Source organism: Saimiri boliviensis, chromosome 16, assembly GCF_048565385.1.
Source record: "Saimiri boliviensis isolate mSaiBol1 chromosome 16, mSaiBol1.pri, whole genome shotgun sequence".
NCBI lineage: Eukaryota > Metazoa > Chordata > Mammalia > Primates > Cebidae > Saimiri > Saimiri boliviensis.
Window position 1 is genome coordinate 41,395,014 of NC_133464.1, and position 72,089 is coordinate 41,467,102.

Genomic DNA, 72,089 nt, shown 5'->3' on the forward strand with positions numbered 1-72,089 from the left:
TTCCCCTCTAGACACTGCTTTAAATGTGTCCCAGAGATTCTGGTATGTTGTGTCTTTGTTCTCATTGGTTTTGAAGAACATCTTTATTTCTGCCTCCATTTTATTATTGATCTAGTAGTCATTCAGGAGCAGGTTGTTCAGTTTCCAGGCAGTTGTGTGGTTTTGCATGAGTTCCTTAATCCTGAGATCTAATTTGATTGCACTGTGGTCTGAAACACTGGTTGTTATGATTTCCATTCTTTTGCACTTACTGAGGAGTGATTTACTTCCAATTATGTGGTCAATTGTAGAATAAGTGCAATGTGGTGCTGAGGAGAATGCATATCCTGTGGATTTGGGGTGGAGAATTCTGAAGATGTCTATTAGGTCTGCTTAGTCCAGATCTGAGTTCAAGTCCTGGTTATCCTTGTTGATTTTCTGTCTTATTGATTTGTATAATAGTGACAGTGGAGTGTTAAAGTCTCCCACTATTATTGTATGAGAGTCTAAGTCTCTTTGTAGGTCATTAAGAACTTGTTTTATGTATCTGGTTTCTCCTGTATTGGATGCATACATATTTCAGATAGTAAGCTCTTCTTGGTGCATTGATTCCTTTACCATTAAGTAATGCTGTTCTTTGTCTCCTTTGACCTTTGTTGGTTTAAAGTCCATTTTATCAGAGACTAGGATTGCAACCCCTACTAGCAGAAGACAAGAATTAACTAAGATCAGAGAACTGAAGGAGACAGAGACACAAAAAACCCTTCACAAAATAAATTAATCAAGGAGTTGGTTTTTTGAAAAGATCAACAAAATAAATAGACAACTAGCCAGATTAACAAAAAAGAAAAGAGAGAAGAATCAAATCGATGCAATAAAAAATGATAAAAGGGGATATCACCACCGATTCCACAGAAATACAAACTACCATCAGAGATTACTACAAACAACTCTATTCATATAAACCAGTAAATCTAGAAGAAATTGATACATTCCTGGATGCTTACACCATCCCAAGACAAACCAGGAAGAAGTTGAATCCATGAATAGACTAATAACAAGGTCTGAAGTTGAGGCAGCAATTAATAGCACATCAACTAAAAAAAAAAGCCTCGGACAGATTAGCAGCTGAATTCTACCATATGTACAAAGAGGAGCTGGTACCATTCTGTCTGAAACTATTCCAAACAATACAAAAAGAGGGAATCCTTCCTAACTCATTTTATGAGACCAACATCATCCTGCTACCAAAACCTGGCAGAGACATAACCAAAAAAGAAAACTTCAGGCCAATATCCATGTTGAACATAGATGCAAAAATCTTCAATAAAATACTGGCAAACTGAATCCAACAGCACATCAAAAAGCTTATCTATCATGATCAAGTAGGCTTCATCCCAAGGATACAAGCCTGGTTCAACATACACAAATCTATAAACAATCCATCACATAAACAGAACCAAAGACGAATACCATATGATTATCTCAATAGACGCAGAGAAGGTCTTCTACAAAATTCAACAGCCCTTTATGGTAAAAACTTTCAATAAACTAGGTATCAATGGAACATATTTTAAAATAATAAAAGTTATTTATGACAAACCCACAGCCAATATCATAATGAATGGGAAAAAACTGGAAGCATTCACTTTGAAAACTGGCACAAGACAAGGGTGCCCTCTCTGACTATTCCTATTCAACATAGTATTGGAAGTTCTAGCCAGAGCAATCAGGCAAGAAAAAGAAATAAAAGGTATTCAATTAGGAAAAGAGGAAGTCAAATTGTCTCTATTTGCAAATGACATGATTGTGTATTTAAAAGACCCCATCATCTCAGCTCCAAATCTCCTTAAGATGATAAGCAACTTCAGCAAAGTCTGAGGATATAAAATAAATGTGCAAAAATCACAAACATTCCTATACATCAATAACAGACAAACCAGAGAGCCAAATCATGAGTGAACTCCCATTCACGACTGCTACAAAGAGAATTAAAAACCTAGGAATACAAATAACAAAGGACGTGAAGAACCTCTTCAAGGAGAACTACAAACCACTGCTCAAGGAAATAAGAGAGAACACAAACATATGGAAAAACATTCCATGTTCATGGTTAGGAAGAATCAATATCATGAAGATGGCCCTACTGCCCAAAGTAATTTATATATTCAATGTTATCCCCATCAAACTGCCATTTACCTTCTTCACAGAACTGCAAAAACCACCTTAAGCAACATATGGAATCAAAAAAGAGCTCGTATAGCCAAGACAATCCTAAGCAAAAAGAACAAAGCTGGAAGCATCTTGCTACCTGACTTCAAACTATTCTATAAGGCTACAGTAATCAAAACATCATGGCATTGGTACCAAAACAGAGATATAGACCAATGAAACAGAACAGAGGCCTCAAAAGTAACACCACATGCCTACAATCATCTGATCTTTGACAAACGTGACCAAAACAAGCAATGGGGAAAGAATTACCTTTTTAATAAATGATGTTAGAGAAAACTGGCTAGCCATCTGCAGAAAGCTGAAACTGACCCATTTTTTACACTTTATAAAAAAATTAACTCCAAATGGATTAAAGATTTAAACATAAGACCTAACACCATAAAAACCCTAGAGGAAAACCTAGGCAATACCATTCAGGACATTGGCATAGGCAAGGACTTAATAATTAAACACCAACAGCAATGGCAGTAAAAGCCAAAATAGACAAATGGAATGTAATTAAACTTAAGAGCTTCTGCACAGCAAAAGAAACAATCATTAGAGTAAACTGGCAACTAACAGAATGGGAAAAAATTTTTGCAAGGTACCCATCTGACAAAGGCTTAATATCCACAATCTACAAAGAACTAAAACAAATTAATACAAAAAAAGTCCATCAAAAAGTGGACAAAGGATGTGAACAGGCACTTTTCAAAAGAAGACATTTATGCAGCCAACAAATATATAAAAATATGCTCAACATAACTGCTCATTAGAGAAATGCAAATCAAAACTACATTGAGATACCATCTCATGCCAGTTAGATGGCAATCATTAAAAAATCTGGAGACAACAGATGTAGAGAGGATGTGGAGAAGTAAGAATGCTTTTACACTGTTGGTGTAAGTGTGAATTAGTGCAACCATTATGGAAGACAGTGTGATTCCTCAAGGATCTAGAAATAGAAATACCACTTCACTCAGCAATCCCATTACTGGACATATACCCAAAGAATTATAAATTATATAATTGTTCTATTATAAAAACACATGCACACATATGTTCATTGTTGCAATCTTTATGATAGCAAAGATTTGGAACCAACCCAAATGCCTATCAATCATAGACTGGATAAAGAAAATGTGGCACACATACACCATGAAATCCAATGCAGCCATAAAAGAGGATAAGTTCATGTGCTTTGCAGGGACATGGATGAATCTGGAAACCATCATTCTCAGCAAACTGACACAAGAACAGAAAACCAAACACTGCATGTTTTCACTCATAATTGGATGTTGAACAATCAGAACACATGAGCTAATGTCTACTATGCATCATGAAAAACAAAGGTAGTCATACTGTGGGGGTGTGGGGACAAGAGAGCATTTACAACTTCTCCCAAAATGCGTAATCTATATAGAGGCTATGAAAATACCACCATGTTCTAATTTGGTCACAGAGAAAAAAAGGAAGAAATTTCAAAATGTGGGTAGCATGAATATAAATTTATCATGGTTGTTTTGAAAACATTCACAGAAAAATGCATATTATGATAAAAACTATGCATGAGTTTAAAATTTTCTTTTTTTTTTTGAGTTTAAAATTTTCTTTTGCACCAAAATAAACACGCATTAACTTGTTATAGCATGTCTGACCAGAGTCTAGTATGAGGCACTAAGAAAGATAAAACATCAGTTTGAAAAGAACCCCTATCAGAACAACATGAATTATGCTAAAATTTAAGCAAGAACAACATCAAATTTATGGTAAAGCTTGAGTGGAATAATGGTGAATTCATTTATGCTTTACAAAAAGTTGTGGGAACAATAACCTGAAGAAATGAGCAGTCTACAAATGGATAACTTGATTTAAGTAGGAATGAGACCATGTTGAAGATAAAGCTGATAGCAGCAGACCATACATATCTATTTTGGGAAGAAAAAGGTAATCTTGTCCATGCTCTAATTAAAGAAGACTGATGATTAATCAGCAACACAAACAATATCCAGTACCATAGACATCTCATTTTGGTCATCTTACATACATTTTAGTGAAATATTAAAGGAAAGCAGATATTCCATTGGATACGAGCCAAAACCACACCTTTCAGATAGCTGCAGAAAAGATTTGTTTTAAATTTTAAACAAGTGTGATCAAGATCCTGAAGCATATCTTCAGAGAATTTTGACAAGAGATGGAACATGGTCTTACCATCCTGAACACAAAGCACAACAAAGCAATGGGTACCAAGTGGTGAAAGTTATTTAGCCAAGCAAAAGCAGTCTGGTCAAGAGCAGGGATAATGGCAACAGCTTTTTGAGATGCTCAAAGCACCTTGCTTGGTGAATTTTTAGAAGGCCAAAGAATGATAACATCTGCTTATTATAATGTTTTGAGAAAGTTAGCCAAAACTTTAGAAGAAAAACTCCAGGAAATCTTCACTGTAGAGTTCTTTTCCACCATGACAATGCTCTTGTTCATTCCTCTCATCAACCAGGGGCAAATTTGTCAAATTCTAAGAGAAATCATTAAGCATCCACATTGCTGACTTAATTTGGCTATTTCTAACTTCTTTTTATTTCTTAAACTTAAAACTTCTTTAAAGGGCACATATTTTTCTTTAGTTGATAATATGAAACAGACAGCATTGACTTGGTTAAATTCTTGGAAATCTCAGTTTTTTAGAGACGGACTAAATGGCTACTATTATCCCTTACAAAGTGTCTTGAATTTGGTTGAGAAACAAAGTTAATATTTCTTATTTTTATCTTGTACTTCCATTTTCCATGTACTTTTTGAAGTACCCTATATGATAGTATAGTATTAAATAGAGTAGCATATATAGTTTGTGTATAGTATTAAAATACAGAGTATTTATAATATAAATAGAAGTTTATAGTATAGACATTAGTACATATATGTATTATATTATAGTAGTGTAACATTATATTTGGGTCATTTATATAAAATATGTTGTATAGGCTGTTATTTAATAAAACTGTATTTTTTATTTTTTGATTTTTCTGCTATTTGAAGTTTCAAGAAGCAAAAGTAATCTAGTAATAATTTTTAAATATTTTAAATAAACATATAATTACAAAGTAAAGTTATTAAATACAGAGATTTTGAATTATACTTTTTGCATATATTTTAAAAGGTAGACACAGTAAGTTTCTACAAAAAACAGTCAAAATAAGTTAGCATCATCATACTTTCTCCAACATTTTTTTCCTGCATCATAATTTTAAATATGTAAGATAAGTATATATTATATGCATTTTGTATGTATTGTATTATGTGTGTAATCTATATATACAGTTTATATTGTATAATTATCTTTAATGTTTATGTTATTTATATTTTATAATTTCACAAGGTGAATAGCCTTAGTTTTACAATTAAGTACATTATTCACAAACAGTTTTCTCTTCCCAAACCTTTCCCATTTCTAAGTCTTTTTAGTTATTTTTTGGTTTGCTCAATATTCTTATTCAGTAGTAAAGTTTATATTTAATTTCAGCAAAAATTAATGAGTACTCTTATTTTTTAATACCTTGGAAGTGTTAATTTCTTTGCTTTCTATGTTTATACCTAAAGGACAACTTTATTGATATGAAATTACTTACCATACATTAATTTTCCAAATTTTTAGACATTTTGCCAATATGAACGGTTACAAAGGATTGCAATGAAAAGTCTGAGACTAGTCTCTATTCCCCCACTACCATTCATGATTTTCTTCTTTTCAAATGTTTTTAAAACTATGAATCAATTTTTTAGATCACAGTATTCTCTTTCAATCTCCAATACAAATATTATTGTATACCAAAATCTGTATCTTTGATATTTTAAAATATATTCTATGTGTTGTTCACTTTTAAAGAAATATTCATTATTAATATATCAGTCTCATGCTACCTTACACACCTGTCGTCTTTCTGTATTTAATGCTTGTTTTTGTTTTTTTCCACACTATTAATTCATGTTTGTTGGATTTTTCTGTTAATTCTAATATGGCTTTTATGTTTTCATTGTTTTTGTGAAATTTGCTCATGTAGTCATTTTACTTGGATATCTAATGATTTCATCTTTGACATCTTGTATTTCTTCCTTGATCTCTTCAAAAACATCTGACAAATTCCTTAGACTGTATAGAAACTATTTTCTCAGAAAAGTTTATTAACCCACCTTCTGAAGCCTGCTTCTGTCAATTCCTCCAATTCATTCTCCGTCCTGCTTTGTTCCCTTGCTGGTGAGGAGTTGTGATCTCGTGGTGGGGGAGAAGCGTTCTGGCTTTTGATGGTTTCATTCTTTTTGCACCGTTTTATTCCCATCTCATTGGATTTATATACTTTTGATCTCAGGTAGCTGCTTGGGGAGGCGGCCTTTCCTTTGCCTGCAGAGGCACTGCTGGGCTCCCCACAGGTTCAGTGGAGTTGCTGCCTCTTTTATCTACTTAGGAAAGGCTAGGCCTGCTTCTGCAATGGTGGCTGCCCCTCCTCGCCCGAGCTGGATCCTTCCCGGTTGCTCGCTAGGTGCCAAACTGGCGTGAGAGTTTATTTCAGCCTGCTGGGCTTTGTCTAGGGGAGTTGGGGGGCTGGTCTGCTGTGTGCGCTGTTTCCCTGTTTTCAGTTTCCCTTGCCTCTGGGGAAAGGGTTATCCCTCCAGTCGGCTTTCTGGCTTTCACCTGCTGACAGCCCCAGGTGGCCGAAGTTGCTGTTCTGCCCTGCTCCGGCAGCTCGTTGAGGCTGAAGATCTGTTCTGTGGGCTCTAGAGGGCTTGGGTGGAGCACTGCATCCGAGCTGAAGTCTCAGGGGGGATCTCCCCCGTCCTCTGGTAGGTTGCATGCACCTCCTGGGTGGGACAGTGCTCTGCCTTGCCTCAACCTGCCCTATTTGGTTTATACCCACTGTCCAACCAGACCCACAGAATAAACCTGGTACCTCGTTTGAAATTGTGGAGACCACTCAAGTTTCTGCGTCTCTCTCGCTGGGAGCTGCTTTCCGGAGCTGCCTCTCATTAGGCCATCTGGGGATCCCTTTTATTTCCTTTAAGAATTCGATGTCAGTTTTTTTTCATTTCCTTGATTTATTTTCTTGATCTTTTTCTCTCTGTGTCTTCAAACAGACATTGTATGCATTCTTTTTAAAAAAATTCTTTCTTAATTTTGCATGTAAATATCATCTGTATACTATTAAGTGAGGCAGGCTGTTGTTTACACTTGGTGTTGCTTTTATAGAGATCCCCTTCACTGAATCCTTTGCATTATAGCATTTCTCCCCTTGATTGTTGACATTTATAGGTCTGTGGCTCAGAGAAAAATCATAATTATAGTCTATCTGTGATGAAATCTTGGAATTACCTTATTTCATTGCTTCACCTTATATAACTTCTGGGAATGTCTATAAGCTGCAGTTTAGAAAAAAAAATATATCAACTTATCCAAAATAGCAAAATTCTGTTGGCACTGAGAATGGAAATTAAGCAAAATTTTCTGACGCTGTGTTAAAAAAAAAAAAAGACCAAGAAACAAGTAACTTAGCTTCTTGCTACTGAAAATGCTTTCTGAGAAAGACAATACTGTATTCGTTTGTTTTTTTAATGAAAATTAACAGCTCACCCATAATAGTTCCAATAACCACCCTGCTTATCAAGATGGCTTAAAGATCTTTGATTTCCTATGCCTTTAGAACCAAAGCAATTATGTCATAAGTTCTTCGCCATCTCAATGAATTATCCACCTTATGAAAATCACTCTACCCAAGAAGCTCTCTGCCAATGCTACTTAAACGTGTTGTCCCCTTCGGTTTGACCTCTTTTTGAAATTTAATGGAGTAGAACCAAGTCTACCTCAGTAATATTTCCCTCCTTCAAAACCTAATCACATTCTTATACCTCTATTTAGGAGCCAAATTGGGGGTAGGGGGGACACTTTATAAACAAAGCCTGAAGAGATGTATATATGTATTTAGGGTTTTTTAAATTTATTTTTCCTTGTCATTTTAGTCTACATTTTATTGTACTGTTAAACAAAAACATACACCACAGCTTTGTTGCCTGGGAATTGGGCTATTTCCTGTTTACTTTTCTTTTTCAGACTTTATTTTACTCTGCCATCCTGGCTGGAGGGCAGTTAGCCAGATAGAGGCTCAATGCAGCCTGGAACTGCAGGGATCAGGTTATCATCCCATCGCAGCCTCCCTGGTAGCTGGGAATACAGGTGAGTGCTACCATGTATGGAGTTATATATGTATGTGTGTATGTATGTATATTTGGTATATATATATATGGAGTTATATATATATATATATATATATATATATATATATATGGAGTTTTATATATATATATGTGTGTGTGTGTGTGTGTGTGTGTGTGTGTGTATGTATGTATATTTGGTAAAGATCATGTTGCCCAGGCTGGTCTCAAACTCCTAGGCTCCAGTAATCTGCCCACCTTGGCCTCTCAAAATGCTGGAATTACAGGCATGAATGACCAGACCACCTTATTTACTTGTTTTAATAAAGATGGGCCTGTTTTTATTTTTTCTTTTCTGTTCCTTTCTGTTGCTTAGAGAACAGAAAAGGTCAATGTTATTGCATTGCTTCTTTGAAGATGTGGTTGTTTCTCTGAATCCTTTTTTGTCGGACAGAAACGAAGAACATGTATACTCACTATTTTTAATTGGAATTCTATCGTTCGTGCATCATTTAAATAAGCATCAATTTGTTGAACAAGAAAACAAGATCAAGATTTCAAGATTTGTACTATTTAGGTTAAAATCCATTGTGTGTGTGAATATATGAGAATCCACACAATGAATTTTCATACTCTATCATCTCACAGATGAGGAAATTGAGTTTAAAATTGCATCTCTTCTTACAATTTACATTTCTGGTAGCTCTGGAAGCACTAGGTTTTAATCTCTATTCTATTTGCTTATTTTGGTGTCACAGTTTCTGAATTCCAACCAGAAGAAGTTTCTATGGCAGAAATTGATCTGTGTGCTAATGGTAACTGTCTCCTAACCGACCAAACTATGATTGGTCATAAAGTTTCATTTTCTTACTATCAGCTTTTATATGCTACAAGTTTGCCTTTTTGTTGTAGTCTTGAATTTTCTTTTAAAGGAAATACGGTTTTGCTATATATATATAAGCATTGTAAATTTTCTCTTATAATCAGAAAACAGGCTACCTTGCTGAGTATTCACACATTGCTTATTGGATCCAGTTATTTATTATAATTAAAATACACAAATAAAGGTTTTATGGTGAGGGATTGCGCAGTTAATCATTGATCATGGCATTCTTGAAAAGGAAATCTTGAAGCATCTTTACAAATTACTTCTTTGGGATAAAAATACAACCAGTTTGTGGACAGGTAGCTGAGGCAAATTTCCCAGTAGTGACAGAAAACATGCTAGAGTTAATTACAAATCTGGATTTCTTATCCTAGAATAAAATAGTCTTTTCTTAAGTCTAAAATTGGTTCAAAGTAAATGTGAGCTAGTTCCCTCCTTTTTTTCTGTCTTATCGTCTTTACTGTTCAATTTTAAAACTCAGAGTAAAAAATTGGGATGACATTTTACAATGCTAAATAGTCACTTCGATTTTCATGTGTTTCGCTTTTTATGTTGAAAACAAAGCTTTACATTGTTTACATGAATATAGTAAAATGATGATGTCTTTGTATATTAATTAGAGAATAGCTTCTGATGTGAAATACTTCAGGTAGAATTATATTATATTTACCAGGACTAGGATTGAGAAGAGAAATAACCAGGATGAATGAAGGAAAACTAAACTTTTTTCTTTTTTAATTGACTTAGTTTTACTAGACCTGGCATTGATATATAAATAAATATGGACAAAGAAGCAACACCTATCCTTTGTCAGGAGTAAGACATGTGAGATACATGTTCCTGTCTCTCATTTCCCTGCATTAAACTTTGCATCCACTGACGCAAACACATTTTGCTTATGGGATGAATAGTAGCTCTAAGTGCCTTTGAGTTAAGGAATAGAAAATAAGACTTTAAGTGGCCAGCTGATTTCTTGAGTACACTTAGAGATATATTTAATAGAAAATGACAAAATAGTTCACTAAATTGTGGTGTTAGAAGATTTTTAGCTGTCAGTGTCTGAAAATTCAAAGTAATAGTGCCTCATCCAAAAGAATTTTATTTCACTTTAATGTAAGTAAAACATGACAAGTGATATGCTGCCCAGGCCTAATGTTTTTGGACCATTGTATCAGAGAATGTTTCTTTGTATCTTGTTCTCCACCATTCACATATTACAGCTTTATATGAAATGATACAGCTCTCACCATCATAATCTTACCCCAGATTCCAGAAAGGAGGAGAGAAAAGGGAATGGAATAAGGGAAACTCTCCTGAAAGTGCACACTGTACTTGCTGTCAAATCCCATTAGATAGTACTTACTCATATTTCTACACCTAGATGTTAGGAAGGTCAAGGCATGTAAATGTTATTTTGGGTGTTCATAGCCCAGCTAAAAAATAGAGTTTCATTACTGAAGAGGGAGAAGAAATTGATTTTGAAGGACAACCAATGATCAGTTACACTGTTACATTATACTAAATTTTTAGACTCAGTTATAAAATATATTGTAACATGTAAATTAGAATGTAAGCTTCTTCAGAGCAAGGAATTCTACTTCTCAGTTTTGTAGATGCTGTATCCCCAACATGTAGCAGTCTATCACATCATCGGTATGTAACAAAAATTTGGGTTCTAATGAATTTATTGAGGTAGGATTGACATGACTAAGCTGTACGTATTTAATGTATATAATTTGATGAATTTGGAGATGGGGTACAACTGTGAAATCGTCATCACAATGTATGTCATAAACATACTGTAATCTGCAAACGTTTCCACTCATCTTCTTTACTTATAATAAAAATTACTTGTATTATTATTTTGTGATATGAACACAACATCTACACAAAAATTTTGTTGAAGGAATACATGTCCAATGAAGTGGAATAAGCTCAAAAACAATGAGATTTAGTTTTGAATTTTGGTTCTTAGATATTTTTTTCTCTGCTTTAATATGTGTCCATCATTAATGTCTTAGTCCCTTATTTTCCCCCTTTTTTTCAGTGGGGTTGAGTCCATTTATCCTAGGATACTTTTATAGTATCATTCATGACCTGAACTATATACAAAAAAAGGCCCAACCTGGATTTCTATAATTTTTTAAATTGTAAAGAAAATATTTTGAAAGAATATTTTTTATTAAAATACCTCTTGTTGAAAAAATGTCAAACTTCTGTAAAAAAAATACCTTTTGTTCATAGAAAAATACACATAAATAAATAGGAAAAATTTTCACAAATTAAACAAATCTCTTTAACCAGCAGACAGATGGTTATTAAAATATATATATGTATATATATATATTAGGATATTTTATATCCTAATATAAAATATTTTTGACATTCTCAAAGTCGTATTATTCCATGTAGTCACTACATCCCAGAGCTAACTACTAAAATGACATTATCACCATAGACATATTTTTAAGACTTTTATACATATGGCTTTTTTCCATTAGGATGATATTTTTGACATTCATGTATTTTTTGCATGTAGCAATATTTTCTTCTCATTGCTGTATTCATTGACCATATATCCATATCTATATTTATCACTATATCTGTATAGCACCATATACCATCTAGATATTATTATATACATATAATAGCTATATACATGATATATATATGTCTTTATATAAAATATTTATCAGTTATTTCATATATTCATATATATCAGTTATATATGATGTGGTGTGTATTCCCACACACATATTCATTCTAGTGTTGATAGAATCATGGATTATTTCCAGTTTGAGCTATAGATATATAAGTATGCATTCTAGTGTTGGCAGAATTGTGGATTATTTCCAGTTTGGGCTGTTATAAGAAGTGCTGCTGAGAACATTTTCATATATAATATTCTGGCGATAACTAGAATTTCTACTAGGAATTATTTCTGTATCATAGAACATGAAATGTTTTAATAGATATTACCAAATATTTTCTCCCAACAGTTATGTCAATGTATACTCCCATCCGGATTATGTGATAGTTGCTGTTGCTTTATGTGATTATCAAAAATTAATTTTAACTTACAAACTTTTAGTCATTCTTGTAGGTACGTGGTAATATTTCATTTTGCTTTTAATTTGTATATCCCTGCTGAACAGTGCTGATGAGATTTTTATAAGGTTTTTAGATATTTGATTTTTTCTTCTGTAAAATGTTCAGTCTTTAATCATTTTATTTTCTTAATTACTGAGACTTTAATATTCCAAGCAGATACTAGTCATTTGCTAGATATGTGAATTATAAATATCTGGTCCAGTTGTATAGTTCTACATTTTTCTTCTCTTAATGTGGCACTTGAGTGAGTAAAATTTAATAAGTTGAACGTATGTTAATTTACATTTTTTCTTAATAATAGTACTTTTTGAAAAAATAAAAACAAAAAAACAAAAAAAACAGTGTCATAAAGATGTCCTTATATTTCCACTCCAGAAGCCTTATTATTTAGTCATTTTCATTTAAAATTGTGCTCTATTTGGAATACATATTTTTTAATATGGTAGAATACAGGGGTTAGTATTCAGTTCATGTAGCATCTTAATCCATTTTGTGTTGCTGTAAGGAAACATGTGATTTGGGTATAAAGATGTTTATTTGGTGCATGGTTCTACAGGCTTTTCAAGAAGCATGGCACCAGCTATTTCTCAGCAGGGCTTCAGACTGCTTTTACTATGGCAGATGGCAAAAAGAAGGTGGCATGTGCCAAGTTCTCATGGCAAGAGAGAAGGGGAGGTACCAGGGTCGTTTGTGTGTTTGTTTGTTTGTCTTCATAACTAGCTTTCTCAGAAACTAATAGAGCAAGAACTCACTTCTCAGGCCTCACTCCAGGACATTAATCTATTCATCAGGGATCTGTTCCATGACCTAAACCCCTCCCATTAGGTCCCACCTCCAACATTGGGGATCAAACTTCAGCACAACATTTGTTTTTTCATTTTACATATCATAAACATTATTTAATACATATATACACATATTTGCTGTTACTATCACTTTTTAAGATTGGATAACATTTTTCTCTAGTGAACAATGCAGAAAAGATACAATAATCCCCCATTAATAGATATAAACATTTTTTAATTTTTTTATCAAAAGAAACAGAACATTCTTCCCATAAAGCATTCATATTTCAGATAAATTTCTTAAAGCATATTTTCTGAAATGCAATTATCTGGTCAAAAACTATGAGCCCTTTGATATGGTGTGTTTGATATGTCTTGCTATCTGCTACGAAATGGCTTTTACCAACTCACAGTATCAACAGCAGGAAGCTAGATAATAGTCATTTCTGTATGTTCACCATCTGTATGCAGCATCATTTTTAGAAAGCATTAACAAAAGACCTAATTCATCTTTGATTATCCTTTATTTTGCCTGTGTTTATGTTGAACATTTTAAGCCATGTTTGTTCACTGGTTATGTATCTTCTCTTGTGTGTTATCTGTTAACTAAGAGTCAGAGAGAAACCTTGACCAAATGTGTGCCTGTTGGTAACCTTACTGCCATTGCCTTAGGAAAAGTAACCTATGACTGAACAATAGTGTTTTTATGTACAGCATTGCATGTGGATGTCTACTCCAATGAAATAAAAAAAAAAAAAATCTACTCTCAATCTTTTAAGTTTGGAAACTAGGCGACCTGAAAGCTGCCACTACAGATAAAGAACTCATGAAATAAGTTCAACTGGAGCTTCCCTGGACTCAAATTTATCTCTAGGGCTTGGATACCATTATTTTCTATAGAAGTGAGGATACTAACATTCAGAAGGTAAAGAGAAGTTCTGGGGGCCTGAGTTGGGCAGTATTGACTATTGTGTATCTTCCTTGATGCTAAGTCCAGTGTCTTAATCTCCACAGTATGGTGGGTACAATCAAATACCAGACATCTCACAGAGATTTCCTCAATTTCATTGAACTGCATCATAACCCAGGAATGTTTTTGGGTATATATAAAGAATTGTGGCTTTAAATGCCATATCAAGAGAGAGGGACAAGTGCTAATGGCCCAAATGTGCTCTATGTCATGACCTCTTCACATTATATTGTGTATTCTCCTTAATGTGCACTGTGTCTATTATCTCTTCATGTAAATAATCTATTAATAGTCTTATGTATGCTCTTCTAACATTGCATGTTACCTTTTTACATGACAGATGCATGTATGTTTCTTCCATGTACTTATGATCCCAAGAGTGTAGAAGTAATTAGGCAGACTTACGAATGCCCTCTGGTCTTGGAATACAAATCCAACAAAGATAGATCTAAAATGCCAGCTGCTTATTTCTTTGCTTGCAAAATAGAAGTCATCCTTTCATCTAAAAGAAATAGGTTTTTAAAATCAATCAATCTATCTGTCTATCTGTCTGTCTGTCTATCTATCATCTCATAAATTCATCTGGGTGCCATATCTAGTGCCTGTAGCTGAACCATAAATGGAATTCAGCATACTCGTATCTGACTGGGCTCTGGGGAAATGTACCAGCATAAGTCACCAAGACAGCTATAAATCACCAATCTGTATTCTTGTTAGGACAGTGTAGGAGCAACAGCAGCCTTTCACAGTCCTGGAGGTACTCATTCCTCTTATAAGTCAGTGTTCTTGCAAACTTGTTTACTTCTTATTGGAAGGCTCACATGTCACTTGTCCTGGAGGAATGTTAAAGGAGAAGTGAGAGAGTTTTGGTTTGTCATCATAGACTTTTCCTGAGAGGATAGAAGGAGGCTTAACAGGAAAAAAAAAAAAAAAAAGAAAGAAATCCCCCTTTTCACATCTTTTTTTACCAGCCTCTGCAGAAAGACAGACAACAGTTCCTGGGCATCAAAGGCGAGTAATTCAGCATGTGACATAGATGATAAAGAAAGAAAAATCCTACATGGTAACTCACCTCCATCATTACTGCCCGATCACATGAGGTCTGAATCTGGAATGACTTAAAAGCTACCTAACATTAAGAAACCTACTGTTTTGTTTCAGAATGAAATTATATTGACTTTTCCCTAATTACTTACTTTGGTATTTCTTGTAAAAAGGAGTATAGTACAAAAAATTAAGAAGAAAGTAATAATTAATATTTTGTCTAAAGATAATGGCTATTAACATTCTGAAATACATCATTCCAAGTGTTTGTCCTCTACACATACTATATATATATTCCTTACTTATTAATATGTTGCAAGTACTTTTCTAGGCCAATGAAACTTACTTTGTTGCCTTCATTAAGTTGTAGAAAATTCACTGTATGGATAGATCATACTTTATGTAACCATTCCTCAACTAGTAAAAATTTAAAAGGGCAAATTCTCATCCTAATTCACCAACATAAATGGGCAATGATAGCAGCTCTAGGTGTCTTCCATGTCATTGGTGATTGCCTGGCCTACTTCACTTGCAGGTTGTCCTCACAGGAGTAAAGGACACACATTTCAAGAGTGAAAAATACATACATAACATTTAGCACAAGTTTCCAGGCTCACCAACCCTCTTTCCCTCACTTATATGAGTTACTGTTTTCTACCAAAACTAAAGATTAGACGTTGATCTCATTGGTGTGGGGCAGTGTTTGTTTACAGTCTTGGAAAACAAAAACTGCTAATGTCATCTGGAGACAAGAAACATAGATTTAGGATTCAAAGAGAGGAACTTTGTTTTGGGGCAAGTGGGCAGAAAAAACATATTGGACCTACAGGAAATTATCCAGCACTGAGTAACACACACACACACACACACACACACCACACACACACACACACACACACACACACACACAGAGACACACACACACAACACCACAAATTAACTAGTCAATGGATTGTCCTGCCAAATGAAGCCAACATAGAAATGTACTTGGGGACAGAAACGTTGACAGCTTTTAAGATAAGAGTGTTCTGAATAGGTAGGAGATTATGCTAAGAAAGAAAACGGTGACCCAGTTTATCGAAACCTCAGCAAACCGGGGATTCACAGGTCTTAGCTGGTCTATAGCAGCAGAAGAGCAAGGTGATTTTCAATAGTGAAGCAGATCAAAACACCTTGCTAAAAATCTTTCAAGGAGTAGGGCAAGATCATTCAAACATTTCTCTGTTTAAGACATCAGGAGTTTCTGTCATCCAAAGCCAGGTGGTTATTTAAAAAAATTTTTCCCCTTGAAGAAGACCCTAGGGAAGGCATTCTGCAATGGGCTTTATAGAGCCACTTCTTATTGAAACATCACCTAAGAAAGTTCCTAAATTTGCGTCAGCATGTACACCAGTGTAAAGGAACAGAGGTATAGCAATAGATTAATAATATGTTTATTTTAAATAATTTTTACTAATTTGAGAGGAGCAATAATTCACTCTACTAATTTTATCAACACTGATACACAGAAATAATAAATCTAAATGTAATTGACTAATTATAAACAAATATGAGAAAAAAAATTGTGTAATAAGTCTTTACTGATAGAATATTCAGAAAGTAACATTGAAGGACACTATCTTATAGACTGAAAATATAAAAATGTACAAAACATACAAAACCTCTGCATTTAGGAAATATACATTCTATTGAGGAGAGGGGCTGGGCAATGATTTCATGAGCTACAATAACATATCAGCAATCAAAGAGAAACAGGAATGTTGAAAAGGAAACAAGCAATCATGCTCAGTTTAGGATTTGTCCTAGTAAAAAGATATTGTCAGATAGTAAGTGTTACCCTTAGCAAGTATGATGGTTAACACTGAGTGTCAACTTGATTGGATTGAAAGATGCAAAGTATTGATCCTGGGTGAGCCTGTGATGATGTTGCCAAAGGAGGTTACCATTTGAGTCAGTGGGCTGGGAAAGGCAGACCCACCCTTAATCTGTGTGGGCACCATCTACTCAGCACCAACTAGGCTAGTATATAAAGCAGGCACTAGGATTCAATAAATTGTGGCATAGCTGGGGTATCCTATGTTGTCACACTGTGGTAGTTATCAAATGCCTTGGTAGAGTCACTTCAGTAATGTCATGTGGCAACTCATGTGGCAACTCATGTGGCAACTCATGTGGCAAGTCACATTTAGTGTCATATCCTGGTCACCAGTCTCAGATAATATTGAAATATCAAGAGTCAAGTTGGAAATTTTTCTCTCCTTCATTGAATAAGTAAATAAGTAATACTGAAATGAAGAATTTAATTAAATACATATTTAAGTTGTGTTAGTTGTAAAGATAATATTTTAATTATTATTGTGCTGATTTGCGTGTTTGTTGTATTCGGGTTTTTGGAACATTTAGGGAAATGACATTTTAGACTTGTGTTTTTAATTTTAAATACTGAAGAGAATTTGAGCAGTTAAAATGTTACATGTTACACTAGTGTTTGAAGCAATTTTGTGCATGAAACAATTTTGTGTGTAGTATTTTATGTGTGTGATTTTACACTTGAAAGTGTTACATTAGTGTTTAAAAACATCTGATTTGTTTGATTATGCATTTAATCAATTATATACTAAAGCTCAAGCTAAATAATTTTATTCTTGAATATTAAAATGTGCTAAAATACATAATTGTCAATGAAATCAGCATAGAAACAATAGTATGTAGAGGTTGGATGATTTTATAAAACTTACGATTATAAAAATTAATTTAAAAAAATTATACACGAGAGTAAGATTTCTTTGTAAATAAGAATTAAGCAGAAAAAGGCTGTTGTTAAAGATTACTTGAACCACCTATACAATTTTGCTTCTAAGAATAAATGTTTGATCAGTAGCTATTGCATACAAAATTTAAATAATTACTGGCTAATATATTATTGTGAAATTTATGATTTAATATTGGTTGAGAAGGTCATTTTGACAATGTTTGACATGGAACTTGGTAGAAGAAAAAAACTCTAACTCAATTTTTCCTAGTATTTTTGGTCTTTATCTAAATCTAGCAATGGTTAAAGGTAGATTTCTTCAACATGTACTGTGTCAACTGTCATATTTTTTAAAGTAGATAAAAGTTATTGGTTATTATTATTATTATTATTTTATACTGTTAGTATTTTAGGTCTTGGACTGTGACTTAGAGTTTAAATGCACTATCCCTCTGAAACATATAGCCATATTTGCATAATTAGCTTTTGTTTAACTGAAGGCAGATAGCCAATCCTAAACACATGAGGCATAAAGAGTCTGAGGACTGAAAAACTTTTAATTGGACCAAATGCATAGGAGATGTTCAATAAGTACTGAATTAAAAGCTTTTGCTTTGTACCAGCGGTTATCTTTTGCTGATTTGTAAATAACTCTTTCTCCCCCAGTCCCCATTGGTGATTTCCTTTTCTACCTTCTTTCCAAGACATTGTGCTCTTTCTCCTCTCTTCTCCATCAGGCTGGCTATGTTATTTTTCTAATTGCAGATAAAATTTGTCTGTAAATGATATAAAATTGTGCGTGTGTGTACCTGCCTTTGGATTTGATTGTGAAGGTTAATTTGACTGCCAGTGGATGCTTATTCTTGGATCATATGCAAGCAGACAAATCTGTTAAAATGTTAGCGGTACTGTTCAGACACAGCTTTAGTCAAGGAAAGATGTTACTTTTACTCTGTGGGTCACAGAGCTTCTACCTAAGTATTCTCCTTCCATCTTGGCTCTTATTCTTTTACTTTCCTTGCTTCAGCATATGAGATTCTATCTTCTGTCTCAATTCTCAGCTCATTGTGAACCAAAAATCTTGGTCCTTTGTGTCACATGCAATGTCACTGCCCTAAACTAGTTCTCTGTCTTATAAAAGATGTGAGTGTTCATGAATGCACATTAATACCTATGTGAGTAACTAGTAGATATGTAATAATGCAACATATTAGAAATACTGTAAAGTCTGACATTATTTATAAAAAATTAAATGTAGGGGCAAAAAAGGAGGAAAGAGCAATATCATTTGTGATGAAGAAATTTTTTTTTAATTTCAATTTCAATAGAATGCTAAACCCATTTCAAGGTTTTCATTTTAATTCTTCACTAATCTGGGCCCTTGATACTTGTAAAGCAATTTTAAGGGTAGGGAGGGACATAGGTGGGGGTCAGATGGCAAATGTGGACACATTCAGAAGGTTCTCATTGTCACTGAGTAATTTCTAATGATTCATTAAAAATTTATATTTATTTTACATGCAAGTCTATTTTATGAATAGCAATGCTTGGTATTATGACAAGCTTCTTTCTTTAAAACTGGCCACCATTCCAGGAAGATTCTGTGAATTAACTCATGTACATTTATTTACTCAATGACATACACTTCCTATCCTAGGAGTGGATTTATGTATCAGTTTAAAAATCATGGGTATATTCCTATGGCAAGTTTAGTCATGTTTCTACTGGTAGTACTTTAAGTTATAATCTAAGACATGGGTGCTCAAATGCTGAAATTATAACCATCTTGGCAAAGAAATCCTTCTAAAATACCCATTTATAAGAAAGACTTAATTATTCCATTCATTTTGTTTTTTAAATACTGAATATCTTGAATTTATTATCAGGAAGTCAAATAGCAACATTCAACTAAGTGTGGTTCTTAAAGGGTAGTTAAAAAGTACATTGCCAGAGAAAATAAATAAGGAATAAGAGATTTCAGAAACCAGATCTAAGACCTCAAATAAGTAAACAAATTATTCAGTAATTATGCTCACATTCTGTAAGGAAAAATTCATCTATCAAATAAAATTATAGTTCTTCTATACAATTTCTTTTTTTTCTTATTTATTTATTTATTTTTAAAATTTATTTATTTTACTTTAGGTGCATGCTATATCTGGCATTTCTCCCAATGTTATCCCTTCCCACGTTCCCCTTTCTCCCCACCCACTGCTGTCTCTCCCCTATATCCCCCCACCACCAACTTCTTCTGTGTGTGATGCTCCTCTCCCTGAGTCCACATGTTCTTGTTGTTCAATACCCACCTATGAGTGAGAACATATGGTGTTTGGCTTTCTGTTCTTGGGTCAGTTTGCTGAGAATGATGGTTTCCAGATTCATCCAAGTCCCTACAAAGGACACGAACTCATTGTTTTTTATGGCAGCTTAGTATTCGATGGTGTATATATACCATATTTTCTTTGTCCAGTCTGTCATTGATGGGCATTTGGGTTGGTTCCAGGTCTTTGCTATTGTACATAGGGCTGCAATAAACCTATGTGTGCATGTGTCTTTATAGTAGAACAATTTATAGTTCTTTGGGTATATACCCAATAGCGGGATTGCTGGATCAAATGGAATTTCTATTTGTAGATCCTTGAGGAATCGCCACACTGTCTTCCACAATGGTTGAACAAATCTACACTCCCACCAACTGTGTAAGAGTGTTCCTATTTCTCCACATATGTTGTTTCCTGATTTTTTAATGATCACCATTCTAACTGGTGTTAGATGGTATCTCAGTGTGGTTTTGATTTGCATTTCTCTAATTATCAATGATGATGACCATTTTTTCATATGTTTGTTGGCCTCATATATGTCCTCTTTTGAAAAGTGTCTGTTCATATGCTTTGCCCACTTTTGAATGGGGTTGTTTGTTTTTTTTTCTTGTGTATCTGTATTAGTTCTTTCTAGATTCTGAATATTAGCCCTTTGTCAGATGGGTAGATTGCAAAAATTTTTACCCATTCTGTTGGTTGCCGATTCACTCTAACAATGGTTACTTTTGCTGTACAGAAGCTCTGGAGTTTAATTAGATCCCATTTGTCTATCCTGGCTTTTATTGCCATAGCTTTTGGTGTTTTAGTCATGAAGTCCTTGCCTGTACCTATGTCCTGGATGGTTTTGCCTACGTTTTCTTCTAGTGTTTTTATGATGTTAGGTTTTATGTTTAAATCTTTGATTCATCTGGAGTTGATTTTAGTGTAAGTTGACACAAGGGTCCATTTTCTGCTTTCTGCACATTGCTAGCCAGTTTCCCAACACCATTTAATAAACATAGAGTCCTTTCCCCATTGCTTGTTTTTGCTGGGTTTGTTAAAGATCAGATGGTTGTAGATGTGTGGTGTTTCTTCTGGGGTCTCCGTTCTGTTCCATTGGTCTATGTCTCTGTTTTGGTACTAGTACCATGCTGTTTTGATTAATGTAGACTTGATACAATTTCAAATGAATGTTAAATGGCATTGAGGGAATGTGCTCTCTTTCTGGGTCCAAGAGGGGGTGTAGTTTTAAAGGCAAGAACTTCCCAGCACCATGCCCCCTCCCATCTCTCTCCATCCAGGAGATTTAGTGGTTTATGTTTAAATTTTGTGGACATGGGAAGAAACTAAGAGTCAATCACCCCAGCAGAAGTTTAAAGGAACTCCTTTCATTGGCCAGGGGAACTTGGGGAGGTGGGAATTTCTCCCAGGATAAATTTTCCTGCCCCTTCACCCACACCAGATTTCCACTTCTCTGGAAATCCCCTGCCACATAGTGAGAGCTCTCTTTCCACCCCTGGATTTCCCCTTTGGGGTCCCGCTTCCACATGCTCTTCGTGGAAGTTTTCTCTCTTGTTCTCCTTTTTCTCTTTCTGTACCTAAATAAATCACTTTCTACAAACACTTTGAGTCTGGTATTTACTTTTACGAGTGCACTGTGCTGTGGTCTCCTCTCCCATTCTTGGGGAGTGATAGACCAAGAACCTGGAGAAACGTCCTCTCAGGGAAGCTGAGGGCTTCCCTGAACCCCTGAACCCCAACAGGATGAGAAAAATATAAAGACTGAATTTAAAATTATGTACCTTTATTCTCTTAAAAATATAATATGTGTCTTTACATATATATAAATATAATTGCTTACATATATATATATATATAATTGCAATTATATAAATTCCTTTTATGTAAGCAAGTTAAATTGAAGTAATATTGCAAAACAAACACAATGTTGGTAATATTTCCATAATAGGAGGAAATAAGATTCAGGATGCTTTCAGTTCACATGGGTAAAGTTTAAAGGAAATATAAATGCTATCGAAAATGCAAACATTTATGCTGAAGCCTAGATGTTTAACATTTCAAAGGTACATAATCCAACTAAAGAAAAGTAAAGATCTTAAAAAAACCTGGTTTTGATATATTTAATATTTATTCTACCTGTGTTTAGAAGTGTATTTGTTACTTTGCATTTATTATATCTATGCCTCTCAAGTACTCTCTCTGAAGCTACAGATAACATTTTTAATATTAACAGAAGAAAAATAACTTTCCTCAAACAAACTCATTATAGACAATGAAAAATCAATGCCAAAATGAATTGTTTTGCAGTTCAGCTTGCTGTGTTAGTTACAGCATTGCTGTTGATGTACAAACATATTGATATAACTGATAATCATCTCTTACTATGCTATTAGCACTGTCCACCTTGTTTGTTACCTGCAAAGGTCCTATTGATTTTTATGAGGCTAAGAAATATGGGACTATATTTTCTCCTCCCTTGAGTTATGGAATTAGTTTTGAGCACATTCACTTAACCAAGAAGAGAAAGAGACTCACTCAATTCAATATACTTGCTGAATGACCTAGTTATTGAGTCAGTGAGTCCATCAGAGGAAGTAACACAAGAGTTTTCCATATCACTACCTGAGATAAGGAAAGCTCTGCTAGCAAGACTGGGAAAGTTTTAAATGTGAATTTTGCCCAACTCACTCTGTAGACTTCAGTTCATTTTATTAACATGCATTCAAGGGAACACTGGGTTAAATAACAAGGTGTCATATTCGGGTATAAAGAAAACATGCTATGCTACTTTTTCACAGGAGAAACAGAGGACCAAAGGTTTATCCATTTGTCTTACAAATGGAAGGCATTTGTAAGTACTGGAAAATATTTATAGACAAAACTGATATGTTGTTACAATTTTGCTTCCATACGTTAGTCTTTTTAATAGATATCAAGAAGTGAGGAGGAAATGAAAAGCAATAAGTTACTAAACATATACTTTTGAGGGCAATGAATCCTGCTCCACCAGGACTTCCCTTCCTAAAACACTTGAATAATATAACTATAAAACTATCCAAGAAAGTCACTTGGAGTCAACAATAAGAAAATACTTGTATATTACATATTTAATTTTAAAATAAATAAATATAATTTTAAGTCCAGATATTTCTCTCATTATCAAATTTTATATTGCCAAATTACACCCACTGCTCCATATTCTGTAGGAAGTACATGTGTTAGTTAACATGGTGATGTAACTTTGCTGTTCAGTAGCTTGTCTAAGTAATCTATAATTGGCAAATTTATCTTTCCCTTCAAAAATTATCTGAATAATAGGTAATATGCTTGAAAAAATATAATGTACTTCATAATTATTTTACTTTTATATATAAGAAAGTAATCTATAATTGGCAAATTTATTTTTTTCAAGCCTATAACCTATTATTCAGATAATAAAAATTTTTGAGAGGAAATAACTAACTTGAAAAAATATATATGGGTTCAATTCTCTTGAGGAAGAATGTATGTTTTTCCCAAAAGATCCTGATGGTGAGATTGTAGGACAACTGCAATATATTCATCATGTTTGTTAAAATAGACAATAAATGCCAGATTCCCTGAGTATCTGAAATATAAGAATTCAGAGGGAATTTGACAATAATTAATTGCCAGATAATTATCCTATTAATAGTAAATATTCTTCCATTTTCTTGATAGCAGTAATTGTTTTTCTTAATCTTTTTAAAATAAAAGAATAATATTAGTGTAAGGTTTAAGAAAGGGTTCCAGTTTTGCTTTCTGTACATAGCTAGCTAGTTTTCCCCACACCATTTATTAAACTGGGAATCCTATCCTCATTGCTTGTTTTTGTCAGGTTTGTCAAGATCAGATGGTTGTAGATGTATGGTGTTGCTTCTGAGGCCTCTGTTCTGTTCCATTGGTCTATATCTCTGTTTTGGTACACCAGTACCATACTGTTTTGATTACTATAGCCTTGTAGAATAGTTTGAAGTCAGATAGTGTGACAACTCCAACTTTGGTCTTTTGCGTAGGATTTTCTTGGCTATGCTGGCTCTCTTTTGGTTCCATATGAAGTTTAATGTGTTTTTTTCCAGTTCTGTGAAGAAGGTGATTGGTAGCTTGATGGGGATAGTATTGAATCTATAAATTACTTTGGGCAGTATGGCCATTTTCACAATATCAATTTTTTCTAACCATGAGCATGAGTTTTTCCATCTGCTTGTGTTCTCTCTTATTTCCCTGAACAGTGGTTTGTAGTTCTTGAAGAGAACCTTCACATCCTTTGTGAGCTTTATTCCTAGGTATTTTATTCTCTTTTCAGCAATTGTGAATGGGAGTTCGCTCATGATTTGGCTCTCTGTTTGTCTGTTATTGGTGTATAGGAATGCTTGTGATTTCTGCACGTTGATTCTATATCCTGAGATTTTGCTGAAGTTGCTGATCAGTTTAAGAAGATTTTGGGCTGAGATGATAGGATCTTCTAAATATACAATCATGTCATCTGCAAATAGAGACAATTTGACTTATTGTTTTCCTAATTGCATACGCTTTATTTCTTTTTCTTGCCTGATTGCTCTGGCTAGAACTTCCAATACTATATTGAATAGGAATGGTGAGAGAGGGTATCCTTGTCTAGTGCCAGATGGATTAGAGATTTAAACATAAGACCTAACACCATAAAAACCCTAGAAAAAACCCTAGGCAAAACCATTCAGGATGTAGGTACAGGCAAGGACTTCATGACTAAAACAACAAAAGCAATGGCAAACAAAGCCAAAATAGACAAATGGGATCTAATTAAACTTAAGAGCTTCTGCACAGCAAAAGGAACAATCATCATAGTGAACTGGCAGCCAACAAAATGGGAAAAATTTTTTGCAAATTATCCATCTGTCAAAGACCTAATATCCAGAATCTACAAAGAACTAAAGCAGATTTACAAGAAAAAAACAAACAAACCCATTCAAAAGTGGGTAAAAGATATGAACAGACACTTTTCAAAAGAAGGCATTTATGAGGCCAACAAAGATGAAAAAATGCTCCTCATCACTGGTCATAAGAGAAATGCAAATCAAAACCACATTGAGATACCATCTCATGCTAATTAGAATGGTAATCATTAAAAAATCTGGAGATAACATGCTGCAGAGAATGTGGAGAAATAGGAACACTTTTACACTGTTGGTGGGAGTGTAAATGAGTTCAACCATTGTGGAAGAGAGTGTGGCAATTCCTCAAGGATCTAGAAATCAAAATTCCATTTGACCCAGGAATCGCATTACTGGGTATATACCCAAAAGATTATAAATTGTTCTATTATAAAGACACATATACAAGTATGTTCAATGCATCACTGGTTACAATAGCAAATATCTGGAACCAACCCAAATGCCCATCAGTGATAGACTGGACAAAGAAAATGTACACCATGGAATACTATGCAGTCATAAAAAACAATGAGTTTGTGTCCTTTGTAGGGATATAAATGAATCTGGAAACCATCATTCTCAGCAAACTGACACAAGAACAGAAAACCAAACACTGCATGTTCTCACTCATAGGTGGGTGTTGAACAATGAAACATATGAGTACAGGGAGGGGAACATCACACACTGGAATCTATTGGGGTGTGATGAACTAGGGGAGGACAGCAGGGCATGAGGAGGTTGGGGAGGGTTAACATTGGTAGAAATGCCTGATGTAGGTGACCTGTGGATGGAGACGGCAAATCTGCATGGCATGTGTGTACATATGTAACAATCCTGCAAGATCTGCAAATGTACCCCAGAACTTAAAGTACAATAAAAAATAATAAAAATAAATTTAAAAGTTTCAGTTAAATTAGATCTTCAATTAAGAGATTAACTTGACTGCAAAATATCTTTTTATCAGACAATTAGTTCTGGGCGAATAAAATGTTTCAACAGTGTGTTCTTCTGGGACAATTAAAATAATTCATATTTGCTGTGCAGAAGTATTGTTGTAATTGGGAAAGTTCCCCAAATGGCAGTTGAAACCGGACTGGTTGTGTTTACAGAAGTTAAATCATGCCCTTGACAAACCATCTAGCTGAGTTTCCTGAAGGATCCTTGGGCTGGGGGATTTTAAGATGGAGTTTTCCACTGGGCATTAGGAAGTTCTGTTGGGAACAGAATAGAAGGTTCAACAGTAACAACACTAACAGCATTTATTGTATTATAAATAGTTGGCCTTTGAACAACATGGATTTTAACTGCATGGGTTCACTTACAGGTGGATTTTTTTTTTTTTTTTTTTGCCTTGGCCACCCCTGAGACAATGAGACCAAGCCCTCCTCTTCTTCCTTCTCCTCAGTCTCCTCAATGTGAAGACAATGAGGTTGAAGACATTTATGATAATCTACTTCCACTTAATGAATAATACATATATTGTCTCTTCTTTAAGAAAAGAATAATAATTTATTTCTACAAATTTGAACAATCTACAAAAAGTTAAAATTGTCTAAGTTTCGTATATAGAGTACTTGATTAGTCCCTTTATACACTGCTATAGAGAATTTCTGAGATTCGATAATTTATACACAAAAGAGGCTTAATTGACTACCAGTTTTGCATGGCTGGGGAGGCCTCAAGAAACTTGCAGTCATGGCAGAAGGGGAAAAAATACCTTCTTCATAAGGTGGCAGGAGAGAGATAAATGAAGGAGAAATGTCCAAACAATTATAAAATCATCAAATCTTGTGAGAACTCACTCACATCATGAGAACAGCACGGGGAAACTGCCCCCATGATCCAGCCACCTGCCTCCCTCACACATGTGAATTACAATTCAGGATAACACAGAGTCAAATCATATCATTCTGCCCCTGCCCCTCTTAAATCCTACATCTTTTCGTATTTTCAAAACCAATCATGCCTTCCTAACAGTTCCCTAAAATCTTAACTCATTTCAGCATTAACTCAAATGTCCACAGCCCACAATATCATCTGAGACAAGGCAACTTCCTTCTGCCTATAACCCTGTAAAGTCAAAAGCAAGTTAGTTACTTCCTAGATACCATGGGGATATAGGGGTTTGGTAAATGCTCCCATTACAAATGGGAGAATTTGACCTAAACAAAGGGGCTACTGGTACCATGAGAGTCCAAAATCCAGTAGGGCAGTCATTAAATCTAAGGCTCCAAAATGATCTCCTTTGACTCCATGTCTCACATCTGAGATGTGCTGATGCAAGGGGTGGGCTCCAAAATGATCTCCTTTGACTCCATGTCTCACATCTGAGATGTGCTGATGCAAGGGGTGGGCTCCTGCAGCCTTGGGCACCTCCATCATGGGCTGGCATTGAGTACCTGCAGCTTTTCTAGGCACACAGTGAAACTCTTAGTGTATGTACTATTCTGGGGTCTGCAGGACAGCATCCCACTTCTCACAGTTCCACTAGGCAGTGCCCCACTTGGGACTCTGTGAGGGGCCCCAACCCTGCATAACCTTTCCACACTGCCCTAGCAGAGGTTCTCCATGAGGGCTCTTACCCTGCAGCAGATTTCTGTCTAGATATACAGGCATTTCCATACATCCTCTGAAATCTAGGCACAGGTTCCCAAACCTTAATTCTTGAATTCTGTGCACCTTCAGGCCCCACACCATGTGGAAGCCACCAAGGCTTGGGGCTTGCACCCACTGAAGCAATGGTCTGAGCTGTACCTTGGTCCCTTTTAGCTCCAGCTGTAGCTGAAGAAGCTGAGATGCAGTACCCCAAGTCCCAATGCTGCACACTGCAACAGGGTTCTGGGCCTAGCCCATAAAACTATTTTTTCCTCCTAGGTCTCCTGGCCTGTGATGAGAGATGCTGCCGCTAAGATCTCTGACATGCCCTGCAGACATTTTTCCCCATTATCTTGGTGATTAACATTTGGCTCTGCATTACTTATGCAAATTTCTACAGCTGGCTTGACTTTCTCACCAGAAGATGGGTTTTCCTTTTCTACCACATCTTATGCTGTAAATTTCTCAAACTTTTATGCTTCGCTTCCCTTTTAAACATAAGTTCCAATTTCAGATCATACCTCTCAAGGTCAAAGTTACACCAATCTCTGGAGTAGGGACAAAATGCTGCCAGTTTCTTTGCTTAAGAATACCAAGAGTCACCTTTGCTTTAGTTCCCAAGAAGTTTTTCTCCATCTGGGACCACCTCAGCCTGGACTTCATTGTCCATTTCATTATTAGCATTTTTGTCAAAACCATTCAACAAGTCTCTAAGAAGTTCCAAATTTTCCCACATCTTCCTGTCTTCTTCTGAGCCCTCCAAACTGTTCCAAACTCTGCCCATTATCTAGTTCCAAAGTCACTTCCACATTTTCATTTTATCTTTGTAATAGTACCCAACTCTGCATGGTACCAATTTACCATAGTAGTACATTTTCACACTGCTATAAAGAACTTTCTGTGACTAGTTAATTTATATATGCATATATATATGCATATATATAAAGACATTTGATTGACTCACAGTTCCATGTAACTGAGGAGGCCTCAAGAAACTTAAAATCATGGTGGAACGGGAAGCAGGCACCTTTTTCACAATATAGTAGGAGAGAGAAGAATGAAGGAGGAACTGTCAAACACTTATAAAACCATCAGATCTCATGAGAACTCAATCAGTGTCATAAGAACAGTATATGGGAAACTGCCTCCATGATCCTATCACCTCCCTCCTTAGACACGTGGGGATTACAATTTGAAATGAGATTTGAGTGGGGACACAGAATCAAACCATATCAAGTACATAGATATGATGTAATTTATTGCTCCAGAAGATATCTTACAAAGACTCAGAAGCCACCAGGAATCCCTGTTCTCACATTTGTTTGGAATTTACCTCAATTGTTTTTATAAAGACCAAAAGGTTCCCCTGAGGTGATTTCTTTGTTGATGCTGTCAAACCAATTCTCCAGGAGTTCTATAAATTATAGATTCTTATTACAGATATTTAATATGTGATAATCACACAAACTACTTACTTTCCCAAAACTTCATATGAAAATTTTATCTGGAAAAAGAATGCAACATAGATATTTTGTTAAATATTTAATTTTTCAAGGCATATAAAACATAACTGGATCTAATTTACTAGTTCTGATTGATGTTTTAAAGACTGACATATACAATGAACTATGTCAAGTTTTGGTGTTATGAAAATTAAAATTTATATTATTTATGTTTTTCGGGACTATATATATACTATATGTAATATATCAGGATTACATATATATATTATATATCAAGACTGTATATATATAAAATATAAACAGTACTATGTTTACTATATATAATATATTGACAATTTTTTATATATAATATAAATTAGTATATACATGGTCCTGATTTAAAAGACATAGGTTACACAAAATGGATTCATAAATATAATTTTGGTAGAAGAAAGTAGTAGTATAGAGGACACTAAAGACTAAAGATCCAGGTTATATTACACACCCACACACAAACACACACACACACACATATACACACACACTGTCTTATTCAACAGTACACTAATGCAATAATGGATGGATTGAGCAATATTTTGTATTCCCAGGTTTATCTTGTAAACAGCATTAAAATTTCTACCCCTTCAGTTGCAGCAAGAGAAAATCCAGCACAAATCTTACTGAAGGTTCATATTTCAATTTTAAAGGCAGGAATTCAAGCTATAGTGGCTTACCTGAGAGTAAGTTATTTGTTCTGGGAATTATTTTTTTGCTAGTTTCAGATAGATAGTTATACAAACCTTTATAAGACATTTCTAAGAATCTCTCCTATCTCTTGCAAATGTCTTTTAAACACGGAAAAATGGGAGCACATCTTACATTGGACTGGAATGTTTTGCAATCCCCAGAAGTTATTTTTCATGCTTTCTTATAATCACTTGAGACTTTTTAGGCAATGACTATAGATGTCAAGTTCTTCCTGATCCAGTGATTTATTTCATATTCTCATTATAATTGAAAATTCAGATTTATAAACCCAAAAGGAAGAAAAGGTAATCTCTTCTGGGACACCAGTGTTCAGGAGTTTGCACTGGTTGGCTGAGGTCATTTTCCATGACTAGCATTCAAATCATAGCTGCCCTCAAGTGTAGATTTATTTTACGACGAGCTTTCCTTGGTAGGAATTGTTATAATTTATATCTTTTCAAATATTTTTAACTGTAATGTAACTGAAATAGAAGATAGTAGAAAATAGTTTAAGTCATTTTCCTTCTAACAAAACCACAGAGGACAAAGCAATTCCTTTGTCACTTTGACTTTATTAAGAACCCTCCAAGTATGCTGGTAATGATAGAAATGGCACTTCTCATAGCATTGGTTTTATTGAACAGTATTAGATGAATATATATTTTTGAACAAAATCTCTCAAAAGCACTCTTTCTTAGTAAGTACACCTTACAAATTTTCAGTTGTGTTGAGGTATACAGTTATCAAACCAAAAGAACAATATAGGAGATTGCAATGGACTAGGAGAGATTTATAGAATGAGCTCACTTTAAGAGACATCAGGTTTATGAGTTTTCTTGAAAGATGGAGTGTCTTTTTTATTTACTCAGAGAGACAAAAACAATCGTTCCGTAATACTGGACCAATATTACCAATGGGAAAAGAGTAGCTGTAATAAAAATGCACTTTACTGCATGAAACAAAATGTTTATATATTATGAAAAAAAATAGGAAGAGAAATAAGAAGCCCCAAGGGACTCAGAAATAAAAACACTGGAAATCAAATATTACATGCTAAAGTCCTTTAATTAGTCTTTGTTCACTGAATGGTATCTTGCAGTAGCAGTTTTATTAAAACAGGCTTTTAAAAATTGTGTTCTAAACATGAAATAAAAGAGTAAATACTGAGTTTGAATATATCTCAATATGACACACCTCACTGACCAAGAACTAATTTAAGACCTTTTTTACTATTATGGAAAATCGAATGTATGCATTCTTAAGTAGCATGAAATAGCAACCCACAGAATTCAAGGTATCATTTCATACATATTTTCAGAGCCTTATGCAAGTTAGTTCTGGCCCACAGGGAAGAAATATACTGTTAACATTGCTAGAACTGTGAGTTAGTGAAGCAAATGCTTTATAGAAGCTTTTAAAACAATTCTAGCTCTAAGATTTATCATTTAATGGCCGTCTGAGGGCATATGCTCATTGATTTAGCCTCTTGAGGCATTATTTTCCTTTTCCACTAAAATAAATAGCCTAGTAACAGCCATCTTACATTGGTTTATCTGGAAAAAGAAGAGTTCTGTGTAAATTGAAATAGTACCCCTGTTGACAAAAATATGTTGTATTTGTTCAAATATGTTTATAATTAAGTTTTACTTACTACTTTCCTGCCTAATATCTCCTCCACAACACAAACCATGGCAATGTAAGAGTGTATTTATGATGTAAATTCATTTTATAAAGAATAGTACTCCAAGATAAGTTAGAAACATGGGAAATGCAGTAAAGACCTGTGACAATTATCCAGCTGATTCATATTAGAAAATAACTCTTTGAATCCCCTTTAAAAAATATGAAATAAAAAGTTTTTTTTTTAGTGGGAATTAAATATCATCATTTCCTGTTACCCATATGTTTTTGTTTACTGCTATAGATATAGAAATACATGCATACGTACATACATGTGTATATTAGATAGAGAAAGATGGCCTTCAAAAATTATGGCAGGGTAGGTATTTGTCTCTCACAGAAGCAAACAACCACTTTGTCCTCCAATATTCTAAACTTCTCTTGATTTCAATCCCTAACATACCTCCTTTTCCAAATCTATTCCAGTTCTCTGATTTCTGATCTGAGAAATCTCCTACACGAACTGCTGCAATAAATTTCTGACTTGCTATCTAGACTTTGGGTCTCACTCTCTTCTTAGGGAGTCCTCAGAATTTCAGTTAAGCATGACTATTTAAAAAAGTGTTCTCCCCACAATAAATAAAAGCATAGCGGTTTACATTTAATAAAACTATGCTTTTAATTTCACTATATGATTTCAAATTATTTTTCCAAGTGAATATTTACTTAACAAATATCAGTTCTTAAATGTTTTTGTGATCCACATACTCCCCTATATAGGTATTGCAGACTTTCTAATATTTACAAAATTAATGAATATAAAATGGTATATTTTTATGGTTTTAATACAAGGTGTCTGATGAGGAGGAGTAAAACTGTGTTAAAATAAATACATATGTACAAACACACATATATACATAAAAATCAAATATAATGCTTTTAATAAAATGCATCTATTTAACAAGAATTTCAATTAAGGACACTGAGGAAAGTGTATAAAGGTCCTAATTCAGGTTTTTTAAAATGTGAGATTTTCTAACCACAGGTACAGCATCCTTGATTTGTATCCTGTGTGTCAGTCACATGAATTGTTCCTTAAACACACATGCTTGCTTATATTCATGTTCATTATAAACATTACCTTTTTTATTTTTGTGTCCAGTGAATTTCAACTCAACATTCAAGGCCACCATCATGTTAACATCCCATTTTGCATATTTTGAGTTCTCACTCACTCTCTCTCCTTGAAACAAATTTCATAGTTCTGTATCTGATGTTGAACAGCAACTTATTTATCATTCTATGAGACTGACATCTGGGAGATACACACTATTTCCATTTCTAATGTGTGTGTGTGTGTGTGTGTGTGTTTTAAATCAGGCACTATGTGCTATCTATTTATATCTGTATTCTTAATCCTTAGCATAGTGCCAAACATAGCAGATGCTCAATACATTTGAATTGGATTCATTTTGGAATCAATCTTTCTTAATAGATCAATATGTGGTTAGTCAAAACAGGCTCTGGGTAAACCCATAAAATATACTTAGTTCTTGGTAGTCACAGGTCTACTTTAAAATATCTAAAGGTTACAGTATTTGCGCCTGTAATCCCAGCACTTTGGGAGACAATGGTGGGTGGATCACGAGGTTAGGAATTCGAGATGAGCCTAGTCAACACGGTGAAACCCCATCTCTACTGAAAATACAAAAAACTAGCTGGGCGTGGTGGCACATGCCTGTAATCCCAGCTACTTGGGAGACTGAGGTAGGAAAATGCTTGAACCAAGGAGGCAGAGGTTGCGGTGAGCGGAGATCGAACCATTGCCCTCCAGTCTGAGTAACAGAGCAAGACACTGATTCAAAAAAAGAAAAAAAAATAGTTGTGGTGTTATTTGCATAGTTTGATTTTTAATTGCTGTTACAATGTTTATAGTGTAATAAGCCAAAGAGGAATTTTATTAATTTTAGTTTTTAGCATACAGTAATATTTTAGTGTGCGTATTTCAATTGTACAACACGATGATTTTTTTGTTTTGTTTCAGAGATGAGTTCTTGCTCTGTCATCCAGATTGGAGTATAGTGGCTCCATCACAGCACACTGAAGTCTGGAGCTCCTGGGCTCCAGATACTCTGGCCTCAGCTTCCCGAACATGGGACTGTAGTCATCTACACTACACCAGGCTAATTTTTCTGAATATTTTTTTGTAGAGACAAGGTCTCCCCATCTTGCATAGTAAAGTGATTCCTATAGTCAGGCAAATTAACATATCCTTCATCTCACATAGTTATCTTTTTTATTTGAGTGTGATAAAGAGTACTTAAGATTTACTGTCTTAACAGATTTTCAGTATAATATTTTATTATATTATTAACAGTAGTCAATAATATTAGTAGTTTATAATATTATTAACTACTGTCCTCAACTTGTACATTAGACCTCTGAATTTATTTATCCACAGAAGACATTTAAAACACATATCGAAAAGTGCCAAGTAACTTAAGACTATCAAGTATATTTTATTAAAATGCATTGGTTACTTAAATACATTTAAATAGTATTAACATACACAGAGCATACTAAGGTAAATCTAAGTCTATCTCTCTTCTAGAGAGAAACATGATTTATATCTCATCAAATCTAAGACACAATCAATTCTAGGATGGTTCATTATTGATATAACACTAAGTAAGAAAATAAACCTGATGCAATGCTATCACCTATAATTCATATGTTGTAGTAAGTTATTCAATAAGTTATACTTATTTAAATGCAGGTTTTATATTATCCAAACAAAACATCAAAACAGAAACATATAAGCAAAATAAATAGGATATTTCTCAAGCTATTTTACATTTAGAGTCAGATGCTTCTGAAACGCTACTACTCAGAGTCATTGATGTTAATTTTTTGCCACACAAGGCAGTTCCACAAGAACATTGGTGTTTCAACACTTTATGGAATCTGTAAAAAACTAGTAGCCATTGAATTGCCTTCTCAAGCTCATTAGCACTTATATAGAGCAGCACAACTTTTCATCCTTGTTTCAGAAATATTTTTTAAACAGATTTCTGTATCACCACTTCCGTCTCTTCCTCCTCAGACTCTTTTTCTCCCTGAACTTAATGCTTTGATCTTGAAGATTTTGCTCAAAGTTGTTGATATTCATTCTGGGAGTCTTGATGTTCTCAGTTTTGAAAAGTTGTGCAGTCATGATATCTACCTCATAACTATTACCTAGACAAAAAGTACTGGAAAATGCCACTGACTATAGAATGCTTCCCAGCTTGTGATCTTAAAATATGCAAAAAATGTATGACATACAGTTAGAGAAATCTAACATATTTACTGACATTAACTGCAGGATTTTACATTTTATGTTGGATTAGGTATTAATATCTTTTACAATGTTCTCATGTTTTGATTTTTAAACAATTAAAAGGCCTTAAGCGTATATATAAATCTCACTTTTTATAACAACAGTATTTTTGTTGTCTTTTTATGAATTAAGCACAATATTTTTTCCTCAAACTGTCATTTAGATCAGAAGTTAAAGCAGAAAGATCAGTTTCAAAACTATAAATTAGTTCTTTCTTTAAAAAGGAAAAATAGATTTTATTTAGCCAAGACAAGTTATACCATTGGTCAAAACATATATTTTTAAGGAAGTACCTGGCTATCAAGAGAAGATCTATCTACATTGGAGTGACTTCACCAGGAAGACATTCCTAAAACTTAGTCAAAATCAAAGCAATCAGAGTAAAATACAATCAGTTCCCTAAAATAAGCCAGGTATTTAGTAATTTGAGCATATCTCTATATAACATTCAGGGATTCTGCAGTCAATATACTGACAGTGAGAACTGATTAGTACTTCTACAATGCCACTAGAGTTGTCATGATTACAAATGTCTGTTTGTTTTTTTTTTTTCTTGGAACATTTGCAGTTCTTTAATTATTAAAACTATGTTAGCTCACCTGATTCAGTAAGTCTTAATCAGAGTAGCTTCCTTATAAAGGAACATTCTGCTAGCCAAGGGAGATAACACTTAAAACCTTGCAGATGGTGTTAATTTCTTGTACTCTTGCAGTTCTCCGCATAGCAGTCTTTGCTTCTGGGTTCATCAAACTTACTACATCGTTTTTAAAGGTTAACTGGGAATGATTCTCAAGTATGCAACATATACAACGCCTTTTAGTTTTTAGAAAAGTGAAATTAATATAGATTTTGAGCCCTTTTTTGTTGAGACACTGTTTAGGGGAGTAAGGATGTGATGGTGTGCTAGTCCAAGTTACCCGTTCATGGAAGTAAGATGTTAAGTTGCTTCATTTGCATTTCCTGACTACTTACAATCTCTTTTCTTCCAGCTTATCCAAAATATTTATGGGGTATGATTATCCTTGTGTGGCTTCTATGTCATGCTATAGGATTGAAATCTATCATAAGCATAGACCAACAATGTAAAGCTGACTTTTGCTGGAAATCGGGGGAAGGAAGTGGGTTGCTGCTTTACAAGAATTTTGTTCAAGAACTAAAATAAGGAAATCTCCTTATGCAACTTACCAGTCTTACCATTTGCATTTCCTTTCCATTTCTTCTGATATTAAATATCTATTGTAATTTCCTTAAAGATCCCAGGAACATTTATTGTTTCTTCTTTCCCCCTTTATTATTTTTCCTCCTGTCTTATTTCTTCTATTTTGTCTGCTTCCCTCTGACCTTTCCTCCTCTTCTTTCTTTCATTTCCTAAATGAACTTATTTTTTTCTGAGGACAATTAATATACAGCTTATTGGCTCCTTGAATAGTGGTTAGAAAACAGAAAATTTTAAGAACAATGAACTCTGGTGAATATCATCTAAATGCTAGCCTGCCACACCTAATGTGGCACATAACAGAACTCGAGCCTAAGAGGATTTGAGAACAAATCATAAAACAATGAAACAAATTCATAAAGCTAATATTTTCAATTTTTGTTCTAGATTCTAAGAAAAGATCTTACATCTAGAGATCTAAAAAAGATGTGTTTGAGAACAGAAAAGGTAAAAAACAAATAGAAGAGAAAAAGATAGAAAGGTAAGGACAGGTAAAGCTCCTTGCATATGGGGAGTTGAAACAGTGTTAAATAGAAGATGGAAGCTTGCAGCTGAAGAATGCACCCTGGCCGTACTTTCCCCCATGACTCCAGACCTGAAGGTGAGCCTAACTTATAAATCCTTGTCTTTCCTTCCCTAAGTATATTCTCCAAGTGGTGTGAATTCTGTAACTAGTAAAACTATTTTGTTTTGCTATGTGGAGGGTGGAATTCGAAAAGTTCATCCCTTTCAATCTGATTGCTCTTTGTGGACTCTGCTTCCTTTGCATGCACCAAGAATATGTTACATCAATGTCTACTTTCACAGAAATTAACTGTACTCAAGTTCATCTGAAAGGGAAACCAAAAGATAGGCATTGTGGCATTTAGGGGAACACAATACATATATTCAGATGATTATGCCCCCTTCAGTATTATGGTGAAATGCATACATTTAGTCAGTTTAGCTATTCATTAAACATTTAATACCTACTGTGTGCCCACTATGTTACTGCTGCTAAAACCTGGAAACTTGCTTCTAAAGTCAAAAAGACCTGAGTCAAAATCTAAAAGGATATCCAAATACATATGTGATTCTTCATCTGTGAAATGATAAAACCTATGTCATAGAGTTACTTTGAAGATTAAATATGATAATGCATGCAATGCTTAGCAGAGTGGTTTATAAGGGACTCTACATTTACTGGGTTCAATTTTTCTTATCTCAGATGGAAGAGACTCATTCATTGTTTAGAGTATAGGAATACTCAGAGAGATTAGAAAAACTTCATAACATAAATTATATTAAAACTAAACACCACATGTTCTCATCAAGTGGGAGGTAAATCATGAGAACTTATGAATACAAAGAAGGAAACAACAGACACTGGAGTCTACTTGAGGGTGAAGATAGAGGAGGGAGAGAGGCAGGAAAGATAACTACAGTACTGGGCTTAATTCCTGGGTGACAATATAATCTGTACCAACAAACCCCTGGTACACAAATTTACGTACGTAACAAACCTTCACATGTACCCCTAACCTAAAGTAAAAGTATAAGAGTATTTATTCAAGCTGAATCTCTGTTTTTCTTCAGATTTTTAAAATTAATTTTCTATCTTATTTTTATAAGATAGCTTTTTGATCATTGGAAATAATATATGTTCAGTGTAAAAAACTGTCTTACTGCAAAGCTGTAATATTAAGAGCTAATATTGATAGAAGGTAATGTCCTAATCCTGTGAGTTGTTTTATTATTGTGTAAGTATACTAACTTAAGAGATGATAAAACTAAAGCACATAATGGTTACATAAATAGTCTTTGACACAGAGGTGCCAAGGTAAGAAAGTAAAACTCAGGCAAAATCCTACTATAGGGAAATAACCATTGACATTGTGGGCTAATCCTATGTTTAGATTAAAATATAGTGGTATGCATAATAAATTATATATAATATTCTGTACTGATAAATAAAGTGCTCTCTTATACATTTTTTTTTCTGTCAGAGATATTTCCAGAAGTACCTTTAATTTAAATATAATTCAAGGAAACAATCTCATTTTTGTGGCTGTATGATATTATATATATCACCCATTTAGTTAAACAAATTCCTAATACCAGAACTGCAAAATTGTTGCCAAATATTCGCTTCAGTAGAAAACACTGAAATTAAATCCTAGTATCAATACTTTCCCTCCACCATTTCTGAAGTAAATAGATTTGCTGGAGCAAGGATTTTAACTTATTGATATGTATTGCTAAGTACCCTCTAGAGCACTGAAACTGACTTACAAAAGCTTTTAAAAATAGCCATTCCCTGTATCTTGGTGAAATTTCTGTATTATAATTGTTTGGTCTATTCCCAGTAACTTAAAAGGAAAACTTCATCCTAACTCTGGACAATTATTCTTTATTTTTTAAAGGATAATTCTGGATGTATTTTGCAGGTAGACTATGGAATTTTTTTTTTTACTGCATACAAAGTATGCTCTTTTAAGATTTTTTTTTTTTGGTTTTGCATTGAATTAGTATTTAAGGAGAAATACATATTTAAAATAGCGAGTCTTATCCAATAACACATGTAGATTTTTCGAATTTATTCATCATTCCTTTAAATCTTTTAACAGAGTTTAATCTTTCTAAAGTACAAATTGTACACATTTCTTGTAAGCTTTGTCACTAGGTACACTAACACCAGGCTAGGATGGAGGGTAGGTTTGGACAGTGATGAAGAGGATATTCTAAACTGAAGAAGCACATATGTAGATCATGTGCAAATTATTAGGGAAACATCATTATGGGATATTATAAAAGTTTCATATTGCTAAGCATGACTATTGGACTGGGAAGTTAAAGAGAACACTTTTTTTTTCTTGTGTCTATGTTTTAAGAAAACTGTATTTTTTTCTTTTTTACTTTGTCCATCAAAGTTATCTAAACTGGTGTTGCTAGGGTAGTTACAGCCTAGTGTATTAAAAAAGCCAATTCCATTTTTGATGTTTGGGAATCGATGGTTTCAATCTTCATTCTTCTTCCCAACCTGCACATCAGAGTGACTAGGGAGGCCCTCTCACCTTTGGCCTCTGTAGGAAGGTGATAATATCAAGCAGAACAGCTTCTAGCCCAGGGGCAGAACATTGCTACCCTGGCTCCACCCCTGACCACAACAAAAACCATGAGAAACTCCCACCCTTTGCTGACCTTCTCACCAGAGCCCTACTTGAGACCTTTTCTCTCTCCTTTTCTGGGACTTTCAGGCTTATTATAAGTATTAAATACAATTTAGAGTCATAGGTGAGTGTCTTGATGACATATATCTCAACATCCAAATAAATTCCCGCTGGGCAATCTTCTGCCTCCAGCTAGCCTGATCAAACAGTTACTTGTAGCTTACAATAAGCAATTGTTTTCCTTCCCACCTTTCACATAATGAAGTTTTGGCCAACAGTGTAGGTCAATATGATGCATTGTACTTCCAGACCTGGCTCAATCTTTACAACTTGATGTTAGGGAGCATTTTATTTTCCTTTTTATGAGATGGAATTTCGCTCTTGTTGCCTAGGCTGGAATGATACGGCACAATCTCGGCTCACTAAAACCTCCACCTCCCAGGTTCAAGAGATCCTTCAGCCTCAGCTTCCCAGTAGCTGGGATTACAGGTGCCCACCACCATGCCCAGCTAATTTTTGTATTTTTAGTAGAGACGGGGTTTCACCGTGTTGGCTAGGCTGGTCTTGAGCTCCTGGCCTCAGGTAAACTGCCCACCTCAGCCTCCCAAAGTGCTGGGATTACAGGTGTGAGCCACCTCGCCCAGCTTTAGGGATCATTTTTCTCTCAATTCTTAGTTGTGAGATGCTGATAGCACATAGTGTTAAGGATGTGCAGATGATGGAAGAGCTCCTTTATACTGGGTCTCCAAAATTGGTGATTGAGTCCAGCCTGCTTCTGTCTCTACCACCAGTTGTGGGACTTTATGAGATTTTGGAGTTGATTTGTCACAGCAGCTAGCATTATATTAACTAGTATGGTATTCATGATATGTAGTTAAATAAATTATAGCAAATGTTATTTAGGACAAGTATTTTGCCTCTTTAGATTACTGGAAACTTTCCAATATTATTTTAACAATAGAACCTGTGAGTCCCAACCCAACAATGTAGACTTTTAAATAAGTAATATCAAAATAGATCAAAGCATTTTAACTGTATTAAATAATGCTTTTATAATAAGCTCATTCATAGATGATATTGAAATTTACCTTTACTGAAATTATTCTTCTGTAAAATAATTACACAAATCCCTCACTTAGTTTTGCATATTTAACCTTGTCCTTAGAGTCTCCAGTATTATAAGAATGCAATCGCAAACCATACTCATGATTATTTTCCTCTGGGCATTGTGTTGATGGAAAGATATGGAAAGACTAATAGTTGGCTGGGCATGGTGGCTCAGGCCTGTAATTTCAGCACTTTGAGAGGCCCAGGTGGGAGGATCACCTGAGGTCAAGAGTTTAAGACCAGCTTGGCCACCATGGTGACACCCCATCTCTACTAAAAACACAACAGTTAGGTAGGTGTGGTGGTATACATCTGTAATCCCAGCTGCTTGGGAGGCTGAGGCACGAGAATTCCTTGAACCCGGGAGGTAGAGGTTGCAGTGAGCCAAGGTGCAGGGTTGGAAGGTTGTACCACTGCACTCCAGCCTGGGTAACAAAGTGAGACTCTGTCTGAAAAACCCAGATGAAAAACAAAACAAAAGAAAAAAAAGACTGATAGTTTAAAAGGAAGATTGAAACCAATCTTTCAGAAAGCAACCATCTCAGTAATCCTCTGATCCATTAGGACTAATCATTTTATATTATTATTAGCAGATTTATCACTCACAAAATATTCTTTATGAAAACACAGTACATATAATAGAAAGAGAAATAATCAGGAGAGAATATTCTGTTTTTTTATATGCTGTGTCACTGAGTTTAAGGATAAACAGCTAAGATAGTTAATTCTACTGAATGTATGCTTTAACAGAAAAAAATACTGTTTGGTTTTCTATTTAAAAATATATTCTGGTGAGTTCAGTGGGAGCTAAGCTCAAATAACACAAAGGTATACTCAGATTTCTGTTTATTGTTATGTGACTTTGGTATTATTTCCTAAAATGTGAGATAACAAGTTGTAAAAAGTTTACAGTAAGCTTATTATATTATTAATTTTAATAAAACTTCATTATATTAAAAAAAATTAAATGTAAGTTAGCTGGATATGGTGGTTCATGCCTATAATTCCAGTACTGTGGGAGGCTGAGGTGAGAGAATTTATTGAGGCCAGGAATTCAAGACATGCCAGGGCTGTATAGTGAAACCCCATTTCAAGAAAGAAAGAAAAAGAAAGAAAGAAACTAAAAAAGGAAAAGAAAGAAAGAAAGAGCAAAATAAAAAGAAAGAAAGAAAGAAAGAGAAAGAAGGAAAATTAGCTGGGTGTGTGTTGTGTACCTGTGTAGGCTGAGGAGGAGGATCTCTTGATCCCAGGAGGTTGATCGCACCATTGCACTTTTTCCTAGGCAACAGAGCAAGACCCAGTCTCTAAAAACAAACAACAAGAAACACCCAAAAAAAGTTCAAATCAAGGGAGAAAAGTATATGGGAATATATCTAAATCAAGAAAAAATATAATAAATCTATTCTGACCCATCCTCATTCCATCCTATTTTATAAGTTAAAAGACTTAGCTTATTTTTTTCAAGGATAGCATAAATATGCATAAAAATGCAAAAGACCTTGATATTTCAGATTTTGACCTTTTTGAATATGCCTTATGAATTTATTTCCACATATTGCCATTTACGTTCACTTTCTTGTATCTTAAGTACACATATTTACTGACCATTTAAATTACTTACCAACACTTATCCATGAAAGTGTATTTACATTTTTCGTCTTTGTCTATGACTGACTTTGTAACTCTTCTCATTCTAGAATATATTATTCCCTGATCATGCTTTCCTCTGAATCATATTGAAAACCAATTTATAATACTTAGAATTCTGGCCTTTCCTATTCTCCTGTATTATCCTAAAGTTCAGGTTTGCGTTTTGTTTTATTTTGGCATTTATTTTGCTTTTTCTTAAAAAAATATTTTTATGAAGGGATTTAGTGTTAGAAAAAAATCTATTGAATTCTGGCTCTGTTACTTATCATTATATGAAATCAGAGAGATTTAAGGCTTTGAAATTTTCACAAAAGCTTTCTTAATCTGTCTGCTTAGCAAATGAAATAATGACAGTATGTAAGATAGTGTAGTGCTGTGCTGCAAAATAATAACTTATTATTTTGTTATTATCCAGTGATGTTTGTATTAGAATTACTCCTAAATCCAATGAAAAAACTATATCACTAGGATCACTGATGAAAAAATAGAAGATAATAACTTTGTAGTTTTAGAATGAGGTTGGAGCAGGAAATTGAAAAATCTTCCCTAAAGATCCATCCACCCAACCATGAGAGACCTGAAGAAGTAGCTGGGGGCCCTGTAAGGGGCACATTTCTATAACCTTAGAGAATTAATATAAATCTCATTTTTATTATTTAAGTAGCTGGCTGGTAAAACTGATTATAATGATTATTTGATAATATTATCAATTTCATCTATGTATTAATATTGTCATCATTGCAATTGGACAAGGTAAACATTAGTTTGAAGATACTTCCTTACTAAAGCTCCCAAAGAATACTTTCTTATTAATAAGCATGATTAATAAATCCCATTCTACCACTCAAATGATGACGGATGGAAAAAAAGAAGGAAGATAACATGTGGGGGTATTTTATCTGTTCTATTGGCACTTTCGCTTATATTACATCATCCTCTCAACAGTCCTTTTCTTATGGTATTAATACATATTGTCTTCACAAGAAACTGCAAAGTCTCATAGTAGCTTTCCAGATAGTGATGAAAACACAAGGGAATCTTGCCTCCTAGTGCTGGTTTGTGATACAGCCAAGCTCCTCTAACTGTAAAGTCAATATCATTTCTACTACACAATATGGTGTGGATATAAGTCTAAGTAAATGTCAGCTATTATATGGGATAATTCTTTCAATAAAAATAATGTAGAAGAAATTGTCCTAATAATGTCCTAAATTAATTATTCCAATTTCTGTGTAGAAATTGGAAGTACTTTGTTATATAAAGCTTTATAAAATTTTTATAAATTCAGCAAATATTAAAAATAAATTATAGAAAAGTTTAATATATTATCTTTAAATTATAAAATTTTTTCACCCATGTTATAATGTTACTTCACTTGGAAACTATAATTTAGAAACTAAGTAGTAGAGTTTCTTAAAATGACCTAGGAATTTTTTTAAATACACACACACACACACACACACACACACACACACAGGAAATTATTTTTTAATTGCACTTTATGTTCTGGGGTGCATGTGCAGAACATGCAGGATTGTTGTGTAGGTACATACATGGCCATGTGGTTTGTTGCCACCATCCTCCCATCACCTATATCTGGCATTTCTCCTCATGTTATCACTCCCCAACCTCCCTAACCCCTGCTGTCCCTCCTCTATTCCTCTCCAACAGATCCCAGTATGTGATGCTCCCCTTCCTGTGTCCATGTGTTCTCATTGTTTAACACCTGCCTATGAGTGAGAACATGTGGTGTTTGATTTTCTGTTCTTGTGTCAGTTTGCTGAGAATGATGGTTTCTCGGTTCATCCATGTCCCTACAAAGGACATGAATTCATCCTTTTTTATGGCTGCATAATATTCCATGGTGTATATGTGCTACATTTTCCTTGTCCAGTCTATCATCAATGGGCATTTGGGTTGGTTCCAACTCTTTGCTGTTGCAAAAAGTGAGGCAAAGAACATTTGTGTGCATGTGTCTTTATAATAGAATGATTTATAATCCTTTGGATATATACCCACTAATGGGATTGCTGGGTTAAAAGGAATTTCTATTTCTAGGTCCTTGAGGAATTGCCACACTGTCTTCCACAGTGGTTGAAACTCATTTACACTCCCACCAACAGTGTAAAAGTGTTCCTGTTTCTCCACATCTTCTCCAGCATATGTTGCCTCCAGATTTTTTTTAATGATTACCATTCTAACTAGCATGAGATGGTATCTCAATGTGGTTTTGATTTGCATTTCTCTAATGACCAGTGATGATGAGCATTTTTTCATATGTTTGTTGGCCTCATAAATGTCTTCTTTTGAAAAGTGTCTATTCATATCCTTTACCCACTTTTGAACTGGTGTGTTTGTTTTTTTCTTGTATATCTGTTTTAGTTCTTAGATTCTGGATGTTAGCCCTTTGTCAGATGGGTAGATTGCAAAAATTTTTTCCCATTCTGTTAGTTGCTGGTTCCCTATAATGATTGTTTCTTTTGCTGTGCAGAAGCTCTGGAGTTTAATTAGATTCCATTTGTCTATTTCGTCTTTGAGGCCAATGCTTTTGGTGTTTTAGTCATGAAGTCCTTGCCTATGTCTATGTCCTGAGTGGTTTTGCCTAGGTTTTCTTCTAGGTATTTTATGGTCTTATGACCTAGGAATTTTTTTATACTTTTGTAAGAAAGAACACCAGACTAAGATGTTAAAATGTGCACTAACTGATTTGTTAAGTTACTCTGTCTCAGGCATTTAAAAGTTCTGGAAACTAGAAATGTTCATAACTTATTTTTTCCCTTTATTTTGAATTAACAGTCTGTTATTAAATGTAAGCTATTTAAGAATAAAATCAAAATATTTGTGCATGTTTTGACTCTAGATGTATAGACAAATGAATGCCCATGGGTATATTTTATAATCAGATTGATAACCTAGAAGATAGCAACAAGTTAATATTGAATTACTTCATTCATTTAACAAATTTTAATTTAACACTACTATATGCCAGTCACTAGATCAGTGACCACAACAGTCAGTTGAATAGTCAGAGTCCTTGTTATGAGGCTTAAAATATAGTATAGGTGGTAGTTGTTAAAAAAGAAATCATACCACCACATATAAATTACAAATATAATACATGGCACATACTATGAAGAGAGAGAAACTACTAGCTTCCTCAAAACCTATCCAGTGTATGGTTTTTGTGCTAATGCCTGATGTAATTGATGAGCAATTCTTTTACTTCTAAAAATGTCTTGGTTTGAAAAAAAATGCATAAGAAGAACTGTACATAACTTCGAAACATCTTTTTTATTACTGAGATGAACATAACTTGATCATGATGTATTTTTGTGGATTTCATATTGTCTTCTGCTTGCTAGTATTTTGCTTAGAATTTTTGCATTAATTATACATAAGTGAAGTGAATGCTCAAGATGTTGTTTGTACGTGTGTGTGTGCAGTCTTTACAAGGTGAAAGCAGTTAAGTTATATTTGCTTTTTCTATTCCTTTAAGTATCCTTTACATTGCTTGGTTTGAAATTTGGCACTTTTTTTGTAGTGTCGTTTTTTTAGGGATCTTTGATAACATTCTCTATTTGTTTTCCATGGAATTAACTCGAGGTTTTTTTTTTTTTTTTTTTTTTTTTTAACTGGGATAATATTGATAAGTTTTAGTTTCCTAGAGAGTTGTTAGTTTTCTCAAAAATATTTATATGAAAATATAAAGCTACTATGCTAAGTGTTTTATTTTTTTCTTTCAATATTATTTTATTTCACATTTGATGAATTAATGACTTACATATTAATATTTTAAAATTAGATTAGTGAGATATTGTTTGTTATTTTAAGTGCTTTGTTTTCTACTCATAAATAAATGTATTTTATGGTGAATGGATTTATTTCTGTTTCCTTTTATTTTGTTGTTCTTTTTCTAAGTTTTTAATTTTTAAGGAAAATCCTTCTTTTTACTCCTTTTTTCCTTACGGAGGTTTATTTTGTGGCATAATAGATGCCAAACTCCAGCCAAGGTTTATTGTTGTTCTTGTTTTTTTCTTCTTAACAGTGCTGTGTAAGCTGATTTTTGTGTACAAAGTTGAAGGTGTCATGAGCCAAGTCATTCATTTAACCCCTCCACAAAGCAACACTGCTTACTTCACTCTTCAGTAGTTCTTTTTTCCAGGTGACATTGGGAGCATAATAAAAGACTTCACTTTGATGAATTTAGGCACCAAGAAAATCTATAATATAATTCAGCAGCAGTGCTCAATATATAGTAAAAAGTATTTCTGAGCAAGACACTTAAAAGTAAAACTTGATTTAGAAAAGTTGCCACCTTTTAAGTCAGAAAAATCAGGCAAAGTGTGGTACACTATATAATGATTTTCTATTTTAATTTTAGTTATGTTCACTTCTACATAGCTTTTCAGAATCTATGGAGTTAATCAGGACAATAATATGAAATCAATTTTGATGACCTTTTCTTCTTAGTCACTAATATTCATTCTATCATCTTGAAGTCCCACTTCTATTCTCTTCCAAAATTGAGAGTAAAAACCACATAACTTGGCACCCAGTATCATTACCTTAGTGCGAAAACCATTGTTTTTCGTCTGAGTAATTGCAATATACCCTTAGCTGATCTCCGTGTTCTCACCTTTGTTTTATTCAATTTATTATTTCATGGTAATGAGAACCATCTTTAAAATCATAAACCTGATAATTTCACTTGAAATTAAAACATCTCAATGGCTTTACATCCTCTTAGAGGTAAATCTGAAATCATTAACATGAACTGTTCATCTTATGATGAACAGAAGGCACCCACGTCTCTAATTGCTTCAGACTCCACTTTTTGCCTCCCTTACATTGGCCTGTATATTAATTCTTCACATATAACCAGTTCTTTTTTTCATCTGTGAACCTAGTGCACATGATTACTTTCACCTAGAATAGTCACATCTTTGTTTTTCCTTTTCTAGGTATACATCTTTGTTCATTTTTCTCAAAGAGGAATATTGTAGCCATCCAATCTGTAGAACCTCATTTTTCTATCATTTATCACAAGTTGCAATTAAAGATTTAATGATAGGGTTAGGTACCGTCTGCTTTCACTATTCTTTTAGTTCCAATTGCAGCAATTACATCTGTTTATCAATGTATATTCAGCATATATTAGCATAGTGGCTAGCCAAAGTCATTCAAACAATGTCGTTTTTGATAGATGGTTTGAATATTACCTTTTAGTAAATTTCTTTTATATAACTATCTTGCTCTATGGCAATCAAGTCTGGACATGTTGTCATTATTTATATATTGTATATTAAAAAGGTGAATATTAAAAGGTACTCTAAATCCCAAAGTCATATAAATTCAGAAGATAAGCTTATTTAAATTCCCATTTCCCATTAACTGCAGTGGCGTTCATTTATTTCTCTTCTTGTAATGAGCTATTTAATTGAACAATTCAAGAAGGCCATGAAACTCCATAGCTGGGCTATTACATTTTTTAAAATAATAGGTCTGAATTTTATCATGAATGACATAAAAACTAACTTTTGAGAACTTCACTTGTAAAATTACTATAAATTTATTAATTATGCTGCTATATTCAGACTACAATGCTATATACTTTTTATTTAGATATAAATTTTAAATTATAAAAAACAGTATTATATACTTTATAGTTATTTATATATAAATTTTAAATTATAAAAATGAAATGTTCATAGTTGTGCAAAGAAAATATGAAAATAGAAAATAGAATAACAGCACATGTTAAAGTACAAAATGCATATTAGAAGTGAGCAGAAGATTAAAACCGAAATCAAGAGAAATTAAGATTTTTCCAGGCTCGAAATATACGAATCATGGCTCTCACGAGTCATCATAAAGAGAACACCATGCCAATTAATGTGACATCTTCAACAACGATTCTACAGTAACTACAATAATGAGTTTCCTAGGGATGTGTATTCCCTATTCCTCATTGTAGCCTGATGGAATAAAAGCAAAAATTAGTTCTATAAGGAACTAACATGATAGAGTGTCTCTAAACTATTGCAGAACCAACATTGGGGTTTTTTGTTAAGTTACCTTATTTGAGCAAACAGAATGACAAGTTAAATACAAAGAAGCTTATGGAGGTTATTTAGAACATATTATGCCAAGCAGTAAGTCTATTCTAAAAGGATGTCTGAAGTATCTAATTTAAATAGTTATTTCTGCCTTTAAGTTAATCATTTCCACTCTCTGTGTATACTCTAGTGGGTGACGAGGACAGTTAGCAATAGATAGACCAGTATTACTCAGGAGGTTTATATGACAAATACAAGATTATCTAGGAACCAATCACATCGTAGCTCCTTCTTCAGTTTTAGCATATTGAAAATATTCCTTCGTAGTTGGTTTTAACCCTTCTATATAGCTTGCCATGTTTGAATTATTTCAGGCAAACTCGTATTCTAAAACATTATTTGAAATATTAGTACTTTAATTTAATATTAACCTGGTAATGATGGCCATTTTGTCATCTGTCAGGTAAGAAAATTTCATTGAACTGCAAGGTCAAACTAGGGTATTTAATCTGAAGGAATGTAGCTTTATTTTTACCCGTGAATTCTCAAATTTTGTTAGGAAGAGCATCATAATGTATATTAGCAGTTAAATTCATGGGCTTAATTTGAAGTCAGATACAATTCCATTATATGACTAACTTGAGAATTACTGATTAGAGTAGTGAATTTAGTAGGTAAGATTAGATGATATCATGCGCCATCTGAACAAGCTATAAATTCTATGACTCAGGAGCCTTATTAGTTTCTGTATCAAGGGCTCAGAGGCTAATGATCTCACATATATCTAAAATAAGAGAGAAAGGAAGATCAGTTCTTTACAATTTTGTCGCCCTGAAGCAATGTACTTTATCATTATCTGGTTATTTATTGTTGAGAAATGTTAAAAACTTTAGTCAAATTTATGTATTCCCTCCTTAAGTCAGATTGTTAAACCCACTAGTTTTATGTATTACCTCCTAGAACCAGATTGCTAAAACTTGAGGTGTTTTGGGTTGAAGTGTATCAAAATATGCCACAACTAGTATAAAACTGAGTGAAAGATGTTTTTGATACAAGTTAAGTTATATTTTATGAACCGTTTGGCTAGAATTTGTCACAATAGATAGAATTTGGTTTAAATGAAATGTTATACAAGCATTTAATAAAGATGTAAATGAAATTTATTTAGGAACAAGAAAACCAAACTAAAGTTAATTTTAGGTTCTCTATCATTTTAAATTATTGCTTCCTAGAATAAGAGCTTGTAACAAGTAAGGCATTTTTATGTCTTATGCAAATGACAAATAGCAATGTTTTCAAATGTGTTTGCTAACAATGACAAACAATAAAGATAACTTCCTGTAATCCTAAAGCCAACAAAAAAGAAAAATTGTTTCAGCAGCATGTGGTAGAAATAGGTTTTTCTTTTTTTGTCACAGCAGAAAAAATAAATGACTGACAATAGATTCAATTCATGAATATACACATGGAAAATATATGATAATTTAGTAATTAAATTGTAAACAACAGCATATCCCCAGGTATATGGTAGCATATAATGTTATCAAAAGCTTGGTGAAATTATCCAGCTTGACACATCTTCCAGAATATGATAAAAATAGGTAAGGATAAATTAATTTTTTCAAGCTGCATAAACAAAGAATAAATAGCAAAATAAGAGAATATTATTGTTACATAATTACTGATATTTTTCTTCTAAATTAAGTGATTTAGTCATCTGTTCTCTCTAAGAATGATAAATAAACATATCAAAATAATTTTTCTGGTTATCTATATATACAGAATACTTTCATGACTGGAAAATTAATTTATATCATTAGCTAAGATTACTCAATGAAGACTTCACCATACAGCTAAACTGGATTTAAATATGGATTCAACAATGTGTTATCATAGTAAACTAAAAGCAAGTTACTTAAATCTTGCTGAACTCCATTTATAGTTTTCTCACCATAATAGTGAGATATCAACAAAATGGACAAAGAGTTATGGCAAAAAGATATCATATATTAAAAATTTAATTACATACTATTTGCTCACTCACTGTTAAAACTCTTTTCACCCATTTCTACATACACAGTGTAATGAAAAATAAAATTTGTTGCAGCAATGAATTTTGTTTTTTAGTCTACCCCTCCTGGATCACTTGCTGACTTAAATTTCTTTGTTATATCTCTGGTAATAATAAAAAAAAAAAAAGCAAACAAATGTAATTCCAAATTATTTGAATATCAGCCACACAAGTATCATTTGTGAACTGAAAGATTTAACCAAATATAATTCTTATTTATTCTTTTTTTGACAGAGTAGTATATTTTGAGACATTCTAGTTGAAATTTTTCTTAATGAGCTTCTTTTACTTGAAATTTTGGGAAAAGTAGAAATAGTTCATAAAAGTCAGAATCACTTATACACAGAGTTACTGTAAGTTGATTATGACATATACATTCATTCTAGTAATATTGTAATTGTGCTTCTCATTTGAAAGTGAATCTAACATCAACATTAAAAATTTCATCTACTCTACACATGTAGAGCATTTGTCTTAGTATTATTGTGTTAGCTTTCACAAATATCCTCAGTTAGCTGATTGTCTTTTGAAGTAAACAAACTATAGACAATTCTGCAATGACAATTTCTCATGTATAAATATATTTCAATTAAGTACTTTTAGTTACTACATATTCCTTTATACTTTGCATCTTTATGTGTACAGATTGTCATGCTTTTCTTTGTAGTACTAAGTGGAAGTCACTTTTTGTTATTCAGGAACACAATACATATTTCTATTGCACTATGAATTGGCTTTACACATTAGAATATGTTGACTTTGTTTGACTTGTCTTTTTTTTTTTTTTTTTTTTTTGGGGGGGGTCAACTCCAAACTGGTTATCAAACTGTATGGTTGTTATCTTTGAAATAATTGAAGACTCTTACTCCTTTCATTAGTACCTTGGACCTTGGTCCAAGTCACAATCACTGTTGTATATGATAGTGTCCTATCTGGATTTTTTGCTACCACTATTGAACTTCTATAGTTTATATTCTATACAATGACTCAAGTGATTTTTTTTTTCAAAAAATATATAACTCAGATAATGCCACTTTTCTGTGTAAAATACTTCAGTGACTTCTCTTGGGGGTTTTGTCTTTATTTTTAAAATAAAAGACAAACTATTTACCAGTTGCTAAAGAGAATAGCCCAAACTTTTGTCTGCAAGAAGAATTACAATACACAGATTAATAAAATCATAGATGACACAAACAGATGGAAAAACATTCCATGTTCATGAATTGGTAGAATCAATATCTTTAAAATAACCATACTTCCCAAAATAGACTACAGATTCAGTGCAATTTCTATCAAAATACCAACATCACTTTTCACAGAATTGGACAAATCCTTTTGATTCCAGTTCTTCTGATTACTGAGTTCAGGGCGTTCATCTAGTTACTTTTCTTATGCTTTTTACCAACTCTCTTTGTTTATTATTATCATTATGATGGGATAAAAACAAAATATAAAATCTCTCCTCTTAGCAAAATTGTAAGTATGCAATAAAGAAAATCTAGAAATATTGACTAGAAGTAACAAAGAAATGAAACAAAACAATTAGTTAATTCTGTAATATATACTCAACAGTATGAAAAATAACATCAGACAACCTACAGAGTGGGAGAAAATACTTATTTGCAAACTATACATCCAATGTCTAATAACCATAATCTGTAAGGAACTTAAATTTACAAGCAAAAAAAGAAACATAAAAAAAATGGGCACAGGATATGAGCAGACACTTCTTAAAAGAAGACACACACATGGCCAACAAGCATATGAAAAAATACTCAACATAACTAAAATATATATCTATATCTGTATCTATCTATCTATCTATCTATCTATCTATCTATATATCAACACTAGAAAAATATATATCAAAACCATGAGATACCATCTCACACTAGTCAGAATGACAATTATTAAAAAGTGAAAAAATAGCAGTTGGTAACAAGATTGCAGAGAAACAAGAATGATTGTTTATACACTGCAGGTGGAAATGTAAATTAGTTCAGCCACTGTGAAAAGCAGTCTTGAAATTTCTTATGGAACTTGAAACAACTACCATTCAATCCAGCAATCTAATTATTGGATATATACCCAAATAATAGAATTCATTCTACCATACAGACACTTGTGCTCATATGTTATTCTCAGCACTATTCACAATAGTACAGACATGGAATCAGCCTGAATGCTCATCAGTAGTTGACTGAATAAGGAAAATGTGACACATATACTCCATGGGATACTATGTGTCCATACAAAGGAATGAAATCATGTCCTTTGCAGCAATGTAGATGGAGCCAGAGGCAATTATTCTATATGAACTAATACAGGAACAGAAAATCAAATATCACATGTTTTCACTTATAAATGGGCTAAACATTAAACGTGTATAGATACAAAGAAGTGAACAATAGATACCAGGGCCTACTGGAAGGTGGAGTGGGGAGGAGGATGAGGATCCAAAAACTACTTATTGGGTACTATGCTAATTACCTGAGTGATAAAATAATCTGTAACCTCAACCCCTGCAACATGCAATATACCCATGTAACAAATCTTCTCATGCACCCCTGAACCAAAATAAAAGTTGGAAAGAAAAAAAATACAGACATCAATTAATTAAACAAAATAAAAATAACATTAAACACAAGTCATATTATATCATTCTTCTGTAGTCAAATTAGAAGATTTTTAACCCACACTCTGAGACTTCTTTTCCTTTTACTTAAGATACAATATTTTCTGAACAATTTCTAAATTTCCTTCACAGGCCACTGTTTTTTTTTAACTCTATGCATGTGAGTATTTCAGGGTATGTCTTACAATTATTAGAAACAAAATAGAGCAATTTTATGTTTTTAATAATACCAGAAGCAGAAAGCTTAAGTACAAAAATAATTTTTAAACCATGTTTTACTCTCTATTTACAGAAAACACAGGAGACAGATCAAAATAAATGACTCCTACATTTGAAAATAAACATGGATTTTAAATATAATCATCATGACTTTCAAAAAATCCAACTCCAAATTTAATGTTTATGTGTAAAGTTGCTGTGTTTTTCAACATTATGCATGAGACTCATCATGTTAACATAGTAAAGTCTGTGCATCCAAAATATAAGACAATTAATCAATGTAAATATATCTTGAATGCTACAAAAAATAATAATAAAGAAAACATAAAGACAAAATACAATCTTTTCTCATTTGCATATTTGCAAAGTACTATAGAAAAGTATTTCCAAAGTGGTGAGGTTCTGTTCACTTCTGATGCAAATCAGGTTCACAACTCAAGCCTGTTTGTCAGCCTCTATTGAAATACATCACATCAAATAATTCTCCTTTGAAAACGGGATCATTAAATATTTATGTTCTTGACCCATAAGATTTTTTTTTCTGTTTTCACTCAGTCTAATCACACATTCAAGTAAAACTTGCCATAATAGTAATCTGAACAATTTCACCTTCATTTTTTCTTCATTGTATATGGCGAGGCATGAAATTCACAAAATCAATGCTATTGCTTATGGAAAACATATAAACACACATATGTGATAAAATATGTGTATATTAAATATATATAGATACAAAGAAGGGAACAGTAGATACTGGGGCCTAGTGGAAGGTGGAGGGGAGAAGTGATATGTGGTAAAATATCTGTGTATTTGTGTGTCTGTGTGTCTGTGTGTGTTTCTGATTTTCTCAATGCCTTTGTAGTTTTCCTGCCTTGCAAATCCCTGAAGTTAAAATCCTATTTAAAGTTCACATTTGAGTTTATAATGATTCTGTCTGTGTACTGATTTAGATTTAATCAAAATGCAAAATAAAAAGAAAACATAACCTTTACATCTAAAATAGATTACATAACGTTTATAATTAATAAGCGTTACTCCATGGGTAAATGGCATTCTGCATGACAATTTTATAGCATCATTAATATCAATGGAAAATGTCAAAGTACCCAAATGTCAAAGCATTTTATTTACCTTGCAAATATTCTACTTACAACAAATGGTGTAACACCTGTGAATTTATAATAAAGTTATCCTTGAATTTGGGAACAATTTACAGAAACATGATGAAGGAGTTAAATCATTACCTAACCTTATATGAGATCTCCATGAATATTGTGTTTTTAAAAGCTGAATTTTTATCTTAGCTTGTAATGTCAATTTAGAATTAATGAAAGTATTGTAGTGTGTAAATATGTGATTTACCAGAGAGAAATAAGAATGACCCATCAATTTGCTGACTATGGATTCAAATCAAACTCTTAGGCTATGATTGTAGCTAATAGTTTTGCTGACTGAGGGCTAAATTAGAAAACAGACAAAGTTAATTATCTATAATATATTTAGAGCTCCATTTTTGAACATTATTTCACTTAATTTCAATAACTGATATTTGATCAATCAAATGGTCTCTTTGGACATTTTTTAATACAGGCCATTTCTGTCATTCTTTAAAAATATTTCTACCGGAAAAATAATCGTGTTTTTCACACTTCCTTCTCAACCTTGAAAATCTTTCTGCTTCTTCTCACCTAACAGTCTCAATTTTGAAGGTCATTTAAAACATACTGACCCATAATATCACAAGGAACTTTACAATATTTCTTATTTCTTCCTTCCTTCTTATTTTTTTATTCCTTGTCTGTACCTCCATAGAGTTTTCGAATTCTTAATGTGACTTAATGTGACTTAGTCACAGCCCTGTATACTAAGGTTAAAGCATTAAATGAGATACAGTTTCTGCTTTCAAGAAGATTTAAGCCCCAGCCTGTTCCTTTTCATCACTTTCGGAAGATCCATCATTCACATTAAAGTGTCTTCTACACTCTGTTATCTAGCTGCTTTGATCACCTCAAGTCTAATCATATCACTTGCCACCTCATTTTCTTCATGCCTATCACCCACATCCTAAATAGAATCTCATCTTTTTGTTACTTCTTCAAAGTTCACTTTGATATTCCTCTTTCATAAAATGCTTGCTGAATGTTAACTTCTACATCTTGTAGCATTGTCTCTCAAAAATAAAAGCATACTTTACAAAAACATATATACCTGAATTAAACAAATAATCATTCAGGGCCTAGTTTACACCAGGAATACATTTACTTTTATTACTGGCTTACATGTTTACCATGACCTCCTCATATGCAAACTCACCTAAATTGTCTTCAAAACTGCATCTCTGCCTAGCAGAACATCTTGTTACAAATTAATTAATATTTTTTGAAATGAATTTATAAAATCTTTAAAACAATATTGGTGTTATCACCCGACAAATCTGTTAGTATGTCTAGCATGATTCAAATTTTCCAACAAATGATTATTTTGCTTGCATTAAGCCAAGTAGATAACCAAGGTCACATGTCAAAAAAGCAGTATTTACTGTTTTTGTCACATATATTTCAGAACTTATGTAATGAAATAAATATAAAACCTAATAGTGTATCTATTATTGTTATTTTACATCAATAACAGAGACAGCATTAAAATGTTTTGAAAATAAATATTTGCATTTTTATTTTTATATTTTTTTCTATTTTTAAATTATACTTTAAGTTCTGAGATATGTGCAGAATGTGCAAGTTTGTTACATAGGTATACATGTGCCATGGTGGTTTGCTGCACCCATCAACCATTTCCTAATGCTATCCCTCCCTTGATCCCTTCCCTTGACAGGCCCCTTGTGTGATGTTCCCCTCCCTATGCCCATATGTGCTCATTGTTCAACTCCCATCTATAAGTGAGAACATGTGGTGTTCGCTTTTCTGTTCCTGTGTTAGTTTGTCGAGAATGATGGTTTCCAGCTTCATCCATGTACCTGCTAAAGAAATAAACTTATTCCTTTTTAAGGCTGCATAGTATTCCATAGTGTATTTTTCTTTATCCAGTTTAACATTAATGGGCATTTGGGTTGTTTCCAACTCTTTGGTATTGTGAACAGTGCTGCAATAAACATAACATGTGTATGTGTATTGGTAGTAGGATGATTTATAATCCTTTGTGTATATACCAGTAATAAAATTGCTGAGTCAAATGGTATTTCTAATTCTGGATATTTGAGGAATAATCACACTCTCTTCTGCAATGATTGAATGAATTTACACTCCCACCAGCAGTGTGAAAGTATTTCTATTTCTCCACATCCTCTCCAGCATCTGTTGTTTCTTTGCTTTTTAATGATCTCCATTCTAACTGGATGAGAAGGTATCTCATTGTGGTTTTGATTTGCATTTCTCTAATGGTCAGTGATGATGAGCTTGTTTTTCATACATTTGTTGACTACAAATATGTCCATTTTTGAAAAGTGTCTCTTCATAACCTTGATTGGGTTGTTTTTTTCTTGTAAATTTGTTTAAGTTCTTTATATATGCTAGATATTAGCCCTTTGTCAGCTGGATAGATAGCAAAAATATTCTCCCATTCTGTAGGTTTTTTTTCTTTCTGATGATAGGTTCTTCTGTGCAGAAGCCCTTAGTTTAATCAGACCCCATTTGCCTATTTTCACTTTAGCTGCAACTGGTTTTGATGTTTTAGTGATAAAGTCTTTGCCCATGCCTATGTCCTAAATGTTATTCTAGGTTTGCTTCTAGGGTTTTTATGGATTTAGGTCTTACATTTAAATCGTTAATCCACCTGAGTTAATGTTTGCATAAGCTGTAAGGAAGGGGTCCAATCTCAGTTGTCTGCATATGGCTAGCCAGTTTTTCCAACATCATTTATTAAATAAGCAATTGTTTCCCCATTGCTTGTTTTTGTCAAGTTTGTCAAACATCATATGATTGTAGATGTGTGGTGCTATTTCTGAGGCCTCTGTTCTGTTCCATTGGTCTGTATATCTGTTTTGGTACCAGTATCATGCTATTTTGCTTACTGCAGCACTGTAATACAGTTTGAAGTCAGGTAGTGTGATGCCTCCAGTTTTATTCTTTTTGCATGGGATTGTCTTGGCTATACTCTCTTTTTTTTTTTTGGTTCCATATAAAATGTAAAGTAGCTTTTTCTAATTCTATGAAGAAACTCAATGGAGGCTTGATGGGAATACCATTGAATCTATAAATCACTTTGAGCATTGTGGCCATTCTCACGATATTGATCCTTTCTATCTATGAGCATGGAATGTTTTTCCATTTGTTTATGTCCTCTCGTATTTACTTGAGCATTGGTTTGTAGTTCTCCTTGAAAATGTCTTTCATTTCCCTTGTAAGTTGTATTCCTAGGTCTTTCATTCTTTTCGTAGCAATCGTGAATGGTAGTTTGCTCATGATTTGGCTGTTTGTCTATAACTGGTGTATAGGAATGCTTGTGATTTTGGCACATTGATTTTGTATCCTGAGACTTAGCTGAAGATGCTTATTGGCCTAGGGAGTTTTTGGCTGGAGATGATGGGGTTTTCTAAATATACAATCACGTCATCTGCAAACAGAGATAGTTTGACCTCCTCTCTTTTTGTTTGAATGCACTTTATTTCTTTATTTTGCCTGATTGTCCTGACCAGAACTTCCAATACTATGTTGAATAGGAGTGATGAGAGAGGGCATCCTTGTCTTGTGCCAGTTTTCAAAGGGAATGCTTCAAGCTTTTGCCTATTTAGTATGATATTGGCTGTGGGTTTTTCATAAATAGCTTTTATTATTTTGAGATATGTTCCATCAATACCTAGTTTATTGAGTGTTTTTAGCATGAAGGGGTGCTGAATTTTATTGAGGGCCTTCTCTGCATCTATTGAGATAATCAAGTGGTTTTTATCATTGGTTCTGTTTTTGTGATGGATTACACTGATGGATTTGCATATGTTCAACCAGCCTTGCAACCCAGGGATGAAGTCAACTTGATCGTGGTGGATAAGCTTTTTAATGTGTTGCTGGATTTGGTTTGCCAGTATTTTAATTAGGAGGAGTTGGCATTGATGTTCATCATGGATATTGGCCTAAATTTTTCTTTTTTTTATTGTGTCTCTGCCATGTTTTGGTATCAGGCTGATGCTGGCCTCAGAAAATGAGTTAGGGAGGATTCCCTCTTTTTCTACTGTTTGGAATAGTTTCAGAAGAAATGATACCAGCTCCTTTTAGTACCTCTGGTAGAATTTGACTGTTAATCTGTCTGGTCCTGAGCTTTTTTTGGTTGGTAGGCTATTAATCACTGCCTCAATTTCAGAACTTGTTATTTGTCTATTCAAGAATTCGACTTCTTCCTGGTTTAGTCTTGGGAGGGTGTATCAGTCCAGGAATTTATCCATTTCTTCCAGATTTTCTAGTTTATTTGCATAGAGGTGTTTATAGTATTTTCTGATTGTAGTTTGTATTTCTGTGGGACCAGTGGTGATATCCCCTTTATCATTTTTTGTTGTGTTTATTTGATTCTTCTCTCTTTTCCTCTTTATTAGTCTGGCTAGTGGTCTATTTTGTTAGTCTTTCCAAAAAACCAGCTCCTGGATTTATTGATTATTTGAAGGGTTTTTCTATCTCTGTCTCCTGCATTTCTGCTCTGATTTTAGTTATGTCTTGTCTTCTGCTAGCTTTTGAATTTGTTTGCTCTTGCTTCTTTAATTCTTTTAATTGTGATGTTAGGGTGTCTATTTTAGATCTTTTCTGCTTCCTCCTGTGGGCATCTAGTGCTATCAATTTCCCTGTAAACACTGTCTGAGCTGTGTCCCAGAGATTCTGGTACATTGTGTCTTTGTTCTCATTGGTTTCAAAGAACATCTTTATTTCTGCCTTAATTTTGTTGTTTATCCAATAGTCATTCAAGAGCAGGTTGTACAGTTTCCATGTAGTTGTGTGATTTTGAATGAGTTTAACCCTGAGTTCTAATTTGATTGCACTGTGGTCTGGTAGACTGTTTGTTATGATTTCTGTTCTTTTACATTTGATCAGGAGTGTTTTTCTTCCAATTATGTGGTCTATTTTAGAATAAGTACAACGTGTTGCTGAGCAGAATGTATATTCTGTTGATTTAGGGTGGGGAGTTCTGTAGATATCTATTAGGTTGCTTGGTCCAGACCTGAGTTAAAGTCCTGAATATTCTTGTTAATTTTCTGTCTTGTTGATCTGTCTGATATTGACAGTGGTGTGTTAAAGTCTCCCACTATTATTGTGTGGGAATCCAAGTCTCTTTGTAGGTTTCTAAGGACTTACTTTATGAATATGGATACTCCTATATCGGGTGCATGTATATTTAAGATAGTTAGCTTTTCTTGTTGCATTGATCCCTTTACCATTACGTAATGCCCGTCTTTTATTTTTTAATCTTTGTTGGTTTAGAGTCTGTTCTATCAGAGATGTGGATTGCAACCCCTGATGTTTTTTTCTTTCCATTTGCTTCTTCCATTTTCTTTCCATTTCCATTTTTTTCCTCCATCCCTTTATTTTGAGCCTATGTTTGTCTTTGCACATGAGATAGGTCTCCTGAATATAACACACAGATGGGTCTTGACTATCCAATCTGCCACACTGTGTCTTTTAATTGGGATATTTAGCCTGTTTACATTTAAGATTAATATTGTTGTGTGTGAATTTGATCCTGTCATTATGCTACTAGCTCGTTATTTTGCCCATTAGTTGATGCGATTTTGTCATAGTGTTGATGGTTTTTACCATTTGGCATGTTTTTGCAGTGACTGGTACTAGTTTTTCCTTTCTATATTCAGTGGTTCCTTTAGGAGCTCTTGTAAGGCAGGCCTGGTGCTGACAAAAATCTTTCAGCATTTGCTTGTCTGTATAAGACATTATTTCTTCTTTACCTATGAAGGTTTGTTTGGGTAGATATGAAATTATGGGTTGAAAATTCTTTTCTTTAAGAATGTTGAGTATTGCCTGCCACTCTCTTCTGGTTTGTAGGGTTTCTGCAGAGAAATCCGCTGTTAGTCTGATGGGCTTCCCTTTGTGGGTAGCCCAACTTTTCTCTCTGGCTGCCCTTAACATTTTTTTTTCCTTCATTTCAACCTTGCTGAATCAGACAATTATGTGTCTTGGGTTGCTCCTCTCAAGGAGTATCTTTGTGGTATTCTCTGTATTTCCTGAATTTGAACATTGGCCTGTCTTGCTATGTTGGGGATTTCTCCTGGATAATATCCTGAAGTGTGTTTTCCAACTTGGTTCCATTTTCTCTGTCACTTTCAGGTACATCATTCACACATAGACTTGGTCTTTTCTGACAGTCCCATATTTATTGGAGGCTTTGTTCATTCCTTTTCATTGTTTTCTCTAATGTTATCTTCACACTTTATTTCATTAAGTTGATCTTCAATCTCTGATATTCTTTCTTCCACTTGATTGATTCAGCTATTGATACTCTGTATGCTTCACAAAGTTACCATGCTGTGCTTCTCAGCTCCATCAGGTCATTTATCTTCTGCTCTAAACTGGTTATTCTGGTTAGCAGTTCCTCTAACCTTTTATAAAGGTTTTAGCTTCCTTGCATTGTGTTAGAACATGCTCCTTTGGCTCAGAGGAATGTGTTATTACCTACCTTCTGAAGCTTATTTCCGTCAATTCATCAAACTCATTATTTGTTCAGTTTTGTTCCCTTGCTGGCAAGGAGTTTTGATCCTTTGGAGAAGAGGCATTCTGGTTTTTGGAATTTTCTGACTTTTTGAGCTGGTTTTTCCTCATCGTCATGGATTTATCTACCTTTGGTCTTTGCTGTTGGTGAGCTTTGGGTGAAGTTTTTGCATGGCCATCCTTTTTGTTGATGTTGATGCTATTCATTTCTCTTTGCTGGTTTTCCTTTGAACAGTCAGGACCCTCTGCTGAAGGTCTGCTGGAGTTTGCTGGGGGTCCACTCCAGACCCTTTTTGCCTGGGTGTCACCAGTGGAGGCTGTGGAACAGCAAAGATATCTGCCTTCTCCTTCCTCTGAAAGCTTCTTCTCTATGAGGTGTCTGTCAACCTCTCCTGAGAGATGGCAGCATGGAGGTCAGGGACCCACTTGAGGAGGCAGTCTGTACCTTAGCAGAGCTCCAGCACTGTGCTGGGAGATCTGTGCTCTCTTCAGAGCCAGCAGACAGGAATGTTTAAGTCTCCTGAAGCTCCACCCACAGTCTCTCCTTCCCCCAGGTGTTCTGTCCCAGAAAGATAGGAGTTTTATCTGTAAGTCCCTAACTGAGGCTGCTGCCTTTCTTTCAGAGATGCCCTATCCAGAGAGGAGGAATCTAGAGAGGCAATCTGGCTATAGGGGCTTTGTGGTGCTGTGGTGGGCTCTGCCCAGTCAGCACTTCCCTGTGGCTTTGTTTACTCTGTGAGGGGAAAACTGCCTACTCAAGTCTCAGTAATGGTGGACACCCCTCCCCACACCAAGCTTGCATGTCCCAGGTTGACTTCAGACTACTGTTCTGGCAGTGAGAATTTCAAGCCAGGAGATCTCAGCTTGTTGGGCTCTGTGGGGTGGGATCCACTGATCTAGACCATACTTGGCTTCCTGGCTTTAGCCCCCTTTCCAGGGGAGTGAATGGTTCTTTCTCGCTGGTGTATCAGGCACCACTGAAGTATGAAAAAAAAAAAAAAATTACTGCTGAAGCTAGCTCAGTGTCTGCCCAAACTGCTGCCCAGTTTTGTGCTTGAAACCCCAGGGCCCTTGTATTGTAAGCACCCAAGGAATTTCCTGGACTGTGGGTTGCAGAGACATAGTATATGGGCCGGAATGCACCGTCACTCATGGAACAGTCCCTCACATACTCCCTTGACTAGGGGAGGGAGTTCCCAAACCCTTGCACTTCCTGGGTGAGGCGACGCCCCACCATGCTTCAGCTCACCTTTCGTGGGCTGCACCCACTGTCTAAGCAGTCCCAATGAGATGAGACGGGTACCTCAGGTGGAAATGAAGAAATCACCTGCCTTCTGTATTTGTCTCACTGGAGCTGCAGACTGGAACTGTTCTTATTTGGACATCTTGCCTGGAAGTCCATATTTGCATTTTAAAAAATTTCTGCTGTGAAACATACCAGACAGATTAGCATGGGCTGTGGCAGAGTGCTGGAGTCCTGAATCACCTTTGTTTCTCATGTGAGTCTATAGAGCTTCCCAGATTGTGAAAAGATAACTCTAGTCCATTGATATCCATCTGAAATTCTCTTCTTAAAGTCTTTTTTTGGTGACTACTCTTCCTTATCATCCCTGAAGAATCATGTATTCTTTTATTTGTTACACAAATAGTAGCAGAAACTTCTATTAGAAAAGTAGAAAATAAACCAGTACTACTAGTAGTAGCCTACTATTATTAGGCTACTCACAAAGAAAATGAACAGAACATTTGAAAAGCATATTCTTATGAAAGTAATTAATTGCCATTAGATATCAGGAAATAGAAAATAGATCCTCTTAAAGCACTAGTTTAATTAGACACATTTCTTAAAACTTTGAAAATCACTCCAAGGAATCATAAAGTACTGTCCTTGTAAAATTCATAGAAATTAGTTGCTGCAAATAAAAAACAAAGCAAAGCAAAAATTTTATTTTTAAGATTAAAAAAAGCATAAAAAAGCCAAACCCAGTAAAAGCAAGGTATTTTACTATGATATGTTCTTCATAATTTTATAGGCAGCCTTTTATATGTTTCGAATGATTTATGTTTATATGTTACAAGTTAAAATAGACTTCTGTTTTGCTCGACATATCTAGAGTTTATTTTCTTATACAGTCAATTATTAAATTATTTTTCCATGGCCATGTTACAAAAAGATTCTACCACTGACATTTACTTTAAAGCTCCTATATTCAGGCTTCCCTCAGTTTGCCCTTTACTTAGAGCATGGACTGTCATGAGCAATATTAAGCTAGTCTTTTCAGGTAGTGCCTGGTAAGCATAGGACCACGACTGCCCTGCTCTCTGATTCTTTTGCCTGGAAACTTTATATATATATATATATATATATATATATATATATATATATATATATATATATAAAAGAAACTCAGTATCTGGGTTTCCAGGCAAAAGAATATATATATATTTTATATATATATATATATTATATATATATATATATATAATATATATATATATAAAGATTTTAATCAATTGCTATTAAAACTATATATATATAGTTTTTATTGTACTTTAGGTTCTGAGGTACATGTGCAAAACATGCAGGATTGTTGCCTAGGTATATACATGACAATGTGGTTTGTTGCCTCCAGCCTCATCACCTATATCTGGCATTACTCCCCATGGTATCCCTCCCAACTCCCTATCACCTACTCCCCCACACACAGACCTCAGCGTGTGATGCTCCCCTCCCTGTGTCCATGTGCTCTCATTGTTCAACAGCCGCCTATGAATGAGAACATGCGGTGTCTGATTTTCTGTTCTTGTGTCAGTTTGCTGAGAATGATGATTTTATTTACTAAAGATAGTTAGGTTTTGAGAAAACTTTAAATTAATTTTGAAAGGTAGAAAGAAAGAAGCTAACCAAATCTTTTGGAAATGAGGTAGCCAGTTAGAGGGCAGAATGTTAGTTCTCTAACAAAAAAGGCAAATACTCTAAATCACTATGTAATGTGATAGTATGGAACTGTTCATATAAAAAAGTAGTATGAGATCCAAGCAACTATTTTTGACTACTACCAAATAACAAACATGAAGTATTGTAAGTTACACAATATCTATGTATTAATGATATATCTTTAAAGCGTTTTAAAGCGTAATAGGTAATTTCATATTAGGAACATAGAGTGCTTTTTCAAACAAATTAAAACTTAAGGGTAGATTTCTATTTTTATGCCCTTGAAATATATTCTATCAATGAGATAGAAAGATTATATGAAGATTTTAATCAATTAATTGCTATTAAAACAATCTGAACACTTTAATTGGAGTTTGTCCTCAGAGATAAAAAGAACTGAAAAGTGTTTCTCCCACCTTTAGAACAAGAAAATCGACATAAATCCTGCAAGTCCAGACATTTTCTTGAGCTTATCAGAGAGCTAAAGTTGCAGGAAAACCAGCTAGCACAAAATCTAAGAAGAGAGCCCTCTTAAGAGAGAGATAGGATGTGAACATTATTTTACTTTGGACAGAAATACTGAGACCTAAATAAGTAGGGAAAATTCAGCAAAAATAGCTAACAAATCAATGGAAACTGAATATATATGAAAATATATGAAGACCCTAAAGATTGCAAAACAATTTTAAACAATAAAAAATGTGTTTGTAAAGTATTGCAGGCTCTTACTCCCCAAGTCCCACTTAGTAAGATTCTTGAGAAAGCTTCCTTTATGGTTTCTGGGATAACAGAACAGCAGCTGATGGAGAAGATGCATGAAATTACTTCCAATCTCTTTACTCTTACCTCCTGAGGTTGAGAGATAATTGTCCGTGAGTTTTTGTTTGCAGACAACTTTGTTCTTGATACTGTCTTTTGTTTCAGAATTTTTTCAAGAGTATTTGTATAGTGAGCAGCCTTGGAAGATAAAGTGCCACTCTCAGGAAGAAAAGACAGATACATTTGCTGCCAATATGATTTAAAAACATGTCTCCTGTGGGGCAAAGTTTAGGAAGGTTTGTATGTTGTTCCTAACAAGTTCCTGATGTAGTTTGGATGTGTGTTCCTTCAAAATCTCATATTGCAATGTGGTCCCCAGTGTTGGAAGTGGGGCCTAGTGATTAGGTCATGGGGGCAGAGTCCCTCATGAATGGCTTGGTACCCTCCCTGTAGTAATGAATTCATGCCAGAGCTGATTGTTTAAAAGAGCCTAGTACTTCTCTTGCTCCCTCTTGCCATGTGACACACCAGCACCTCATCCCTTCTGCTGTAACTGAAAGCTTCCTGAGGCCTCACCAGAAACCAAGTGAAGGGAGGTGCTATGTTTGCACGAACTACAGAACCATGAGCCAAATAAACCTCTTCTCTTTGTAAGTTAGGTAGTCCTTATAGCAATGTAAAACAGGCTTGGGGAATTCCTTTATAGCAATGCAAAACAATTCCTAACACAATTCCTAGACTAACACAATTCCTAAGTTCTGGATTTCTTACCTCTGACACCTAGCTGCCCACTGTGCTGTACCCATTGGATTCAGGAGTGAGACGATAAGAAAAAATGTGGACATGGAAGTTCAGGCTGCTTGTTTCTTTGTGGGTAAAATAGTCTTTTTGCCTCTGACGAAGGATGCTCACTGCATTTATGAAATTGAGGTAATCTCACTTGTTAGCTTTACGTCAGTATAATTTTAGACCTGACACTGTTCTTGACACATCCTTCTAGAACAAAAGCCTTAATTCATAGAGAATAGGACATATAGCTTGTTGCCTTTGGAGTACTGGAGTAAACAATCTGTATCTGAGGGAAGCAAATAAAAGAAGACTTTAGTTTTGAAGGAGGATCAGGAAAACATGTCATGTCCAGAACTTTATGTCAGTAAGAGTCAGGGCTGCCATATCTCTGATACTCATGATCACAGGGCCTATCTAAGTCTGAAGCTTAATCATGATAGAGAACTCCACCACCCCATCATCAAGCTAACAAGTACCAAATTATAAGCAAAACACTTCAAGCTAAAGGAGGAGATGATTGAGAATACTCTCTGGCAAATGAATGTGAAGCCTGGGCTGCACTGAGAATACTATAGCAGTAATAATGCCCAAATCCAGTCACATTTCTTACTAGATTGACTGCCACCTCACACTAAAAACACTAACAGAGGAAAGACATCCGTTTAAGGACTTAAAATATATTAACCTCAGTTTTTTTCTGTCTTATACAACATGTCCAGGTTAAAAATTTTTTTAATGACAATGCATATTAAAAGGCAGGAAAACCCACTGCCAAAAGACAAAGCAATCAACATAACAATACTTGCATTAAAAAATTTGGGGGCCTATAGGTAATTTTAAAGAACTATCATTAATATGTTAAAGGCTCAAATGGAAAAGATGGGCTATGTGTAAGATGAATAATTTTGGCTGAGAGATGAAAAGTATAATATAAACTTAACCAAAATGCTAAAAATAAAATTATTTAAAAAGATAATCAAGGTAAAGGATGCCTTCAATGAATTACTTGGCTAATATTGAAGAAAGAATTAGTCAGGCTTGATGATAGGTCAGTACATATTTAACAAGTTGAAACAAAACAAATAAAAGAAAGAAAATAAAAACCTAATAGTTGTAGGACAATATCAAACAGCCTAACATATATGTTATTGAAATTCCAGAAGGGCAAGAGAGAAAGAACGAGGCAGAAGTATTTGAAATATAACATTTAAAATTTTGTAAAGGTTGATGAAAGAGAATTATCATAAATCAAATAAGTTCAAAAAACACCTGGAAATATCAGCAACAAAATATACACATGGGTATTGTGTTAGCTCATTCTCACATTGCTATAAAGGAATACCTAAAACTGAGTAATTTAAAAAGAGAAGTGGTTTAATTGACTTACGGTTCTGCAGGCTTTACAGGAAGCATCTGCTTTTGTAGAATCCTCAAGAAAGCCTACACTCATAGCAGAAGATGAAGGGTCATATATCAGAGGTCAAAAGCAGGAACGAGAGAGAGGAGGGAGATGCCACAGACTTTTAAACAAGCAGATCTCAGGAGAACTCACTGACTATTGCAGGGACAGTACCAAGGGGAAGGTACTAAGCAATTCAGGAGAAATCAGCCCTCATGATCCAATCACCTACCATCAGGCTCCACTTCTAACTTTGGGGATTACATTTTAATATGAGATTTGGATGGGAACAGCATGCAAATTATATCATAAATTATATTTGAATTCCTTTAATCCAGAGCCTAATAGAAAATCTTCAAGGCACACAGAGAAGAAATACACATTTACAAACATTCAAATTAAGATAATGATGACAAACAGACTTCTTATCACAGCCCATGAAAGTCAGAGAACAGTGACATGTTATCTAAAAATGCTGAAACAAATGAAAAACACTGTCAACCCTAGAATACCAGGCAAAAATATCTTTCAGAAAAGTTGGATAAAGTAAGACTTCAAAAAACCGAAATTCTGAGAAAATCCATTGCTAATAAGTGTATACTATAAAAATATTTATAGAAAGTTTTTCATGAAAATATAATATAAAATGAAAAAAATAGTCTGGATCAACAGGAAGAAATGTAGAGCACTAGAAATGAAGTAAATTAATATAAATTATGTTGAAACCACTCTAAAAGGTAAGTGATTGTCAAAGCAATTGTTATCAGAATTGTAGTGCTAGTTCATGCTATTCGTTAAAGTAAAAGTATATGATAACACTAGCACTAAAAATGAGAGGTAGAAATTGTTTATATTGTTACAATTCCTTTATACTATATGTCAACTGTTATTAAGATAGACATTGATTAAATAAAGATGTATATTCTAAACTCAGGGGCAACCATTAAAATGATATTTGAGTGAATACAAATAACAAGTCTATAGTGGCAATAAAATTGAAGCTTAAAATTCTCATTTACCCTATGAAAAGATACGAAGAAGATAAAATATATAACGAACATATGGAAAAATACAAACAACTAGCAAGTTGAACTTAATCCAACCATATCAATCAACACTTTCAGTTACAGTGGTATGAATATGCTAATTAAGAGTTGTCAGATTTGATAAAAAAGAAAAACAGCAAGACCCAAATCCATGCTGTCTAAAAGAAAGTTGATTTAAATGTAACCATAGGTCAAAAATATAATGATGGAGAAAAATATAGGATGTCAAATTTAACCAAATGAAATCTGGATTATCTACCTTAGTATCAGAAAAATTGGACTTTAGAACAATGAAGTTTACCAAGGATGAAAAGAGGTATTATCACATAGAAGTTAAATCTCTAAGACATAGCAATACTAACAGGTATTGACCTAATAACAGATTTTCAAAATATACACAGCAAAAACTGTTAGAACTGAAAGGTGAATAAAGCTACAATTTTAGCTAGAGACTTTAACATTCTTTTCTCAGTAACTGATCAAATAAGAAAACAGAAAATTATTGTGTACATAGAAGATATAAATATTATCAAACAATATAACCTAATTGATATATACAGAGAATTTCAAGAAATATCATTTCAAAAGCACAGTAAATACTTTTTTATAGGGACACACGAAATATACAGTAAAATAGACCATATTTTTTAAAAAATTATAAATGTTAAAGGATAAAAATTATAGTAAGTATATTAGTCCATTTTCATACTTAATTTTATGAGGAAATACCTGAGACTGGGTAATTTATAAAGAACAAGAGGTTTAATGGACTCATAGACCCACATGGCTGGGGAGGCCTCATAATCATGGTGGAAGACAAAGGAAGAGCAAAGTCATGTTTTACATGGTGGCAGACAAGAGAGCTTGTGCAGGGAAACTCCTATATATGAAAACATCAGATCTTAAAGGTAGTGAACAGTATGGGGGAAACTGCCCCAATAATTCAATTATCTCTGTCCGGTCCCACCTTTTACAAAACCATCAGATCTTAACGGTATTAAACAGTGTGGGGGAAACTGTCCTTATGATTCAATTATCTCCACCTGGTCTCTTGACATGTGGAGATTATTATAATTTAAGGTGAGATTTGGATGAGGACACGGTCAAACCATATCTGTAAGATTATTCTCTGAAAATTATATAACTGAACTAGAATTTTATAATTAGATATCTAGAAAATTAAAAAATATTTGGAAATTTAACACTATTCTAAATAACTCATGAGTCAGAGAGAAAATGTCAAGAAAAGTTGTAAGACATGAACTAAACGAAAAGAAAGATACAGCGGCAGTTTCTCAAATAGTTTTTTTTGTTCAACATCCTTTGTTATAATGTAGTTTAGGGGCAAAAAATGATTCACTTTCTGCACAGTATGCTCATTCTCCCCATGTCTGCCTTGTTTTATTCTGGGTACTATTGTTACCTCTCATGTCCTAATGATGTGCACAATAGGTGAATTTTGGCTTCTCTGATGCATCCCAGTGTGAGTGTGTGAATGTGTGTGCACGTGTGTGTGTGTGCATGAGTGTGCCCTGTGATGGGATGACACACTGTCCAGTGGTTTTTGTCTTGTGCCCTGAGCTGCATAAATAGGATCCAGCCACTTACTCCCCTGAACTGGAATAACTGGGTGAATAATTATTTTATTTGCTTTAATTAATCTTTTTTAACTGCCTGTGTCATTTATTTGAATGTTTAATATTATAAGCGTTTTGGTCTTTATTGAGAAGTTTGCAGATGGTTTTGTGACCAGAAAACATACATTTTAGGAACTTAACTTGTTTGTATAAATTAGCCTATGGTAAAATTGGTTTCCTTATACATCATTTTGCTGAAATTTGCAGTTTTAAAGAACCTATAGGTGATGTTAAATTATGACTCATGTACACAATATCAAAATTGGTAGAATATAGCTAAATCACTACTTAGATGTACATTTATAGAATAAATGCAGTTAGAATAGATAAAAGTCTTAAACCATTAAGTTCAATGATATAAACTTTTATCCTAAGAAAGTAGAAAAGAAAAAGGAAAAATTATACCCAAAGAAAGGCTGATTCAAGATTTGACAGTCAATTATGGTAATTCATCACATAATGGACTAAAGAAGAAAAATATGATTATAACAGATATTAAAATAATCTGGCAAAATTGAACATCCATTCATGGTAAAAACTCTCAGCAAATTTGGAATAGCAGAAAATCCGACTTAGATAGCTTTCTCAGTAAGATCAGAAACACAATAATATCGTTCTTGCTACACTGATTCAACACCTTATTGTTATTCCTAGTCAGTGCAATAAGGCAAGATAATAAATGGCATAAAGATCTGACATGAAAAAGCAAAAGCAAAAAACCTGTTTCTATTTACAGACAGCATGAATATCGGAATAGCCAGTGTTTATGTTAATAGAATCAATATCCAGAAAGTTCCCTAAATGAAGCTGTCACTTAAAAGGTAGTATGTTTAGTTGTTGTTGTTATTTATCTCATGGTCTGAATGGTGAGAGGCGTTGCATTTAGAATCAAATGAATCTACTGAATACAAAGAATCATCTGAAAGTACACCTTTCTGGAAAACTTTTCTACTAAAATCTAACTTTTGTTAGAACCTATTAAAAATTAGATTTGGTTATTTCCCTTATAAATCAAGGTCTGTAGAATTTCATGGTATTCCTTCCTAGGTTCCTTGAAAAAAAAAAAACACACACATGAGCTCAAATGAAGCTTTTGAAATACGAATTACTTTTTAAATAATTTCTCCCTATGCAAACCCTTTTGGCCATGGAGACTTAACGATCACTGCTTTCCAAGGATCATGATAGTAGTGATGTCGCACCCTTGTAGGGAAATCTGGGTAAGCACTAGACTATTCTTTCTCTTTCTGTAAAACAAATGATATATACACATTGATCATCTCAGTAGTCTGAAGGAAGGAATATAATGAAACAAGAGACTCCTCAGAGAACCAGTAAAAAGTAGAGGAGTTCTTATTATTTCTACACTCCTGAACATATCCAACTACAGCCTCAGCGATACCTTGAATCTGTGTCCTTTTAGTCCAGGCCAGGCTCTGACAAATGGAATATTTTCAGCTATTAGGAACTTACCTGACACTTTTTCTATGCTTTGAGCTTTCACACACAGCTTTCACTAGAGATATAATGAGCAAAATGGCTGTCAGGTGTCAGCAATTGGAAGGTGTTATGTAAGGGATGACTTCCTGCACATCCATTGTAAAGGTGTGTTAACTAGAGGACTTTAAAAATAGATCCACTTCCCCTTTTGTCTGCTTAGATTTGATCCTATTACAATCAAGAGAAAAAGATATTCTCTATAGAATGCAAACTGCAAAATGTTACCAAATATTTAGATTTGAGGTATTACATGTAATAATGAACAATTCATAATGCCATTTATTAAGTCTTTTTTAATACATAGAGAAAGATACCTAATTCGGATACATATACACAGAAGCAAAAATATATAAATCTTAGTTTAGGTATTGTCTTTTAGGTCAACCTTTTTCTTTTCATGTTTAGTTGTTGAAAGACAGATGAGAGGAACCCACTGAAAATGTTTATTCAGTCTTTCATGCTGGGCTTTTGGTACCTAGAACATTTACATGGTTTTGACAGCTATCATTTATTGTTTTAATTAGTATATAATTAGATAACTAGTGGATAATAAAAGATAAAAAAAGGTTCCATTTTAATAAGAAAAGAATGTACATACCTAATTTTATAGGATCCATTAATAGACTCTTTTAACAAATAAGAGTTTCAACAAATTATTCAGAAAAACAGTCAAGTCTCCACACACATTTACAGCTTAAAATACATATTCCTACACATATTCTGTTTTAAATATACCCACGTAAAAACACATGTAATGAATTTCTCTGTTTTATTCCACGGAGAGTTCATTTCAGCCTCATCTTCCATGCCTGCCCTCCTCTGCCATGCTCCTCACTGCTTCCCAGCCTTCATTTGTGATCTTTTTACCCCCATCTTTACCTTGCTAGAGTTCAAACTCAAGATCGTTTCTCAAAGTGATATTCTCTTACTTTCTAATTTAAATTTATAACTACCCTCCTTCCATTATTATCATACTTGATAATTACTTATTATCTGTCTATTATTAAACACCAGTCTCCCTAGCCAAATTATGAGTACTATCATGGTAAGATTATTGTGAGCTTCGTTAACCATTTTATGTCTAGGGTCCAGTAGAATGCCTGGCACAGAGAAGATACCATCTTCAATACCTGCTTCTTCCCTAATTTTTCTCATTTTAGGAAAGAGGATACGAACCAAAGACATGCTTCCTCTCTCTCTCATTCCTTAGCCTAACCATTGGCAAATCCTACCCAGTCTTCTTTAAACTGTGCACTATCTTAAAATACGCTCTATAAATTATACAT